Consider the following 72,089-nt stretch of genomic DNA (forward strand, 5'->3'; position numbering starts at 1 on the left):
ATGCCAGTAGCTGCAGTTAGGTGAATGCCACAGAATCCATTAATCATCCGAGCGCTTAAGCAAAGTGTGAGGACACACAGGTTGATGGAGTGAAGGCTGCGACCACAAGCTTAGGCACCAAAATGCTTGCTTTTGCTTGATGAAAGATAAATCTCAAACAAGGGGCAGCTCTTAAAATCTCAAAAGACAAAGCATCTAAGCAGCTGCAATAGCTGTCTGTTAATTGAAAAGAAGCCAGATATGGGAACAAAAACCACAGCTAGTCTGAGAAGAACTGATGGACAACTAGCAACAAGGGGAGCAATCCTCCCAACAGCCTAACAATGTGATGAGTGAAGTCAAATCTTTTGAACCAGTGCTCATGAGAGGTCACAAGGCATGAAAAAAGGCCTCGGCATTAACTGTAGAGGAGGTCCCGATGTGTAGAGCAAATGAGTAAAGTGGGGGCCGTGCCATTGCACAGCTTAATTGAGCAAACAGCTGTGAAATGACATCAGCCAAGTGCGCTACGCTTTCACTCGGCAACAATTTCGCCTTTAAAAGGTTCCATCAGTACGTCGACAGTGAACTGTGGTCCGGTACATTTAATCTTTTCTGTTTTGCAGGCCGCCAGCTGCTGGGGTTCAGAGCAAAAGTGTTCTGGTGTGGGTCACTGGTGTGGAGCTGCCATAAGTGAGTCATTGTGCTGCCTCCTGTCAGTCACACTAAAGAGTGTATTACATTCCACTGATGTGAAAGCACCAACAAGCATATCTGCACAGGCGTGGGGGTTTACCAAAGCACCTCCCAAAAAATTTCAAGGCAATTTATGGATCAAATGTGTGGGAAAAACCTCTAATGAGAGGATCATGACTACTTATTCAGCCACGTACAGGTCACACGGGTTTTGTCTGAATTATCCTTCGCATGTCATTAGCTACTCGCCGAGGATAACTTTGGAAATATCACTGTGGAGTTTCAGGTGGATTTTTATGAGCTAAGTTTTAAAAACGACTATTAAACATGCTCTGTGGAACAGCTGTGATTAAGCACTTAAGCTAATAACTACATAAAACACTCTTAACCCCCATTTTCCATCCAAGTATCTGTCCAGTGTGACATTAGGGGCCAATTGAATAAGAACCCACTTTACACAGCTCTGAAGAATGCAGCAATGACCAAAAAAAGAGAGAGAGAGAGAGAGAGAGAGAGAGAGCGAACAAATCGCCAATAGTACAAAGGAATGGACGGGGGAAAACCAAAACAGTGTTACAAAGGAGCTTAGTATGTTCTTATTACATAAAGTGGCAAAGCAGCTGCTAAGAGCTTTAAAATACATTATTTGAACAGATTGGGTGTGGACTTTAGTATGAAACATGGGAAAACACAGGATCTAGAAGGCTGCATTTAAATCATCCAGAAATATATCCTTCAAGAATCCCCTGAATGTCTTTCCTTTATCAATACAATAAATAATTGTATTTCTCAAGCATAAAAGGAAGAACAACATTGAGACAGTTTAGAGGTTTTTAAAATGCTCTGCAGTTTATAGAGGACAACAACAATGCTTTATTTATGAAGCAACTGACTATGCTACGATTGGTCAAGTTCCCAGCTCTTCGGCTGTCCTCGATAATCAAACCACTGCCTGCTACCACCCAAATTTTGCTGCTGTCACCATGTCAAGATGAACATCTCTTCGCCTCTTCCTCCAAGACAATATTTAATTCATTTTTCTCCATGTTATTTCATTTCTAGATGAAAGGCTCTAAGATTGAGGGTAACCTTTTCCTCCCCTCCATCTTAGAAATGCTTGGATGGAAAAAGCAAGGTCGCAGACAGGCTTAATTTCGAGCTGATAATTTAGCAAATGGTCTCCACCGTATCACTTTGATCTTGCCAAAGTTTTGGAAATTTCAATCTCGAGCCAACTACTACTGGCTGACTATAGCCCTGCTTCATTAGCGGCCCTTTAAATGGTTCACAACAATTAAGGTTGTCAAGCGGCTGTTCTCTGCCCAGGAGTAAACCTTGACTAATGATTTGCTAAAAAGTCCTGACAGTCTGTTACAGTCGGCAGTAATTGAATTTAAGTGCTAACAAGCCTTTGAACAAGTGAAAGAAATATTTTATAAGCTTGATGCAATTTGGTGGAGCAGATAATGAATCATAATGAATATTCCCCTCTGATTTTTTCCGCGTAATTGTCGTTTTTCTAAACGTAATAATAACAAGCAGGGAAACAAATCCAGACAAAGACGGAGAGCAATCAGACTTCAATATCTTTCTCTCAGTGCCTCGCTTTCTTGTTCTTTTCTCTTTTTTAGGCTTTTGTCTTGGTTATAGACAGACACCGTTTCCTGCTATTTTGTATTCTTTTGCGTTCACCACCAATAGTTTCCCAGCTATTTTAACGAGCTTGATGTGTCACAAGAAGGCATGCCCAGTTCACTGCGCGTACAAGAAAAGCTATGACAACTATGCTGTTAATGTTGCGCTTTTGAGACATTTTTAACCCATTTTTGAGCCCATAACCTCCAAACGCAACTCTGATAATGATAAGTAGGAAATACGCAAGCAGCCTCACGCTAAAGTTTTGTTTCAGGCCAAACGTGGATTAATTGATCAGCGAGAGCAAACATGCATAGATTAAACTGTTTTTAAAATGGACCAAAATGAATACATTAATAGGCGGCCTCATTAAGAAATAAACACACATATCTATGTGTATAGAAACTAGCCTATATGAACACTTCAGACATGAAAAGAGCGCAAGTGTTGTGCTCGCTGTTGTTTATAAAGTTCTTTGGGTTTGAAACTCTGAGAAATGAGGGAAAGATGTTTTGCACAAACTCTTTTCCCTCAATGTAGTCAATTTGCCAAAAGGAAATTTGATATCAAACGACAAAATCATCTCAGAAGGTCCACTTATGCAGTAACTTAGATCACTAGATCACTAGATGTCACAAGCTCAGTAAATTAGCACACAAAATGATGAATTGGATAAAATTGCGTCAAAAAAACAATCAAATATTAAAAGAGGATTCACTTTTCACTTTGACATCAAAGAGACACTAAGTAATCACCAACAAGAGCCACATCATTTCCTCCATTTAGTGTAAAAGTAATAAAATGCATGTCAGAATCCCTAGTGTGATCCAAGACCAACGGTTCATTAAGCACTGGACTCCATACTTCCTCTTGGACTAATAGGGACAATATTTAGACAGATAAGGTCATTATGATAATAAGAGTGCTGATAATAAGTCGCAGTTTGCTTATTTGTTTTGCTCGTGCTGTAACTGTCGTGATGAACAAAAGGAGGTCAATTAGATTTTAGTCTTTCACCGAATTGGATTTCATAGCAGAAAAACAGGGCCATACATTTTGAATTCATCAGGGATGAATGGAAAATGTGATTAAAATTTCAGAGTAAAGTCCTCGTTGGAGCATATAAGTTTGCGTATAAGGGCACAGCGCTCTGTAGCTGTAATTACCTGAGAGAATTTGATTCCTCTTAAGTGGGTTACCAATGGATTTGGAAGCATAAAGGTTTGGGTGACTTATTATATTTTATTGTACAATGCTGCAATAAGACCTCTAATTGTGTTAAGTGCCAGAGCAGTAACATTTCTCAAAATTGTTTCTAATATGATATTATCAGTTAATTCTGAGCTACTTTCAACATAACTTGTTTACTGGCTTACATGTAACTTAAATGTATGCATAACAGAGAACGCCTAACATTTTAACAAAGCAAAATATTTGTAACTACAAGGCCTTTTATAGTCTGCTTTAGACAATACACAGCATGGAAAGACATCAAACAGTAGGTTTTGTCAGCATCTTTGGGGAAGGAAAAAAAATAAGGTGACAAACTTTCCAGTTTACCTATGACAGTCCAGGGTTCCCAGTAATTCACTAATACATTCTGGTTTAAGCTGTTATAGTTACTCACATGAAAATTAAATAATCTCATTGTCCCTCAAACTACCATCTCTGAATCTCAAGAAATGATGACAACATGCAACAAAATGAAAGTAAACTTTCAATGTATCGGTTACGATCGGAACCCAGGGAAACACAGGAGATGAGAGATCCAAACGCAGTGTGGTTTATTAAGGGTAATCCAAATCAGAATCCAACAAGCCGGGGTCAAAACCAGAAATCAATCCAAAACAAACAACAGGGATAGGAACAGGAACAGGAACAGGGAACTCGGAAGTCGAGGAAACTGGGTGACAGAATGAAAGGACTCCATGAAGACAAACAGAAAAAGACCGGTTAATATAGGCAGGGTAATGACTATCAAGTGAAGACACCTGAGTGCAATTAACAGGAGTGCAATTACTGTGATGAAGGGACAAGGCTTTGTGGGAATTGTAGTACCTATGGTAAGGTGCCTATGGGGAAGTGAGACCACTAGTGGAGACTCGGGGAAACAGAGACCAGACAGCGTGACAGTATCAAAGCGTACAAAATAATACTGTATGATTGCCATTAATGAAAACATCACTGTTATGGCTCAAACATACAAGTGACAATAATAACCATTAAAAAGATATTTAATGTTAAGCATTTATGAGGAGTGTAATTTTAGATCAGTCAGATTACACTGTGAGAGTATTTTGCTTATCTCTTGGTTTACATTCTGTAGCGTTAAGTTAAGAAGCCCTATATAACGTAACACTATACAGAATGAAAGCCAAGTGATAAACATGGAGTGTTCATCCAGGTTTCAGCAGCACCTTTCCCTTAGTGATTTTAAAAAGTCTTTGTTTAAGAGTTACAAGTCAAGAACCTAACCAAACCACAACAAACCAATCAGCCATGAGGTAAATCATAACATTACAAAGTAAACTTCAATTTGAAGCAAACAAGTAATGCCAGGAAGCATTGCAAATGACAATTGTATAAAAAAATTACTAAATTACTAATATACTTAAAATTGCAAAATATAAATATTGTGCATAAAAGTTGATAAGTAGTACGAGAGTATAGTATGGAAACTGACTACATCATTCACAGTGTTTCATGGAAGTATAGGTGGGCGCTTTTTTTTTTCGGAAGCCAACAGGTGCACTCTACTGAACCAAAACAAACAATAACGGACACATTTGGACACATATGGATTCAACTAAAATTTACATGGAACAGACACACGTGTTAATGCATTAATTTTGTATTTATTTTTTTAATGGTACAAAAAAGTACTATTCTGTATCTTTGTGTAATTTAATTTTCAGTGCAAAAATTTTTATTCCTTTAAATAGCCTCCACCGCACCTGCCTGATCTGACCATCTTCTCAATTTTAGCTCAAGCTATCAGCTTGCCACTTTATTGCAAACAAAACCATGTGATGCAACCCTGTAGCCGCAGTATTCAACTTGTCTTTATACATGGGAGGACAAATTGGATTGACATGCGGCATAATGGCATGGCCCTGTCCTATTCACTCTTACCAGTCATGGACAAAACGTCTGGGCTGATGAGTTCTTGATAGCATTTGGTGGTTCCTTTGTATACGACAACTCATCTCCGAAAGTCAATTAAAATCCTGTAATGTTGACACCGCCAGCGCCTGCCCCGCATCAACTTCAAACGCATCTGATTCAAATTCTCTGAGGTCGCGTGACATTGCGCTAGAGGTCAGGTGATTCAATGGCTGTGAGCGCGAGTTGCTAGAATTCCAGCTTTTTCACGCGAATCGGTTCTTTCAGACAGTTCGCTTTAACAATTCTTAACTACAATAAAAGTGTGCACACATTTGATTAATTGTAGCCTACTCATGTTCTTGAATACAAGTTGTTGCAGTAATGGTTTAGCTCATAAAAACTAAGCCATTTAGAATCAAGATATAATTATCGCCCTTCAGATGGTTTGCGAATCGAACATGTTTGAAATAGACGGTTAAACGAGACAAACATTGCCTCGAGGAGCAATCAAACCGATTTACAGCGAACGAATCCGGATTCAGTGCGAAATGATCCGACTGGGGGGAAAAACACGAATCAGACAAAGTCAGTGGCGTCGCGTGTAGGGAGGAAGATGACTCGCTGTTTTGCTTGCTGAGGGCGAGCAAAAACCGAATTAATGTGACAATAAGTGACAGACGTTTCTCTCTCTCTTGCCATCTCACTTCGTCTCTAATTGTGCTATGGACAGCTTTAAGCACATCTGGGAATTGCAGCGACGCGCTGGCAAAGATTAACGGCCCCTCTATGCTTTGTTGCTGCTGTATTTGCATGATAATTAGTTGAAGGCTGTATATATTTTAATTTATTTATCCTCTAGTGCTTGCTAATACACACAGAGAGAGGAATGCAGCTACATACATTAATTACAATGATTAAAGTGTTCACTGTGCAGTCTCTTGATGTGTTTATTAAATTAATAAGTAAATTGACAGATGAGACTTTCAAACTCACTGAATTTTTCCCTTGTTTATAGAGTCCTGGCACATTTAAAACCTGCAGTAGTTCCAAAAGAATCAACCTATTTCATTCCTTGAGGGAGTAAGTATTACTGAGTGAGGAAGAAACATAAAGCCTTTGTGAGGTAATGAAGCTTGAACATACTATTGTAACTTACATTAAAGGATTAAATGAAACATAATTGGTTCAATACGAATTTCATCCCTGGAAATATGTGAGATTGTTATCCCCAGTGTTCCTATGTATGTAAAAAAAAATCAGCTGAGAGATGATTTAATCTGATGAGCAGTTCATGGTTAGCCCACTTACTAAATATTAAATAACTCGTATTGTCTGCAGAGTATTATAAATCCTTTAAGAAAACATCAGTATTAGAAAAAATAGCTTTGACTTTAGGTGATCACTGCTGGCTGTTCCATATCTCTATTATTAATAGAATATACACACTTTCTTGGATTTAAATTTATTTATCACCAAAATAATAATATAAATAATGATAAAAAAGCTGCTACATTGGATGGAACAATTATTTGATTGTACAAATTCATGTGAGGCACAGTGTTGGTTTTTCTTTTCAGCCTAAAACTTTTTTTTTTTTTTTTTGGAAAGTTTGTAATTGACAAATATCACCTTGAGCGAATCATCAGTGCCAAAATGGTATAGTCGAACAATCAGACTCTCAAACAATTCGAAAACCTGGGACGTGGTTTCTGCACTTCACTGTTAAGGTGATATGATACCTGTCAAGTTGATGGAGGTCCCATCCTCCGGCCTCCTCCAGGTCTGCAGGCAGAAGCCTGTACTCCAACCAGGCCCCCCTCTGCCCCAGTGTACACTGCGGCCCATTAAAATTAAAGCAGCTCCTTACTGTTGGAACGTCATGTCCATCCCATTCCCCAACATGCATTGGGAACAAAGGGAACAATCTATTTTCCTGATAGAAGCCAGCAGTTGGTAAGAGGTTTGAGATGAGTGCAAGGATACAATTTGCCTAGAGAGTGCCCGAGGATCAAGCCTGCCCTGACTCACTCTGGAATGAGGCTGTCAGCTGGCAACCAGCAGTAATTGCTTCCCATGGCAGGACCCCACCAGCCAGAGAAGAATGTGTGCGTGGAGCTCGTCAACCCGGGGATCAATTTTCACAACAGCCCAATCATAATTGTTTTCTAAGGATATGGAACTTGTTGCGAATGCGAGTGGAGGGCGAGGCCTGATTGACACTCATTGACCGGCGTGAACAGGTTAGGGCCGATCGAGCTCGCAGCTCGGAGGCACAGCACACTGTTTGTCACTCAGGTTGAGGGGAGAAGAATAAGAAACTCACAACCTGGAGAAGCCTCGGCCCGCACTGGAACTGTCAGTCCACACAAAGCTGTTATCACGCAGTCAAGTGCACGGTTTCTCTAATGAGCAATTACAAAAATTTGCCATTATTTAAAGAGGTGCCTTGATTCTGTGTGATATAGAAGTCCTTGAATGTCCTGCATAGGAAATGTTCAGCCCACTAACGATCTATCATCTGTCTACAGATAATTTTGTACGCTGTCAAGCACCGAATTGAATTGTAGGACATTTGGATGGCTGCTGCCACTCCCAGTGGGTCCCAAGACCATCTCAAATGTCACTTCAGCCGACTGCTAACATGTGGCCCTTTGGCCAGTGACTCTGACATGCTATTATCTGTCTGGAGAAGAGACGACTCGGTGTTGTCAGAAACCCGTGTCTCTACACATGTATCCATCACAGAGTGGCAGATGGCTTGGCTCAAATTATTTTTTGTGTAAAAGGCTGTGTGAAGTTTCAAAACGTGACTGCCGCAGATGCCTCTCACAGGAGGCATAATAGAGCATCTTGTGTGGCGGCTGCAGATGCTTCTTGCAAAAAGCATAATAGAGGAGCACCTTGGGAGAATCCACCAGCCATACGGATGAGGCTGCGTTTTTTTCTGGCTCAACCCAACAAATTTACAAAAGAATGCATTAAGGTACCATGAGGCCCCTAACAGATGTGGGCTTGAACTTCATCAAATCTATTGTATTTGTTCTGAATGTCAACACTAATACACAAGTACAGACTCTAAAACTAATTCAACCTTCACTGGCTCTAAAATATATGACACGATCTAGTGCTTATATATGTATCTATTTCTGACATAAATATGTCAATGAGTATGCATCATTACAGACTAACAAGTAAGTCTCACTGGGATGCTCCTTCCGCTCCTCTGTTGCTGACTTCATTAGCATTATTGCAAGGGGAAAATGACTGGCATAGCATTGTTTAGTAGCATGTGCTTCATACACCTCGTTCACTAAGGCCCTGTTTACAAGCTTCTGGTGTAAGTTTAAGTAGTATTTCAGTGAGTTGACTTTATCAACCTAGCTTAATTAGGAAAACATACAAATAAAAATCTAAATGTGAAGAAATCTGAAATTAAATTAAATTAATTATTTACATGAAAATGAAAAATAAATAAAAATAATAAAATACGTAAATACTGCTTCAATTGGTTTTACTGTGAATGATCCATCAATTACAAATAGTTGAGCAGTCAGTTTATTTTATATGTATATTTGCACATATGGTAATTTCTGATTGTGCAAATAAATTAAAGGTGCAATGTGTAATATTTACAACAATCTATTTACAGAAATGCCATATAATATACATACCTGTTTTCAGATGTGTATAAAGAACTTACTTAATGAACTGTTATGTTTCTATTACTTTAGATTGAGCTATTTCTATCTACATATACTGAGGGTCCCCTTTGAATGGAAGTCACCACCATGTTTCTACAGTAGCTCTAACCGGACAAACTGCTCTGCACAGCGAGTTTCGTCACTTTGTTGTCTTTGTGAATAAAACACTGACACAATGATGGACAAGTACGTTAACATTCGCAATACCATCAATGTATTTAATAATTAGGTAAATATAATTCCTTGATTTACCTTTGTAAAGAAATCTCATTGCTCTCTGCTGTCTTTACCGATGACATCTTTACCTGTGTCGGCCACCGTAGCTTCTCTAAAGGGAGGGGTGAGCGGGAAACTGAGCCGTTGGCTGCAATTTGCAACCTCATCGCTAGATGGCGCTAAAATTTACACACTGCACTTTTAATGAAAATATAAACTTAAATAAAAAGATTTAATTAGAAAATACAATTGAAATTAGAATAATAAAGTGAGATAAAATTAGTAAATGTATTTTTTATATGACAGATTCAGTACTCAATGGTTTTATTGTAAATGATTCATCAATGACATTCAGTACTTTATTATGTGACCGTGTTTATACTTTTTTTTTTTTTTTTTAAATGCAATCGATAATTCTGAATAGGCAAACATACAAATGAAAATCTTAATATAAATAAAAATGTATGATTAAAATGATAAATTAAAGTAGTAAAAGTTGTTTTTATTTGGAAAAAAATCAGTATTGGTTTTATTGTGAATGATATATTAATGACGTAATTTGAGATAAATTATCTTAAATGTAATAACTTTTTCACTGATGTCAAAAATACAACCACCTGAATTTATTCTAGTATGTAACACCCACTTTTCACAATCAATTAAATTCCCCTTTTGATAAAACCAAGACCTGTCCTATATTTTTTTTCTTGTTGAAATATCCTGTGTCATACATCAAATTATGAATTAAAATAGGTTGAGAACACTGTTTCATCTCAATTTTAAAGCATGAATATGCACTCAGCTCCATGCGGTATACTATGGGCTACAGCAGGTGTCCCCAAATCCCACCCAGAGTCATGTACACACACACACACAAACACTCGCACTGACTGTCACTCTGTTGTTGTGTCAGACCCAGAGGTGGACCTGCAAATGACTCCTCAGGCTCATCAGTGTGCTGCTCCAAAATAGTTGTCGCAGCAGGAAACCTCTGGAGCTCCTTGATGTGGTGTACAGCTTACCTACAGGCAGGGCTTTGTCTGTGCCAGCCTCTTCCCTGTGAGCGGATGAGTGCTGAGTGATGACTACCGTAGCACACAGCCAGCCCTTGTACAGCAGCAGGAGACGGAGCTCGCAGCAGGGTTTGCATGCATGTTGTGCATCTGTGCACGTGTGTGTGTATGTGTGCAAGGCATCTGTTGTAATGACTGTGTTGATTGGAGATCGTGTGTGTGTGTGTGTGTGTGTGTGTGTGTGTTGTGTGTGTTTTAACCCATAGGAATTAATTAGCCTGTCTTTTTCAGAACAGAGGTGTCTATTGTATGCTGGGACAGCATGCTGAGAGGAGTGATTTTTGATTTTGTATTATTTATTCATTATGGTTTTTGTTGTTGTTTTTTACATTAGTAGCCATGCTGAGATTTTGCCTTGGAAATATGTGATGTATAATAATGTCATTCTGTCAAATGACTTTATGCATGCTGATGAAGTCAAGTGTCTTATATCAAGAAATTAATGCATAACTTTCTTGAATAAACTCAGGTCAGCTGATGCACATTCTAAACTTGTCTGAATCAGCTTTTAGGCAGCTGACAAAACTGCAGTGTTGGCATTTGCAGTTGTCAACAAAGGTGTCTTTAATTTGCCTAAATGGGACGTTAAAGTTGGCATGAAATGGAAATCCACCCTATCTATTTTTATATATTTTTCCTCAAAGTGTCATAACTGAACTTTCCAGTGAAACAACAGACTTCTCTTTGATGATGTGCAGTATTCTGGACTCCAATAATTTAGTCTGATTAAACTCAGCTTCTTACAAACAACTGCAAGTTCACAATCATGTTTTTTTGTTTGTTTTTTAGATAATTTGCTTCTCTTACAGTAGATGCATGTCTCAATATGGATGGAACAATCTGTGCTACTTCATTTGAACTTTCATATTAACTGTGTAAATCTTGCCAGCATTTTTGTATGACTATCTTTTTTGTATTGCACTTTTGACGATTATCTCATCAATAATTATAATATTATAATAGTTGTAATAATTATTATAATAATTATTACAATAAATCTTCCAAATGTTCTACACTATAAATAAAAATGGTAAACAGTATTACCAAATTAGGGTTCTTTGGCTTGTAATAGCAGAACCATATTTGGTGCTAAATTGAACTATTTTATACTTTCCATAAAGAACCATGCTTTGAAAGTGTTGTATATGACCTTATAAAGAACATTTTTATTAGATTTTATTGATATTTTTAATATTAGTTTATATATTTTTATTAATATTGTTTATTACCCCTTTATCTGCCTGGATTTGTAATATCTTATTTCTATATCTTGTTTAATAAGGGTTTTAAATAAATACAAGTTGTTGTTTTTTAACTGACCTGAATTTTTATCAAAAAGGACAGTTGACACTGAACATGAATAAATGAATGAAGAATTAAAACACAAAATAGTAGCAGAAAATACTTGTAATGTGATTTGTTTTTAATAATTACACACAAATGAACACAGCTAGTCACACTTACATGACTGTTAAACTAAAAAGAGGAAAAGATGTGACTGGTAAGGAAACCAGTTATAATTGGAAAGTTAGCTGAGCTGAACTGAAAATCAATAATGAGGTGCTTTGACAGTTCCAGATTTGAGAAACAAAAAGGCGGGAATAAAGAACATTAAACTCTTAACTCAAAGCACCATTTCAGCATAAAAGGCTTCTTTAGGCTGGTTTGGTTCTAAACAGAGCTGTTGCTACGCTGTTATGTGTCCATTTTTTTTAGAGATAATACAGACCTCTGCACAGATTTCAAGCTTCAAGGCATTTACCCCATTCTGTTGCATTTACCCATAAGTAAGATTTATAAATATATAAATGAAACCACCTAAGCTTGGTCAAAACACCTTATTTTATATTACAGTATATTATACTCCATACTGCCTGCGCAGCCCACTTCATAGCGCCTAACCAGGAGTCAGGGCTCAGCATTGAGAACAGAGTGGCTAAGTAATTGCCTGTAACTCAGGCGTTAGGGGAATGTGCTGGTCAAAGGTCAGATTTTATTTTTTTCATGAGCAGAGAAAATAGCCACCAAACTGCATTCCAATTGACAACTCTCATTATAATCTCTCCAAACGCCTGTCACTCTTCTCTGCCCAGATTTCCCAAATCCCTGGCCTTCTCTGCTTAACCAGAAAGACCCAAGGACGATGCAGTGTCACTGCTCAACACAGGAACCCTTGTAAACACAACACCCGCAACACGTTTATCAAGTCGGCTGATGGTTTCGGTTTCACCGCGATCAAAATTATCATCAGGCTGGGTGCACCTCTCGCCGCTACCTTTGCAGAATCTCAAGTATCTTATGCAAACTGTGTGCGTTTGTCGGAGAGCTCTTGCAGCGACTGATGAGTGTCTCATTATCTCCACACAAGCCCTACACAGTAAGAAAAGCATAATCAAAGCCTGGGGGTACGTATTAATTATCCTTTTGAATAGTGATGAAATTTTAAAAAGATCTCCTTAAGGCTCCCATCATCAGCAGATGAAACAAAGCTCGGCACAGCTTGCGCGTTGAGGCTCACATGTGTTTTTACATCTGTTCAGGATATTTCAATTTGATGCTCAACAAGCTGAGCCTGAGATTAAAGGATCATACGTGTCATCCACACAAACATCACTTCCATAGCAGGCGAGAGTACGTGAGCTCAGCTTTTCCAAGAGAGAGGCGTCACCGCCGCAGACGACGCAGTCGCACTTCTGCCTCCCCGCGTGCGAGGGTGTGTGTGTCCTCTGCGTGCCTGCGAGTGAAGGCTGATGCGATGCCTCTCACATGTTTGAGATGTCGAGGAAGGAGTCTTTTCTTTTTGCTGTGTGTGTGTGACGAAATTTGCTTTTAAGAAATATTTATGAGCCGGTGCCCTTTTTTAAAAAAAGAAAAAAGAAAGCGTTGTCTTTAATGAACATGTTTTAGAGATTGTTTCAGCATCTATAATTTATAAGGTAAGACTTCATCTGTGAACAGGGCTAGTTTGTAAATGTGAATACTTAATAATAATGAAAAAAAAAATACATCTCACACAGCTGCTGTACTGGCATAATATGACACTTCTGGAGCAGACAGATATTCTCGGTAGAAGGCCGGTGTGTGTGTTTGTCTGTGTCCATGTTTGTTTGTGTGTGTGTGTGTTTTATGAAGGGGGGGGGGGGGGGGGTTCTCCCCTATAATGAGCTTAAATGTGTTGGCAACATTTGATTGGCCATTCAGTTTGCACAAATGGCTTTCCCCACTGAAGATAAGAAACGTATTAGTGTACCTACAATTTGTCATGTTGCACCTAATTAGTCAGCTTGTTGTACTTTGGAACCCTATTTATGAATCTGTTTCTGGAAGATTCTTAAATGATTCTTAAGTGCTGATACAACATTTGGATTTTGATATAAAATTAGCTTAATAAATATAAGCTGTTTTGCTGTCTACTGCTTTTATATGCATCTGCCTTCCCAACTAAAACAAAACCTTTATAAAGGTAGCAATACTATTTGTTGCAAAAATAGCACTCTCCTGTTGAAAAACCTATTTAAACCATCTTAAAATGGTTTGCTGGATAAAGGTGGTCTCTGAAGTTCTAGCTAGACGTCCAGGCTTGCCAAGCTGGGTTCAGCTGTGAGGCCAACTAGTATTTTCCAGCCTGACCAGCTGAAAAGTGCTCAATACCCCTTTAAACAAACCACACTGGGAGACCATCTAGGACCAGCAAACAAGCAAAGGCAGTTTTAAGATAGCTTTGTGTTAGCATCAGTGTTGTGGTACTCTCAACTTTTTTGTAGATTCAACTCTGTTCAAATTTGAATCCAAGACCATATTTTCAGAAGCATTCACATTTGGCCTGGACTTGAACTCAAATGAGCTTGTCTTGACCTAGTCATATGGGGTTGGACTCAAGACTTTAGTCTGAGTCAAGTCTAGTCCAGTCTTGAGAGTGCTACAACACTGGTTAATATGTTGCTAAGCTAACATAATAATACAGTAATAATCATAAAGCTACAAACAACTTACATATTGGGTACATTACTTTTGTTCGTGAATGAGTTGTTTCAGTAATTCTACCATCTTTTTTGAGTTTATTATTAGCATGTTGCTAAGCTATATATGCTGTAAACAATATATATATATAAGCTAATGACCATAAAACCCCATTGATCCTGCTTTGTCCACCATCATGAATCATTTTTTTCAAGTATTCTGGGATTGCCTTTTCTGCTTTAAAATTTAGCATTTCTCTCATGAAGCACAGAAGAGACTCACAATTAGTTTTCCATTAGCATGTTACTTACAAAACTAGCATGTTAGCATACAAAATTATACTCTATTGAGCAAAACCACATAGAATACAAATGTTTAGTAAATTATCTGTATTTCTATCATTACAACTCTCAGAAGATTTTATCATGTTAATGGATATGACAGTTCTAATGTATTTGGTCTTGGCAGAATAGATCTGCTATGCTGCTAAATTGCTGTTGTTGTAGATTATTGCTGCTTCTGCTAATGCCAATGCATACGCTGATACAGTGCTGTGAGTATTTAAGACATACGGCTACTGCACAAATAGCATATAAAATAACAGGTAGTGATCTATACAGGTGGAGCTGGGGAAGGTGGAGGGTTTCAGAGGAACTTGAGAGTGTGCTGTGAATGCTAACCAGCCATTTAAATTTAAAGCAGTAAGCTCATTGGCTGTATATGCAACATGAACCAATCAGCTTGTGCCAAGTAGTTTAATGCTGTGAATTTCATCAATTTGCATTAACGACCCATCACCCTGCACCATCTAGTTTCATGACAGAACTTGGCATTTAGTTGGATTAAAATATTTTTATCAATACTTTTGGCATTGAATATAGTACAGTAATTCTTCTTGCTTCATCCACCATCTATTTTCCTACAGAGCTCACAATGAATTCTGGGATTGCCTTCTTTGTTTAAAATACCAAAACGAAGGTATCTTAGAAAGCAGTATAATCATGGGGCCAACCTTTTGGAACAGCCTCAGTGTTGAGAGCTGGCCTATGATGCCTTACAACGCGGCCTACGTAGGCAGCTTGCTGGGTTTTTAAACAGAGTGCCTATATAATGAATGTACGCCATTCATCCTTAAGGAACAACAGTACAGTTTTAGGTTGACCTTGAGCGCTGAATACAACATCAGCTCACTGCCAGCTCCACGCCCACTACCACGCATCCTCCTTATTCTCCACAGAGACTTCCTCCTCTCATCTGTGCTAGTGGCAAAAACGAATAATCAAATCTTTCCTCCCACAGACACAATGGTTTCTTTGGAAAGCCCCTGCCAAACTACCTATCTCTTTGTCTCCGTTTTTCGTGCTGTAGACTTAATCGATGCACCAGCCCAATGACAACTCGCTTCATACTCCGAGACCTTCGGTTTGTGTAATTTGTCTGTCTGGTGTCGTCTTCCATAACCACAGAGAGTCTTTGCAAGTGCCAAAGGATCAGGCTTAATCGTGACAGGCTCGACTTACAGGTGAGGTCACAAGTAATAAGCACTAATGAATACAAGATCAGGCTTGGCACAATCAGGCTTGCTGAAACACAGACCTTATACTCCTCAAACAGAGCTTTATTTTGAGAGGAGCACTGAGACTGTTAACATAGGTGGGGGGGGTGGCTGTCAAGCTCTCACCTCGTCTGATGCTCTCCACCGCTGTACGTTATATATGCGCGTTGCATTTGCAAACGATTCTTCCATTTGTCAGGCTGTTGGCAAACCTGTCACACTCGCCTGGTGAAAAGCAAATAATTTATTTATTTGAGTTCAACATAATTAGAAGCATTACCCCACCGCTTGGCAGTGACACCTTTTTATGTTATCAAGCGTGCAAGTGCAAAGAGTTAAGATACGCTTGTTGGAGGTGTGGAAGTTTTCACTTTTTTAAGCATTAATATAATTAAATAGCAACAGGATGAAGTTGTTTTTGACTTCTCTAGAATGCCAACTTCACAAAAAAAAAGAGCTTTTGTCAGCAATTTTGTGCAATTTGACATTGAGTTTAGACGTTCACAGCAATCCAGAATACATTAGAAGGTATTCGTTTCCATTTCTGACTATTTGGCACGAGTTGCTATATAAATATGTTATTCATTCCTCAAGTACGTTTGGGCTTCAGAGGAAACATTGATACTATTGCTTCTTTCTTCAACTCTAAATAATTGAATAGAAAAGAGGGCCTCCACTGTCTTTTTTATCGAATCTTTGCGAGAATCTTCAACATCTGTTTTACTGTGCATCCACTGAGCACACGCTCACATACAACACAGAAGTTGACAATAGAGGCGTTTTTTCCAGCTTTGAGCTTTTTGATAAAAAGGAGCATCAAGAAGCCCAGCACAGGTACAATATGGTCAGCCTCCAGTGGATTTGCTTGCAGTAACATTTGTCATCCACCATTTACCGTCTAGGGGCCCTGACACATTCATCGTACCATATTAAAAACAAGTTGATGAGAGTGAAAACAACGCAGAGATATGTAGTGCTTTACATCTCCCTTAAGTGTCTGCTTCAGGGACAGTTTATGTGCTAGAGATGGCAGTTCTTTGACATTGTCATCTTCTGTCACATCGCCACAGCTAGTCGTTCATCCACCTGCACATTCTTTAGGTGCTGTAGAAGGCTCATAACTCGTCTCGCTCTTTGTGCGGAATGTCTCGGGGCCTTTATGATAATGAATGCATGAACTGGGTCTTCCCCCACTAAAGCATTACAATAAATAAAACATTTTAGTCCAGCAAGGCTGTGTTTCCTGGTATTTAAGAGTAAAAATCATCACAGATAGACCCACACTTTTTTGCTTAATGCTTCGGAGAACAATTCACCAGGGAACACGATTCATTCCCGTTTGCCAGACAGAAAAACACAATGTATAATTAAAAGTGTAAAGTGTAAAGATGTAATTGTTGGAGTGTTGATTATCATTAAATAGCTCTGCAGAAACATGACTGTAAGCCATATTTAGCATACTTAATTTATTAATCGAGCAAGCTGTTTGTTGCTTCTCTTATGTAAGCTGGAAGAGGTACGAAGACTTAAGCTGGTGTGAACTCTCATATAACAGTCAAGTTGTGACAAGCTACATCCGATTGTTAGCCTATTTGAACGGACAACAATTATCATGTATGAAATACAAATCTAAAACACCTCCAGTGTCCCTTCTTGGAAAAGAGTTTTTCTGTAAGAGGTGTAGATGGAAATTACATATAGTGAAAGCAGTTGATCTTATCTCTCATAATTTATTAATCTGAGTAAATATTTTCTTTTTCGTTGATCTTTTTTTTTTTTTGTAAGGTAATTCCCCGCCACTCTTAAATTATCTTAAAGATAATTTCTATTGAACATCATTTAGCACACAGGTGTTACTGGGGAATTATTGTGCATCCATGCTTCAGTCACATCCTCCCCATAGAAATGGGTTTGCGTATTAAAGACAGTTAGCAGTACACCACTTGTGGACATAAAGATGAAGCTCTTATTTAATCCAAAAGTAAAAAGTACAGTACTTTAGTTTTTAAGAAAATAAACCGACAAAATATAAAAATTATTGAAATGTAATAGATGGAAAATTTAATTGTCTAATAAAAAGAAAAAATTGGTCAAATGCATGTACAGTACTAATTTCATATTTACCAGTTACTAATTATATGACCAATATAGGAATTTGAGTGAAAAATATCAGAATGTTTTAGTATTTTGTGTTCTCCTTTGACTTTAATGACAGCAGCACTCAAGCTGCATGATCTCCAGAGGTCTGTGTAAAACCTGATGATCATATTCTTAGAAATGATTTAGAATGTTCTAAAGAGCATCTTTTGCTTTAATGGAAGTTGGAATCTGACCATTAATATGAAGGAGTTGCATGACTGTCTCAAATTTGCTGGATCAGCGACATACAAAACTGCAGAGCACTAAATGTTCCTTTATATTAAAAAAATAAATGAATAAAAGCAATGCATTTTAAAGGTTTGTACATTTTCCTTTTTTCCCCCTACATTTTCAGGTTTAAATGTAGAAAAAAAAAAATTCAGTGTGGTCTCAGACTTCTGGATCCCACTTTTTGCCTCACTTATGGAGCCAATATTATTACAAAAAAGAAAAGAATTGTCTGGTCAGTTTTTTTCAAAGCTGCAACAGGTATAACTGAAACTGTACATTTTAACATTCATGTAGCCACCTGTGTGCCGTTCATTTTTGCTTCTATCTCCTAATGATTATTTGCTCATACTCTTCATCCCCATTCCAGTTCATCAATCACAACAGATCAGAGTGTGTGGCTGCTGCCCTGGCTTTGTTACACTGTCACACTGAAACTCCACATCTATTATGCAGTTTCACATTAATCTTTTAAATCAGTCTTCAAATTAACGTACATCCTCCCTTAAGAGATGACTGTGATGCTGTGAAGAGTGTGTTTCTTGTTGGCTTTGATATGGTTCTAATTTTCTTTAACACTTCAGGATAGTCAGAGTGCCCTCCATTGTCCAATTATTGTACTGCACTCACATTGTTCATCACAAGTTGACTAAATTATTTCTTTTTGTGCACTAGCTTGCTTTAACCACAATCCTTATCACAGACTTTAGGAGTAACTAATGAGATCGATAATAGCTAAAGAAATACATCAATTAGCATTCCCATTCATCTCAAAGGCACTTGTTTGGCGTATGCCGGAGCCCTGGAAATATGTTGCTTAAAAGACTGTATTGCATCAGAATAGGTGGTTAATTTTGAATGTCCATTAATGGAGAAAGATGCTTTTTGTATCTAGGTGGTGTGGTTACAGAATCTACCAGCAGGGGCTAACAGAGCCATACTAAGCATCTAAACTATGATGATCACAAACCAGAGACACTAGCAAGCAAAAAAGATTTCACCCTGTTTGTTACACCAATCAAATAATCAATCTTAAAAGCAGTAAATTGGCTTATGGATATGATTTCGGCCCGTCTCTGTGGTCTTAAAGGGCAATATATCCCAACACACTTCGAGAGTACAGTAGTTCTGTGATTTCACCAGATGCTTCAGAGAAGTACTGTAGATGTGATAAGTGCTCTTATGTTGCTCTGGGCTGGTGTACATGGGCTGTATCACCAAAGTTTGATGTTGATCTTCCCTTTAGTTCTTTTCATAATGTACAGCACAGTAAACACTTTATAAATGAAAAAAAATTTATACAAACATTTTTTTTGCACTGAAGAATTGCACCAAATCGGCTGAGACCCGCTTTCTCCTGTAGAGGACTCATAAAGCCTGCACTCTGACTGTAACTCAGCAGCTGGGTTGTTTCGTCTGAGATAGGCTTAACCCAGCGTCTGTGTAAAAATAGTAAAAACAATCCAATAAAATGACCCAATGGGCTCAACCCAGCATTTGGGTTAAAAAATAACCCAGCATTTTTAGAGTGAGATAATAATACTAAAAAATAAAACTATTACTGAGAGTGGGCCAATCCAGAAGGCATATTTGCCATGAGTTTCAGTCAGTAATTTCCATAAGGTTTAAAATTAAGTAAATAAAATGGGTAAAAAACAACAACAACAAAAAAAAAAGGTGTGTGGTTGATTCTTAAAGAGATAGTTCACACAAAAATGAAAATACTGTAATAATTACCCACCGTTATGTTGTGCCAAAACTTTAAGACCTTCATTAATCTTTGGAACACAAATTATGATATTTTTGATGAAATCCAAGAGCTTTCTGACCCTGCATAGGCAGCAGCGGTACTATCAAATTCAAGGTCCAGAAAGGTAGTAAGGACATCATTAAAATAGTCCATGTGACATCAGTTGTTCAATCTTTATTTTTTGAAGCTACTAAAATACTTTTCGTGCACACAGAAAACAAAAAATAATGACTTTATTTAACAATTTCTGCTCTTCCCTGTCAGTCTTTGACGCAGAAGCCTTTGTTCTGACTTTGAACCCGGATGCCCTGAGCCTTGTTTGCAAGCAGAGGAAACTGACACGGAAGAGAAGAAATTGTTGAATTAAGTCACTATTTTTATTTTATTTTCACACAAAAAGTTCTCATAGTGAGATTGAACAACTTATGACACATGGACTTTTTTAACAATGTCCATACCTTTCTGGGCCTTAAACGTGGTAGTTCCATTGCTGTCTATGCAGGGTCAGAAAGCTCTTGGATTTCATCCAAAATTTGTGTTCTGAAAATGAACAAAGATCTTTATAGGTTTGGGCATGAGGGTGTGTAATTAATTACAGAATTTTCATTTTGGGGTGAACTATCCCTTTAATCAACAATGTCTTATGTAAATGCCTTAAATTGTGTTCTTTTATAATTAAGGTCATGTTTTAAGCCCAGTTGACATTAAAAATAGGCTAAACAGCTTTACTAGTGTTCTGGTAATATTCAATCTGTACATGTCCATTTCAATTTTTGAAATACTGAAAAAGATTTTAACATCTCAGGTTTATATATAGCCATTAGTGTTTTGTTGTACATGTTAAAAAGCACTCTCTGAGAAACTTTAATGTTTTGTTCTACAACATAAATGAATTTTGAAATGTTTTGTGTGTGTGTGTGTGTGTGCAAAATAATTTAATACAGAAGCACTACAACTAACACAAGGAATGGTAGCAACTTGTTAGCAACTCTAGCTTCACATTTTTAAGCACAGAATGGTGACAGAATTCCCATTTGATCTGTGATTGTGTGTTATTTCTATTGTAAAACAAAGCCTCTGTTTTAAAAACAAGAATTCACGATACAGTTTAATGACGCATGTTTGTATTGTTTATATTCTGTGTATTTTTTATGTGGTACGTTGTAGGTGTGTGTCGCAGTGACTGTAGCCCAAGACAAATTTCCCCCCTGGGGGACATTAAAGTATATTTTATCTTATCTTTATCTTATCCTATGGTTTGAAAGTGTAAATTCTCTTTCAGCTGTAAAAGCTACAAAAGATCTTTAGGTGTATTCGTTCAAATAAATGCATTTAATATTATGGATGGCATTGGCCTTACCTGAGACTGTTCAGTGTCCATCATTTTATTTTAGAAATGTCTGGGATCTCACACTTCAGGAAAGATCAGTCTTCTAACTCTTTCAAGACCAAGTAATGTCAAAGCGTTCAGACATTTGATAAAAAAAACAGTGTCAAGGATATTATAATAACTGAAGTGCTGGTTAATACTCACCCCTGTTGAGTCAAAAAACAGACAAGAAGAAAGGCGGTTAGTGGCAACACAATTATCAAAATGTAAACCCATATTTAGGCGGTTGCTTTTACCATACAAGCACCTGTGAGCAAAATGTTTAGTTTATTTGTGAAGCTTTTTACACACATAGAAGAATACATGTAATCATTTACTTATTTTTATATATACTTTTACTATATTTCATTTGACGTATCCAAACAAAACTTGAAGAATACAACTACAAAAGTAACATTAGAAGAACCACAAAAACTCCATGATAGCTCAGAGTTCAGTACAAGCTAGTAAAGAGATCATAAATATCTTATACTGTACCAGGCTCTGGTCCTGAACCCGAACACATGGTATTTCAAAGACAAAGAGACGGTACCTTCATTGTTTCCCCAACTTTGCACTTTTGTCCACTTGCTCCAGTCCTTGCTCAGGTTTGTGCTAAAAGTGAGTCTTACTGCAGCTCAAATGTGTAAGTGTCTTTGACACACTGGTTCTTATACTGCACTTCAGCTTCATAATATGAAGGGTTGATATTTTATTACTATTATCTGGGGTCCTCCATGTTCATTGCGATTTCACTTTTTTATGTTAGTTAGTGTGTAATGTTGCTGTTTAAGCATAAACAATATCTGCAAAGTTATAAAGCTGAAAGTTCAGTGCAAACGGAGATCTTTCAGTTTAATGCCTACAAAAAATGGCTGTTAGGGACTACAACAAGTTACTTTAAGGGTTGGGTGTCGATTGGGTTTTTTAGATACCAGTGCCATATCGATACTTTTACAATGATGCTGGTGCCTAAACAGTGCCTATACCGATAGTTAAAAAAAAGAAAAAGGAGCACCAAAAAACTACGGAAAACATTAAAGACCATTACAAATATTTAAAATAAATCCATAGCATTCATACGCTCCTCGGGTGCACTCATTCCCTAAGTTGTGCTTCCCTTACTCTAAGGCTAATAAATGTATTTCACGATCTGGGTCATTATTTAATACAAAACAACACATAATGTTTCTACTGTATCTCTGTCAATCACTCTGATATTTAGTTAAAATGAGTGCTGTGTGTCCCAGTCTTTAATCAGTTCTGTGAATGACTGTATGGTCATTCTTTATCAAGTTGCAACAATGTCATGTGTAAAGTACAGTACTGTGCAAAAGTCTTAGGCACATTAGTATTTTCACCCCAAAAATGGTTTTAAGACAGTTATTTAGATATTTTACTGTAGTGTGTCAGTAGGAAATATCAATTTCCAAACATAAATTTTTCCATTAATTTTAATAATAATCTAGTGAAATTTTTGAATGCACAAGCAAGTCTGACAACAGCCAGTGCTTCACATGTAGATCTGATCTCACCTACATTGAATCTGTCTGTAATTACATGAAGAAACAGATGAAACTGAGACAAACTAAATCCAGAAGAACTGTACCAATGTTTTCAAGATATTTTAGGAAACCTGTCTCCAAAGCTACAGTACTGTGAGAAGTTCTAGGCACTTGTGTAAATATGCTGTAAAGTAAGGATGAAAATATTGTCATAAATGGATTTTGTTTATCAATTAACTTCTATTAACTAAATCAAATCAATATTTGGTGTGACCAACCTTTGCATTTAAAACAGCTGTTGTACAGGTACACTTGCACATTGTTTTTCATGTAGCTTTGAAGAAAGGTTTCTTCAAGCATCAAGCGTCTTGGAGATACGACCACAGTTCTTCTTAATTTAGTTTGTCTCAGTTTCACCTGTTTCTTCATGTAATCACAGACAGATTCGATGATGGTGAGATCCAATCTCCAGCTGATGTCAGACCGCTTGTGCATTCAAAAATCCCACTAGATTATTATTAAAATTAATGGCAAAATGAATGTTTGGAAATGTAAACTGATGTTTTCTACTGACACTACAGCAAAAGATATAAATAATTGGCCAAACACCATTATTTTGGATGAAAATATTAATGTGCCTAAGAATTTTGCACAGTAGTGTATGTATAAAGTAAGTATAATTAAATTAAGTATATTTAAATAAGTATAATTAAAGTTGTAGTGATCGGTCAGAAGCATGTGGATCCATTTGCTAAAGCAAGATCAACAACAGGCAATGGTCAAACAACATTGACAGGAATGTCAAGGGAATGTCAACCAGCAAATAATCATAGTTCCAGAAGGCAAGATTACAAGGGTAGGCGGCAGAGAATCAGATAAGTCAATCTGTCCAGGGTCATACACTGAATAAACTCAGAATGGTAGGGAAAACATTCAGAAATGTCAGCCGGGGCAAAACAAGACTTTGCAGTGAGTGTGGGTGTGAACGCTGGTCAAATAGGCAAGTGATGAGCAACACCTGTGCAGGTAATCAGTCCAGCATGGGGTTATGGGAAATGGAGTCCAGGGTGAAAGTTAATACTCAGGTGAGGGTGTCCTCCGGTGGCCATCAGAGAGAGCCACTGATTCATTCTCACTGAATCACTGAGAAGTCTGATTCATGACAGAGCCCCTCCCCTGCGAGCGGCTCCAGATGCCAGGGGCAGACCAACGCCGCTGCCTTCCACGAGGAAGAGGTGCAGGTTGAGCTGGAGGCCCAAGAAATGGCCCAGGACCTTTCCTCTGGGCCATATCTTTCCCAGTCGACCAGATGCTGCAGCACTTCAGTCATTCTGATTCTGGTGGCAGTATGAGCATAAAAATAATTTCTTGGTTGAGTCTTTCAACTTGGCCGTTGGACTCTGGATGGTGGCCAGAGGTGAGACTGATGTTGATGGTGAGTTGCTGGCAGAAAGCTTTCCAGAATTGAGAGGTGAATTGGGGGCCTCGGTCGGAAACTGTATCTTCAGAAAGGCCATAAAAATGGTAGACCTGTTCCAACAGGACTTCGGTGGTTTTGAAGGCAGTACGCAGTTTGGGTAAGGGTATGAGTAGACAGGCCTTGGAGAATCTGTTGATGACTGTAAGAATTGTTGTGTGATTTCTGGAGTTGGGGAGATCAGTTACAAAGTCAATTGCGATATGAGACCATAGGCGTTAAGGAACGGGAGGGGTTGTAATAAACCTGCGGGGTGTTGGTGAAAGTATTTGGACATGTTACAGACCAGGCATTGAACAAATTTGATGATATCCGGCAGTAGGGATGGCCACCAGAAGTGCTCGGACACCAGCTGGATTAAAGCTGTGATCCCAGGGGTGCCCTGAGATGGGGGAATCGTGTACCAGATGGAACACCCGTTGTCGAAGATCAGCTGGCACTTAAGTTTGGTCATTAGTACAGTGATCTCGGTGATAATGTCACATTGAACTGGTGCTACAATCAGAGTTGATGTGATAACAGTTTCGTTGGTGCTTCTCAGAGTAGGTGACGAGTCGTGTAATCAGGATAATGGACCCGCTTTACAGTTCTTGGACCCTGGTCGGTAGGTGACTTTAAAGTCGAAGCGTGAAAAGAAATCCATGACAACAAATAACAGCGTATCTAAAAGTATGAGATAACAACAAACAAAAAACATAGGTCTACCATTAAAAGCTGTGCTTGCACAGGTTCTGCACGATCATCTTCAATAAAATCGGGCTCAAACTGATAAGTGATATTAACGATGCTGTTGTCTACAGTACAACCAGAGCACATGCTGCTGAGGTGAGGGGCGGGACATTTAGACTCGCACTAGAGGTGGTTGAGCCAATCACGACACACTGGGATAGCTAACCAATCAGAGCCCAACGCCTTTTTCTGAGGGAGCGGCTTCATAAAAGTAGGAAATTATTAGCGCATTTCTCAGAGAAGGGACAGAGCGTAGTGGAATAAACGTAAATTATGTTATGTGAAAAATAATGCGTTTAAAAAAAAAATAATAATAATAAAATAAAACTTTAATACAGACTGCATCCCATAAATACAATCAAGCCTAGAAAAAAAAACACTGAACCACCTCTTTAAAAACAATCTGGTCAGGGTCAATTTCCATTGTCTCACCTTGAAAAGACCAGAATAATTATGAGTACTGTAGGTCTATACAAAATTCAGCAGAAAGTGAAAAATCTGGTCAGTCTTTGGCATTCAGTGGTCTGATATTTCCCAATAATTAATTAGCAGTGCTAAATAACAGATAACAAATAACAGGCCTTGTTTCTCAATAACACAACTAGTACCATTTTGCATTTTGCTTATCGATACTGAAATTGAAATCTGAGGTCTTCAGTATTTTGCATCAATGTCCTGATCACAGTGTCAGGGTTTATTTTGCCAGCTGGATGTACCACTAGATGTGTAATTATTTGGATTGGTCAATCATGCCATCCAGTGGTATGACTTTTCTAATATTCACCATTGTCCATGACAACAATATACAGCAAACCAAAGCTCTTTTTACATTTGTCCCTAGTGGAAAAAATAGTATAGAAAAATATTTTAAATAGAATTCAGTATATTTACTTTTCACTAGGGGTATCTCATTCGTTTCAAACAAACGCAACTGGTACTATCTTGTCTCAATTATAATTTTTTGGTGAAAATGACTTCAGAGGACTTCTAATATTAGCCTACTGTAAATTGTGCCACTTCCATGGCAGTTTTTAACTGTTTAACAAATTGGTGGCTAATTCATATGAATTTGTTTTCTTGCAATCTGCTTATGCATCACTGACAGTTGGGTTTAAAGGTGGACCTACATGAATTACATTGTACGAATTCATGGCAAATTGCCAATTCAAAAGTAAGTTACTTTTCTCATGCGATCAGCTTGTGCATTGTAAAGGACCATATTTTCCTAGCAGAAAAAAATGCATAATTTAATCTCAAATCAATACTTCATGTCCATGTATTTATTTATTTGCCAAGTAGCGGAATTAACAAGAATATATTCAATCACGCTGTCATTGTTATAGGCCTAATTATTATAGTTTTAAAAATGTTCAAAGTATGTGTTTACAGAATGAAATTTACTGAATGAATAATATTATTTGCAAAAATGTGGGGCTTTACTTAATGAGTGTGTTCAGATCTGAATCATATACAGGATGTACCAGCTCATGTGAATGCCGCCACCTCCTCAGACCTTTTGATGTGGCTCTCCAGACAGCTCATGCACCATGATGCACAGCTACTTATCAGCAAGCTTATCATCATCATCAGATGTTTGTCTAAATGTATACTGACAAGAATGTGCTTGTCATATGCTCCATTCCTAAAAATTAAACCTATGACCTTTACATTGGGAAAGCACATCTTTTATTGCTCTTCTAAGGGACTTTTTATGTTACTGTCATAATAGCTTTGAAAAGTATTTTCTCATGCTCTTCAGCTACAAAATTTTCTAGCGGTTGATAGATAGATATAAAAATATAGAATATTTGTTCTATCAATTGAGAGCTAAAGTAATAAAGATTTAAAAAAAAAAATACTCACCACTATTATTTTACTCAGCATTAGACCCAGGAGCAAACGGCAAGGCAAGGACTACCAGGTGATACACACTCCGGCTGTTCACGATAAGCTCCTCTCTCAGTTACTTATCAATGAAGAGGTCTAGAGCACAGAGGAAAAGGTGACACAATTTATACCTGAATCACCAAACCCTGCTGTTCCTCCACTTCTTTCCATCCTCTCAACCTCACTTTTTACTCTGTCTTAGAATGGTTTAGTGTAGTATGAGGGAGGGCTTTGACATTAACTCTGTCACATCGGTGGTTTTGCTTTAAACATCTTTAATCAACTCTATCATTTATATGCTGGATCTTTTCCCCTACAGTTTTATCTCTCCATATTTGGTATTTTCCCATGGTAAAAAATGTACTAATGCTTTTTTTAAACGAAGACAAGAGCAGATTATTAGAAAGTCTAACCACAAACTCTCGATAACGTAGAGTTCAAGAGCAGATGTAGATCCAACCACACATAGAGGGGAGAAGAGAACAAGGGTCAAAGAGATAACCAGGCTAGAACACTTCACTTACTATTTTTCTTTTACTGAATTCTTTTTGCGACTATCTTTAAAACCTTCAACACTATGATGCTTACTAGTCTTCTGTAATAAGCAATCACAACATCTGACCACAAGATGGTATTGTGACTGTGCCACACATGAAAAAAATGTGTTATGTAAAAATACTGCATATTTAACTATCCATTTTTACAATTAAAAATAATCTCTAAAACATCAGCATCAAGAGATAATATTCAGCTGCACACATCTGTTCTCAATTTTGGTCATTTTAAAAACTGTAATTTTAAAAAGTTATATGAGTCACATCACTTTGTCATTAACAAAACCTTACAAGCAGCTTGACAATCATCTTTATGTTCAAGTCATAGAAGACTTAATAAAATAGATGCAGTAAAATCATTTCTTTATCATGGATTGCACAAATCAGATGTTGAACATTAATGATCACACAAAAGCAGATGCATGGGAAGTGTTACCTGTGAACAGTCACATTTATGAGCCTGGAGCAACTGTTTTGGAATAGATAAAGATAATGTTTTTGCACACATAATATATATTTCAAAGGCAAAAAAGCAAGTGAGTTGGTGAGTTATTTACCCTCTTACCTTGTCCAGAAAAAAATAAAATCTTTTTAATAAAATTAATTCAAACAAATCCGCAGGCTCTGTTCTCAAAAAGCATACTAAACATATAAGAATCAGGTAGTTTCCCAAAAGCATTGCTAGATAACTATGATCGCAAGTTCCGTTGAATTATATGTAACGATGTAACTTGCAACCATAGTAGCTTTAGGGAAACGCAACCCCAGGTTGATACTGCACAAAACGCTTCAGGTCTCTAAAGTTCAAAGAGTTCACTCTTTTTTTTTATTGGATAATTTATTTATTTTTATCTTTTATTGTATTTTTCTATTATTTGTTTTACTGGGTAAATTAGAGGGGAAAAAAACATTTTTAATGTTTATATATGTTGAAAAATGTATATAAAATTTACATTTCTGAAAAGTACATCCCCATATGTGCCACTCTATCTAATGGGTTTTGATCAGGTCGAGAGAACATATTTAAAAAAAATGTAAGGGCAAAATAATTAAACGTTAATTTGGAATTTTCATTATACTACACTATACAATGATTAGTGTTTATGTGAATGATACTGTGCACATTCTATATATAAATATTGCTCATATAAAAGTTGTTTGTGATGTGCTTTTGGTGGTTATCAGTGGATTTGGGTTCAAAATAGATATTGGTACTTCAATATGTTGGTTTATTAATATTTAAGTTAATGAAATAAAGTATTTTATTGTGAATTGAAGTTAAGTCTGTAAAACCTAAAATGTTTCTACCATTTTTATTTTTATTTTTTTACGGTGAAGGTCTGGCAACCACAGCTGCTGGTATTTTACTGTAAATGCCACAGATTTTTTTTTACAGTGTACTACATATTCATAAATATTCATTCATTCATCAATCCTTTTATATTGTACATGTATACATCCTTGAAGTCTATGACATCATAAATACTGTCTTAACAGACCATGCATGTATACAGGACCATAGTTTCAGAAAAGAACTGCATCCCACTGTTCCTTCAAGATCTCCACTTGTAATACAGATTAATGAGATTAGAGCTCAGCATTTATGAAGCGGTGAATGACAATGACCACACCAACCTTGTCATTTCAATTGTGCCACAGAGAGAATGGATATGTCAAGCTAAGGAGTGAAGGGGAAAAGAGAGCGTCAATTCAAAAGATGAGGATAAATTTTTGAGCAGCACTCGATTCCGTCTGGGCTGCAGAGCAGTTTTCCCCCTCTGGGAAGGGCTGCGTGTCTGCAGAGAAACCGAGCTAAGACGAGACCTGTCAGGAACAAAGAGCGAAATTCCAATGATATGTTTAGCTAAAAGGGTGAGAGAAAAGTGAATCAAAGCAGTGCAGGATCAAAGAAACGCTTCAGTAAAGTCAACTTGGCCGCCAAGAGACCAGCAGGGGATGCATATGATTTATAAGTTGTTCTTCAGAACCTTCAGATGTTGAAGCATTGATTGTTATTGTTGCTAGAGAGAAGAAGAGGGAGATGTGGGACTGAGGTGGAGGGTCACCTATTTACGCTTCAAAAGTGGAGCTCTGTGATATGTGACCGTCGTCAAACACTGGTCTTGAACAGAGGCACTTGAACACGTCAGGGCCAATAAGCCACTGCAACAAACGGTGGAAAAGAAAAGCGACAGTTGTTTTGTTTGCTTTGACCTGACTTACCTACAATCAAACAAACAGCTTTTGAAAGTCAACATGACAGCGGGTGATGATCAGTGGCAGTTTGTTTGAGTCAAGGCCACAGTAAAGGTCAACTAAAAGGTCAATGTCAACAGTGCAGAGTAGTTTCACTACAAGAGATGGCACACTTTCTGATCTACCATTGCTTTGAATACAGCTAACCACAATTTGAGATTTACAAGACATACAATGCATCTGCATTAGCAAACCTGCAGAATCCCATGAATATTCAGATTAAGGTCCCTATTTTAATAACCTAAGCGCATGATCTGAAGTGCATGGCACATCTCCCATTTTTTTTAAGAGCCAGTTGCGCTTGCACCATGGCGGACTCACTATTTACATGGCTTAATTTCCAAGAACAAAGACTGTATGCTTCTTCAGAGAAGAAACGGATCTGCTCATGTGTGAGGTTAAAGCACGTGAGCAGACCATCTACAGGACAAGCCGGATTCCACCAAAGGCCCCTGACAATAATACACAATAAAAATCTTTTACATTGTAATCCTTTCCATTTTAATATTTGCCATGTTTGTGTGCTGTTGCGAGTCCCTGTCTGTGTTTTATGCGGAGCGCCCATAGGCGTACATTATGCGCTCTTTAAATAACAAAAAAATATTGTGCCATTGACTTTAGACCAGGTTTCTGTTGGTCAAAGTTACCTCAAAATAGCAACGCCCCAACAATGCGCCTGGACACACCTTATTTTCAGACCAGCATTCCCATGGGTGCACAAATTGGCACAAATGCATTTACTATTTAAACAACGTGGTGCAGTATGTGAATATGATAATGGCGTCTAGCTGAAACTAGCAAAATACACTTGTGACGATGCTGCGCATTGCTCTGCATTGTGCCGGATGAATGATAGGGCCCTAAATGTTCATTAACATCATCAATGTAACAGTACTGATCAGTTTCCAAACCTACTTTTAGTCAGTTATCAGGTTTGCTCATCACTGACATTTTGCAAGTGTACACAACAAAAGCAGCTGTAAACTAACCACACTAACCACTAGTTCCTTTGAGGCACAAGGAAGGCACTGTACATGTCAGACTTCTCTCCATTTCTCAGAGCAGTATCAGCCTGACTTGAGTACCTTTCCGCATAGTTCTTGTAAATAATAATAATAATATGTACATTAGTGTATATGTATGTATGTTTCTTTTTTTCTCTCATCTATTTTATGGAAATACTTTATTTTTTGCTTTCAGTGTTTAGTTCTTTTTATTTTTTTATTTTTTTTACTTTATTTTAATATTTCACAGTTTGTGGGTTACAAAATTAATAAACAATAAATCCAAGATAAAATAAAGGACCTCACTATTATTTAAAAATCTGCAATTTTTTTTAATTAATATAATAATAATTAATAAATGGACAATTATTTAGTCTAGAAGTAAAAAAATTAACAAAATCCTTAATTTAAAAAAATAATATAAACTTAAAAACACAACACCCTTATAAACTTGTGGTCTAATGGTTAGAGAGTTGGACTTTTAACCTGAAGGTCACAGGTTCGAGTCTTGGTGCTGGCAGGAGTTGTAGGTGAGGGGAGTGAATGAACAGTGCTCTCTTCCAGACTCAATACCTATGGCTAAAGTGCCCTTGAGCAAGACACTAAACCCCCAATTGCTCCCTGGGTGCTGGAGCAATAGCTGCCCACTGCCCTGGGTGTGTGTGTGTTCACTTCTCACTGCTGTGTGTGAGCACTTGGATGGGTTAAATGCAAAGCACCAATTCCAAGTATGGATTACCTTACTTGGCAAATGTCAAGACTTTAAATTTAAAAAAAAAAATACATGTTGCCTTTTATTATTATTATTATTATTATTTCACACATCACACTATTAAAAAAGAATAAAAACAAGATAAAATAGAGGACCTAAATATTATATTAAAATGTGGATTTATTATATATATATATATATATATATATATATATATATATATATATATATATATATATATAATTTTAAAATGATAATAATACACATAATGTTAAATAAATGACTGTCTAGGTCAAAATATTCCTAAACTTACTAACAAGAAAAGTCTATCTCCTAACAAGAAAAGTGTATATTTTAAACAAACATAAAATGAAGGACACAACATCCTTAGATACATGCTGCTGCTGTTTGTGTTGGTGTGTGTGTGTGTGTGTGTTTTTTTCTCAAACAGAATGAAAGAGTATAAAGGTGCGTGACATGACAGAGAACATGACATGCAAGACATCTGAAGCGAACAGTGAGTGTATGTATGTGTGTGTTTATGAGGTGCAGCCAGCAGACTGCAAGGTAAGAGTGGTCCACTGGGACAACTCAGAAATAACAACAAAGAGTCATCAGAGGTCTGGATGAAAGCCCTGTCATGAAATATTTCACTTCTCACAGTCCACACCTCAATGAGTATGTGCTCATGGATTGACTGACCGAGGCTGCTGCCAGAGCACATGGGATTTTGACCACAACAAACCTTGGATCTACCGAATACCTCAGTGCAGTCACATTTAATATACCAGAACACAATCACTGCATTACGTTTAACTGTGCTTTAGCTGTGATATTCGTCAAAGGCAGAAGTTTGGCTTTTTTTCACAAGTTAAGTCAAAATGCCTTTAGAATTTCTTGGAACTGTGCATTATTTCAGAATGTATTTTTACAAATGCAAACAAACAAAACAAATATAAAGAGAAAACATTGCATGCTTTCCAATGGTAAGAATATATTGAAAGTTCATGTTTGTTATGATTCTTCTCGACCTGTTTCCTCTAGCAGTTCATCTTACTTCTCACATCCATTACTGTTTCATTTTCATTTCAACAGTGCCATCAAGTGGACTCCTTGCAACTACTTCATAGTTGTAAATTCAGGACAGAAATATAAAAGCCCAAGCATCATTTTTTATTGTTTAGTAATAAAAATAAAGTGCAAGTATTTGGATTTTCAACCAATTCCAGTGAAAATGTATGTATAAGAATGATCTGATTCATACAAGGATAACACAGCTAATGTTTTAATTTCATATTCAGGTTGTCAATGAACACATAGTTTTACAAAGTATCAACATGTGGAAACAATTGTACATTTCCTGTTATCTGAAGAAAGTTAATGGTTTTAAACCAGTCATTTTAATATCAAAGCACTTAACACTATAGTGCTATAGTGTATAATAGCCTAATTACTTGCAGGCTGGAAAAGTCCAAACCCCTGTCAAGGTTGCATTTGAAGAAAATTACTTAATATTTATCTGACATGTACAGTATGCTTGGAGTCAGACGAGGCAGTTCACATTACAGAAGATTGCTTTGTATTATGGCCATTTTGGTAAATTACATTGCCCTCTGATCTCTGCCAGTTGATTGACTTTCATGGTTTTCATTATAAAGACTCACAAAGTCTGTCTGTTGATACTAGTAAACAAAATCATAGACTGTGTCCAGCTGTGCTTAAGATTGTAGTTCAGCTTGATTACAGAGGCTTTGAAATGCTCTAGCCGAGGAAGACAATCGTTTTGCTGTTTTTACTCACCCATTATTGCCATGTATGGATGCTTATTACAAACAAAATACTAAGTTTAAGTGAAGGTTGCTCTGTTAGTATATAATATTGTCAGAAATGTAGCATAGCGATATTTTAGGTAATAAAGGCCTACAAGAATAATGTATTGTATTGACAATTCGCTAATGTCAGACTGACTGTATAGGCTAGGCCTATTATCTCGCTTATAACAAGCTTACACTGAGTATTAGAGTTAGATTGTTTAGTGTACAGGCCATTTCAAGAGTGATAAAGTGATGGAAAATATTTATTTTCATGCATTTAATGTTTAAAAATGTGAAAACTACTCATTGCATCACACCATCTCCTGACTGCATTATTTATTATTTGTAAAAGGGGCTTTATGGAGTGTTTGTATACATGGTTATAAGTATAACAGTTAATATTTCATTAATTTAGGGAAATGTAGATTTAAGTGTGTCAGTCCTCAAGGGACTATTTGGCCAACAGGCTTATTCCTGCTAGAAAAGCAAAATGTTATTGAATGTCATCAACTCTGAAGCACATGTGATTGATGGACATACTCAGTGTTATTTACTACCTTCCAGCAAAACTACATTCAATGAAGGTAAAATAGTGAAAACATAATCACAGGTTATTTAAATGGAACCGGAATCGCTTGTGTTTTTCTATATTTTCTCTAAAGAGTTTAAATTAACTTTAAATATGTCCATATTTTAAAGCCTTATATTCTGCTTCTACATTTTGCTACTCTCATCCTTTCTTCACTCCACAGATTGAACTTCATGCATTGACTTCCTTTCGATTCTCTTTCCGTTCCTCAATCTATTACATTAATTTCCTGATTGCTGACTCACATCTGTTTATTAAAAAGGTAAATTACATGTCAACTATAAAATAACCAATTTCAATAAAAAATTTATGAATTTGAGTATAATCACTGAGGGTTAAATGTCAGCCCAGTTTACTCGAATCTCATTGGCCCACTTTATCTTACACATTCTGCTAATTTCAGCTAATTCAGCAATATTTCAACACCTTACAAGAAAGCTATAACAGATTTTTAAACATTTTGTTCGTAGCATTTTATACTGTTAACTGTATGAAAACAAAAACAGCATGAATTTTTTTTTTTTACTTAACCTTATAATTTAGAAATGTCTTATGTTGAAGGGTTTTGTACCTTTCACCATGACACAGTCCTCCTCTCAGGTATGGCCACTCCCACCAGTGTCATATTGCATCAACCAAAATGATTTTATCATTTAGAGGAATAGTGTCCCTTTAAATTAAGAACCTTTGTTACGCTCTGAAAGTGCAAACCCTTTGAGCACAGTACAATCAAACTTAAATGGCCCACTTTACCTGAATCCACCCTACAGTGTCTAGTGTAAAATGCGTTTATGAAAAGTTTATTATGAATAATAAAATTCTAACAAAAATACATTTTGGTTGAATGCTGTTTGCATTCTAAATAATAATAATAATGAATCTAAATACTGAGAAAATCACCTGTCCAAATGAAGTCTGTAGCAATTCATATTACAAATCAAAAATGAAGTTTTTATATATTTACAGTAGGAAATACAGAATATCTCCATGGAACGATATCTTTACTTAATATCCTAATGATTTTTGGCATAAAATAAGAAACAATCATTTGACCCATACAATGTATTTTTGGCTATTGCTACAAAATTCCCCCAGCAACTGGTTTTGTGGTCCAGGGTCACAAATAATTATAAATGAAAATCATGAAAGCATATAGGGTAGGCTATTTACTTTTATTGAATTTACAAGCATTCTTGGTGTTCAAACACTTACAGAATTTATCTCCATATAGTGTGGAATAAGATTATAATAGCTCTACATGCTAAAAATGGTATGAAGTTTCAGTGTCATTAATGAACTCACAGTGTCCTTCCTTACTTGCCCTCACATTTCTACTTCTAAAAGCGGGATCTACTTCATCAAGACCAGCCTGACGCAACCAAACACTGAGACTGACAAGAAAATGAGCATGAAAATATGACTTCCCTCATTATCCAAGATGGAAAATTCTTAAGCGGACTTCCAAAAAGAGAAATCATGGAAATACACTTTTCGTGTCACACGAGGTCTGACTGTGAAAGCCACACATTCTCTGCTGGAACACTTTTCTAGGCTCTTTTTCACTGCTTAGACACATAGAGGGCAAATCTGTTGCGAATTAAAGAGTCATATTTAATACATCTATGATTCCATTGGACACCAGCTCTCAGTTGGTTTTTCAAGCCCAACTTGAGAAAACGTTTAAAGTGTTGAATGTTATTCTGTGTGTTTGAACTCCACATTTTTTTCTTAAGAGTGATATTGTATACCCTTGTTACCACAGACCTTGGCTAGAAGAACGGAAAAAACTGTGCTGAGCGACTACAAGAACATGGTACTGAATAAATGCAGGAGAAAATGCCATTGTGCCATCTTGAGGAGGTGTTGTGGTATTGCATGGTATTTATGGCTAAGATTTGTGAAGCAATATTATAGATAAAATCAATAAACTCATGTACACCCAAAAAGACTTATACTGTTTATTTGATCAAGAATACAAAAAAAAAAAAAGTTATTACAATATAAAATAATGGTTTCTATTTTAATATCCTTTAAAATCTAATTTATTTCTGACGCAAAGCTGAGTTTATATCAGCCATTACTCTAATATGAAGTGTCGCATGATTCTTAAGAAATCATTTTAATATGCTGATTAATTATAAAAAATACCAATGTTGGCAAGTTTTGTTGCCAAAGAACAGGATTTATTCAAAATATAAATCTTTTTTAACAAAATAAAAATATTTGCTATCAAATCTTAACAATTTAACACATATCTGATGAATAATATATATATATATATATATATATATATATATATATATATACACACACATACATACATACATACTAGTGATGCGCGGGTCACCTCATAACCCGCGGGCCGGGTTGGGGCGGGTTAAGAAATTGGCACATTATTGCGGGGTGGGTTGGGGCGGGCCACTAAAAACAAAATTTTTAAAAATCCATTTATGTTTCATGGAATTTAGTGGTGGAAATTTTGAATCTTTCAAGAGATTCGTTGATTTTCAGTTCGTTCACCAAAATGATTCATTCACTGATTTGTTCAGTGACTATTTCTTCATATTACACAAATACGCCAGCAGTTGGCAAAAAAGAGTGTTTTATGTGTTATGTCTTAAATCAACGAACGTTTTTACTTGTGACAAAAACTGATTTGGCTTTATGATGATCGCATTAAATAAATAGTCTAAATAAATTGTTCAGATTAACAAAGCACAAGGTTTTATCGGGGATTAAACGTGGAGTTATGTTCTGTATTGCAAATATGAAAACAAGCGTATGTGCACCAATAACTGCGCTTTGTATCTGATGATTTCTGATCGATATTTACATGCTTGGCCGACTGACCCTGTATACTCTCATTCATTTCATTCATGAACGAGATGTATCAGTTCATTCAAATCTTTCACCTACGAGAAGATCGTATTCGTTCACTACATTCAACAAGTCACATGCTCCGTCACATCTTGAGTAAATCTTTTTGACAGGATGAAACAGTTCACAGAGCTGTTCACGAGCTGCGTTCACAGCGCTGCTGTGGAGGGATGAGAAATGAGTCTTTTACCGTCTATGGTCAGTGGATTACGTAAACGAGAATGATTCGTTCACCTAAAAGATATGTTCACGAACAAACCATCATAGTGCAATTACTTATAGCCTATATTGATAAGGTTAGGTTACGATACTAAGGTCTAAGTAGCAAAGTAACTTCCGTGATGTCCCCGATGCGCAGGGCGGGTCGGGGCGGGTCAAGAAATTTTACTTTATTTGCGGGGCGGGCCAAATAATTTCATGAAAGCGGGACCCGCGGGTTGGAAAAAACCCTGACCCGCGCATCACTAATACATACATACATACATGCATGCATATATCTATATTACCGTATTTTCCGGACTATAAGTCGCACTTTTTTCATAGTTTGGCTGGTCCTGCTTCTTATAGTCAGGTGCGACTTATTTATCAAAATTAATTTGACATGAACCAAGAGAAATGAACCCAAGAGAAAACATTACCGTCTACAGTCGAGAGAGGGCGCTCTATGCTGCTCAGTTCTCCTGTAGTCTACACTGAGCAGCATATAGCGCCCTCTCGCGGCTGTAGACGGTAATGTTTTCTCTTGGTTCTTGGTTCTAAATAAATGCGACTTATAGTCCAGTGTGACTTATATATGTTTTTTTTTCCTCGTCATTAAGTTTATTGGACTATACTTAAGTGCGACTTATAGTTCGAAAAATACGGGGTAATTGCTTTTGGCATCTAGCACATTTTAACCAAGACCACATCTGTGCGGAGTGGAGAGGGTTTGGTTAAAGCTTGACAAATATCTTTTAGCACATATTTTTTAAACAAACTTCTTGAATTCATCATAAACCACGAGCACAAATGTGCCCCCCATTCCTCTGAATACATTAGACAGAGCCCCTTTGAAGAAAGCTTTTCCACCCTCATCACAAGCGATCTTTCCCCAGCAGTCAAGGGTTCCAGTGTACATAATATCCACTGGGAAAACAAAAGACAAAGGCCTCAGTTGCAACAAATTCACACTTGATGGAGAACAGTGCATATGTTTGATTATGTCTGTTGTGTACCTCCTTTGCGGCCGGACTGCATCATCATGCGACGCCGCACAGTGTCAAATGGATAGGACACCACACCAGCCACTGCTGTCACGGTTTGTGCAATCATCCAGCTGACCACAAAATGGGTGTTCTTTGGGTCAGGAAGCATGCCTGCACAGCAACACACACAATTATTCATGCATGTTTCTTAGTGTATATGAAGATTTGAAGATATTGACTTGAACTGGCCATATCACAAGTTAAATTAGAATGACAGAAAGAGGAGTAGCAATTCTGAATACTGAATTGTAACAGTAAAACACAGGTAATGCATTCTGGGAAACGAAGTGATCTTTCACCCCAGTCCCCAAAAAATATGATGACGTATAAACTAAATACAATTTTTTAAAAACAGTGTTGTTATTATTAAGTAAATCCATTACAATACTATTTTTTAAAGGTAAAATTTCAGGTATCTAAACTTTTCTTTTTCAACATTTTAAAACAGTGTTGTTATTATTAAGTAAATCCATTACAAATAGTTTCCATTCACTGAAATAAAGCTGAAATAAAATACAAATTGGAAACTGAAGTTAATCTAAAGTTCTAAAATTACTAAAACTGCACCCGCCTACTTCTATTCACATTTGAGACTCTACATCCCCTCCAGAAATCTGAGATCTATGAGTAAAGCGATGCATCATGGTACCATCGCACAAAAGCACTTTCCAGAACATTTTTGTTAGTTGCTTTGGATAAAAGTTTCTGCTAAATGAATAAATGTAAATGTAAATGTAAAACTTAAAAAAAAAAAAAATAAAGCTAAATGGAAACTGAAAATATAAAAAGAAAAACTAACTCAAAATGTTAATAAATACTCATTTAAATTAATAAAAAGCTCATTTAAAATATTAATATAATATAATATAATATAATATAATATAATATAATATAATATAATATAATATAATATAATAATATAATATAATATAATATAATATAATATAATACTAATTTAACATTTTCAAACAAGGCTTTTTCCAGCCAAGGTTTAAAGTTTGCATCTGCTTTTCTAGTAAAACCAATGTTATTTATACTGAGAGTTTTTTTATTATTATTTTTTTTTTTTAAAGTACTAATTCAAATTATGAATAAATACTATAACACTAAAACCACCCTTTTTCAAACAAGGCTTTGTCAGTCTAAGATTCATAGTAAGTATTTGCTTTTCTAATAAAAGCTTAATTATTTTTTTCTAATTTTAAAATCCTACTTCAAAACATTCAAAATTTAAGTCTGAATTCGGTTTTTTACCGGTTTTTATTCAAATGATTTCAAATTCAAGAAATGAGTTTGAAAGGCAGACTCAAATCAATCCAGAATAGCACCTAACCCTGCAAATCACATCATCTGAAGCACAAACCTATTACCTTTAGCAGTTTCATAGATTCCGAAGTAGGCAGCCCTGTAAATAATGATGCCCTGGACAAAGACGTTGAAGCCCTGTTACAGACCCCGCAACCCGTCTGACCTAAAGATTTTGGCCAGACAGTGGGCCAGCCCATTGAACTCTCTGGTGCTGCTGGCTTTGCCGACATCTGCAGCCAAGCGGGTTCAAGTGAAATCCAGGGGGTAGACAAAGCAGAGGGAAGTGGCTCCTGCAGCTCCACCGGAGGCCAAGTTACCGGCGAAGTATCGCCAGAACTGCGTGTGCTTATCAACACCACCCAAGAATATCTGTTTGTAATTGTCCTTGAAGGCAAAGTTGAGGGCTTGTGTGGGGAAATAGCGAATGACGTTGGCTAGGTTGCCACGCCAAAAGGAAGCAAAGCCTTGTTCCTTAGGAATCCTCACAATCCAGTCGATAATACCTTTGTATTGTTTGTCTGCATTGATCTGCTTGCTGGCATGTTGTACCTATAAAATGAAACACAAAAGACTGTGAGATACATGATATCTGGATTTATTTATTGTCTTTTGATTGTCCTTGAGGAATATTTCAAATACAGAAAACTGTGAAATTCTATTACCATTTAAAATAACCTTTTTTAGCAGTTCATAAAAAACAATTTCTAATTAATGCTATTTATTTCTGTGATGATGATGCTGAAGCTGTATTTCAAGCAGTGATTATTTCTGTTTTCAGTGTCTCATGATCCTTCAGATATTATTTTAATATGCTGATTTGCTGCTCAAGAAACATTTCTTATTATCAATGCTGACAACCGCTGCGCTGCTTAATATTTTTATGGAAACCTTAATAAATGTTCCTTATATTCTTTGACGCATAGGAAGTTCGAAAGAAGAGCATTTATTTGAAACAGAAGTGTTTGTTAACATTACAAATATCATCAATATCACTTTTGATCAGTTAAATCTGCTAAATCTACTAACCCCAAATGAATGAACAGTAGCCTAGCATATCACAGTTTCCACAGAAATATGTTTTCAACTTTGATAATAATATGAAACGCTTCTCCAGCAGAAAATCAGCATATTAGTATGATTACTGAAGGATCATGTGACATAAGATTGTTAATGACTGCAGTAAATTCAGCCTTGCTATCACAGGAATAGGCTAAATTAAATATATTAAATCAGAAAACACTTTGAATTATAATAATATTTCACAGAATTACTGTTTTAACTGTATTTTAAATCAAATAAATGCTGATCCATTGGTGAGCCTAAAAGACTTCTTACAAAAACATTAAAAAAATCGTTTGTATGGTAGCATATAGTTCTGACATGATTTTCTTCTGATTTTATATTTCTTGGCAAAAATCAGCCCAAATGCATGTAGTATGGGCCTGCAACAGGAGACCAGACTGCAAGGAGCAAGCTGCTTGAAATTCACGGTTTGGCCTTAAAATACGGTACATTTGGGTTACTAAAATCTATAAATTAAGATCCACGTTTAAGAATGCCAAAATACAAACTGGTCATTAAAAAGACCATTTAAAAGTTGACATCCTTCAAGGATAAGGATGTTGCAGACCGACAACTCAAGTATGGTATCTGAAGGACAGAGTGAGGTACCACCTATATAGCCAATAAAATAAATTCAAAAAATACATTCCTTTGTGGTTATTATTAAATAAGAGAAAAAAAGGTTTATAAATTAGCATGCATCACGGCAGAATGAGTGAAGAGAAGTCGAGATGATGAATCTCACCTGCAGCAGCAGTTTGACTCGCTCTATCGGCGCGACTGCAGTTTTGGAAATCAGGCATCAGCCATGGCGATACTTAACCTTAGTGCATTATAAACACGATATACTGAACGTGTCGACAGAAGCACTGCGCTAACTCTCGAGGTTTCTCGCGATATTTGCTCCCGAACTACTAGTGTGTAAAGACGCTGTGTACAACCATACAGTCTGTGTACAACACAGAACTTACATTTTAATGACATGATATATAAATTAATTAATAACTTAATAATGAATTGTCCATTATATCATGTTAGTTAAAATTCTTATTGATTACGTATCATATCATATTATTCCAATCTAAGAGATTTTAACTATAAACCAACATACAAAACCAGTGCTGAATTATCAGTACCTTTGTACACTTAGGCTTTTCACTTAAAACACTTCATTATGAAATACTGCTGTTGAATTTATTCCCTATAGGACTACAAACCCCATTCCTCCCAATAAAAGCTAAAGACAAGAAGCTGTTTTTTGATTCAAAACCATATTTAATTCAATATACAACATTCAGTTAAAAACTGTTTCTGTAATTAATAATAATCATGTACAAATACTTGTTTTTTGTATTTAGGTCAGAAACGGTAATAATATTTGAACACAGCTAAAACACTGAACCACAATAAGTCAAAAGTAGTGTTTCCAAAATGCTTTAGGTGTTATATCACTCAAGTTCTGCAGTTTCAATGGATGCTGAAGAACAGCCTAGTAATGTTCTTTTATTATTTGGGTCTTCTTTCACAAACAGCATGGCATCCAGCAGGTTATCCGTGTGTTTGATGTGTTTGGGAGTGAAGCCATGCTTCTCCAGTAAGTCACTGTATTCGGTGGGGCTCCGCTGCTTTCCTTCTGTCATACTGAGAGCTTGCAACAGGGCTCGGCTTGGCCTTTTCCTTTCCTCATCCAGGAAGATCTCCGACACCAGAAGCCCACAACCTGTTTGGTAGCAATACATTCATAAACCAAACATTTAAACCTTTGACCTTGATTGAGAAAAAAAACCCACTAATTTTGATGACCTTCAGATGTTTGAAATGTTCGCACAATTCAAAATACTTTAAAGGAACAAGTAATGAATGTTACGATAGAGTTTATACTGTAGGAATCAATCAGGCTATGAGTTCACAAACTGGGATGAAGATACCCCCAGGGGGCGCTAAGGGGCCATTTACAAAGGGATCATCATATTAGAGGGTCCTTGGAATCAAATAGTTTGATATGTCAGAATCATGCTTACACGTTAATAATGTCACGTTTTAAAGCACTTACCTGGTGTGCACATTTTGGACAGTTTACTCAATAATACATGCAGTTTATCATCAGACCAATCATGGAGGATTCGTGCAAGAATATACAGGTCTGCTTTAGGCAGGTCATCTTTAAAGAAATCTCCTATCGTGCAAATAGAAAGAAAACCAAAAAGTGAGAAAAAAAAAAAAAAGAGTCAAGATTTTCATAAGGCCTTTTGCACATTACTCCGGATGTATTAAACATGAAACAAATACACTGTAAAATTCTTCATTATAAAAATGTTAATATAAAGTCTTCACTGACCTGCAACAAATGACACTCTGTCATCAGTTTCTTTAGGCTGAAAGTGGCGTCTCATCTCAATGACTTGTGGCAAGTCAAATACAATAAACGACAGTCCAGGATGCGCTTTTGTAAACTCATATGCCATGGCACCAGTGCAACCTGTGTGAGAACAGAATGCTTTTCTAAAATGTTTATAAAATATATATAATTCAAAACTCTAGACTACACCTCAAATTATTGAAATTTTCTGATGTTTTTTCAGAAGTTTCTTATGCTCAACAAACTGGCATTTACAGTATTTTATCAAAATACAGTGCAAAACAGTAATAGTGTGGTGAAAATTTTAATTCAAAATAACCATATTCTATTTCAATACATTTAAAAATGTAATTTAGTCCTATGATTTAAAGCTGAAGTTTCAGCAACCATGGCTCCAGGCTTCAGTGTCACATTATCCTTCAGAAATCAGTCTAATATTCTGATTTGGTGCTTAAGATACATTGCTTTATATCATCAATGTTGTAAAGTTGTGCTGCTTAATATTTCTGCAGAAACTGTGAAACAGTTGTTTTTTTATGACTCTTTAGTGAATAGAAAGTTCTAAAGAATAGCATTTGTTTTTTAAACTTACATCTCTGTAAATGTCTTTACTGTCACTTTAAATTCAATTTAATGCATCTTTGCTGTATTTAAATACATTAATTGATTTTCCTTTTTTAAAGTAATTTTGCTAACCTCAATTTTAAATGGTATTTTAATTCTGTTATAAATTTGTTAAATTTATTTGTGTATGTTGATTTGTATGCTTCCACCCACACACCTAGATACAATGATATGTGCACGCACACGCACATAATCACAATCACAAGAATACATATACAGATTTATCAGAATAATTTGGAAATGTTAGCTGTCAGTATATATGTTCATTTGTCCAAGTGTTTCTGTATTTGGCACTTGTAAATTCTGTCACATTCTTTACTTGCATAAAAAAAAATATATATATATATATATATAAATAAATAAATTAAATTAAATTAAATGGTAGTGCATATTTATTTCATGTCAGAAGAAGGCTAAAGATTTTGGAAGCACTATTATCTTTATGATTCCATTTAGTTACTCTACTGTCACAGAAATAAAACCCTTCACTCTTTAAGTACCTTCAAAGTTTCTAACTTTTTTTTGTCTGTGTGGAAAATAAATTCTAGCTCTTAATTTAGGTTAAAGCAGGTAAAGAGAATAAACCGGATACAAAAAATACAGATGTCCTTGGCATAAAAGGGAATACTGACAATACTGGTAATAAGAAGCATATATAATTTGCATAACAAGCTTGCAACTTCTTTTCAGATAAGCAGCTTTTGAGAACAAGATCTTTCATAATAAAATATGCATGCACTACGCTCTAGTGAAATCTCAAATTATGCAAGACAGCAGCGTGACGGTGGTTTCTGCACATCATATCTGTGCATTCTCGCGGTCACTCGCTCACATCTCAATGGGAAGTCAGGCACGCAATGTTTTGATCTGTTTTTTTGTTTGTTTGTTTTTTATAATCCTGAACGTTAGGGGAAAAAAGCTGAGAGAGTTTGTTCTTTTATTGATTTTTTTCTTGAATTCATATTTGAATTAAACATTTAATAGAACGACTTTTTAATATTTTCTTTTAGTGATTTTGAAACACATTTGGCTTTGAATTGATCTGATATATTAAGGCTGCCCATTAAAAAAATGTTATAGCCTGCATTTGATTAATCAGTATTTCTGAAAATGAACCAATTGATAGCCTTTATTTTACCATCTGTCTATTTTGAGGTAAAAATCATATACCTCCAATGTCACAAGCTGTTTTGTAGGGAGAAAGATCAAACGCTGTTGCCACATCTTTTCCAGTCACCCTTGCGATGCTGTGCATTGCATCCATGAATCGTATCTTAACTTCATCTTTACTGTAGTGGGCATCCTAGAAAACAACAAAGCAGTTCTACTTAATACTGAAATCTCAATAGCTTTTGAAAATGCATGATCCATAGGTGATATGAGATGAGCAAATACGTTTAACTCGCGTTTACCTGAAACACATCCTCATTCTTCTTCCCAAACGCTCGCTCATGTTGGCTGGTGCCCTCCCTGACAGCGTTCTCTAGATGGCTGAAGAGAGGCCACACCATATCATTGCAGTGGAGAATGTACCCATTCAATGACTCAGGGCTGTCTGATACCAGGAAGCGACTGGCCTGTTCTGTATTTCTATACACTGCAACAGACAATAAAAAATTTTACATTTACAGTCCACCTCCGGCGATGACAATGAAGAGAACGTGTAATAAACAAGCAGTAGGAAGAAATGCATGTATGCAAGTGCCTTGCCTTAATGAACAGAGAATAGTGCTTGTCAGTTATAAATGGACAATGAGCATAGAGGTGTAAGAACTCGCATTTAGGAAAACCACATGCGATTTTCTAAAATGGCAATATGTAAACCTTACCACTGGTATTTTGCTGTTTGACCCGTTCTAGAAGCCCTAAAGAGACAGCAGCTTCCAAAAGCCTCTCAGTGCCTAAAACAGAGGCGTTGATTTGGCCAGCTACCTCTTCCAAGGTCAGACTGTTAGAGCTGTTCAATACATCAAACACCTTCAGTTTGGATGCTGTGAAGAGAGTCTGATAAACAAATGCATTGCAGAGCAGTTACCACACATTTCCCCATTGATAAATCATTTGTAATTTCATGGTTCGTGTTTAAATGAATGAACTGACAGCATAACAGTAAAGTTATAAAGTTAAAATATTAAAGGTGTAGTTCACACAAAAGTAAGAATTCTGTCATTATTGACTTGCTCATGTGTTGGTCTAAACCTAAATGCTTTTAAATTTTGATGAACACAAGAAGAGTTTTTACCAAAATTGCACTCTGGCATAAGTTAACTATTCTTTAACGTGTAAAGAATCATGATTACCTTTGAAGCTTTGAACCCATCCAGTAAGCTGATGATACTGTGGGGGATGTCCTGTCTGCTGAACTCTGGCCCAATCACATTCTGTTCTTGCATTGACGATTGACTGACATCTTTACCGTTTTCCAACAGCTCAACCTCCCCGTTTGTGGCACCTTCAGACAGGCTGTTAACCAGAGACCAAGCCTCATCTGATTCCCGTTTGACCTTATGGGCTGGACTCTCATGTGGGCTGTTAAAAATCAACCCCAGCTGCTTGCAGAAGTGGTTAAGAGGGAAGCCTACCACATTAAGAAAATCTCCTTTCACATACTCCACCAGCATGCCACCCAAAGCCTGGATCCCATAACCACCAGCTTTGTCCCTGTAAAGCACAGATAAATCTGTCAGTCTCATCATTGATCAGATTCTGCAATGCCAGAGCACAGAAAATTGATTTATTTACTCAAAGCGGACTCCCTTACTCAAAAATGTACCTTGTTGAATTTTCCCTTGTCATTTTCAACACGTCAAAGCAAACACAAAAATGACTAACTCTATAAAGGTCCAAATTCCACAGGTTCAACAAGTTCAAATTTACTGAACATGCTCAGCAAACGTGATCACAGTTTTTAATGCATTTAGCATATGAAAATCAATACACATAAACTCACATGGGCTCTCCACTGTTGATGTATTCCCAGAGCATCTCCTCAGATAATTCTGCAAATTTAACTTTTGTCTCTTCATAAAAATCAACCACTTTGTAGTCTGTATCTGAACCTGCATAGAAAAATTATTAATCTTTAAAATGATCTGTCTGTTTTACAAATACAAGACTTTAATTATAAAAATAAATAAATTAAACTTTCACATACCACTCTTGTCATGGCAGAGCACAATAGCTACACCCGTGAAGACGCTGTGTTCCTTACCACTCAACCTGAAACAACAATAATTTCAATATATTTTAGTTTCTGCATGAGTGTAATAAGCGTCTCACTTCAAGACAACAACAAAACATTTAAATGCACCTAGACAGCATACGGTAAGCATCTTGTTTATCTGTAGGCTTCTCCAAGATCAAACCATCAACTGTCTGAGGACGAAAAGAGAAGAACAAGGCAATTTTACGATCAGAATATCATATGTAGAATCTCTATTATATTATATTATATTATATTATACAGCTACTTACCACAACAGTGTCTGCTCCGATTACAACATCTGGACGTTTCAAGTGTTTCTGAATCAAGCACATATAAAGTTATACAGAATAAAGGGGACATTGTAAATGGTCAGAAACGAAAATTTGCTTTCTCCCATACAGAAAAAAACAACTTACAAATGGCATTCGGTGAGCCACTTCCAAAGCCTTCTGTTTGGCTGTCTCCACTGCATAGTCATATGGGCTCTTAAACAAGGATTTGTCCAATGTTTCTTTAAACCAAGAAGGAACCACCTCGAACCGTAAACCCTGCCTCATCGATACAGAAGAAGGAAAGAGAAAGCACTGATCATTCAAAGTTCAATGTCCATGTATAAACCTAGTAAAATATCTCAAAAACTTACAGCATTAGATAAAATCTCCAGACGTCGTGGAGATGCACTTGCTAGGACAACAAGCTTTCCACTCAGCTTGGATATTACTGGATTTAACAGCATGTTACACCTCTCCTTTCTGTCACTTCCAGAGGTCAATCCTGAGAATCGAGAGAAACATTAACCTATATGCATGTCAAAAATAACAAGTTTAATACACTGACATGGCAAAATCATATGCCTAACCAGCAAAAGTCTGAGTTCTCAGGGACAGCAACCTTGAAGGTGAGCTTGACATCAATTTGTCCAGGTCATAATTTTCTTATCGTTGTTTATTTGAAACAGAAAACATCAGTCTATCCATTTCTTAGACTTAGTGTAGTTGCATTAGAAGTGTATTTGGTCTAAGTTAGTTATAGAGCAGTGTGTTCATGCAAGAACTTAGCGTGTCGAAAAGCGGTATTCATTTATTCATGTTTTGACATCAATACATTCAGAAGTAGCAAATTACATATGTATAAGATAGGTAAATATTAATTTATCTTTAATCTTTTTAAGCATTTACCTGGAAAGGCTTGCTCCACTTAAACGCAGTGCACCGAAAGGAAGAGATCCTGAAGAGGCGGAGTCTACCACGCTCGCACATGCGCAGTTACCTGTCAACGTCACGACACTTGACCACGTGTCAATGGAGTGTAGTTTCATTTATTCTGGACTAAAAATAATAATAATAACTTTTATGACATTATGAATCTGACTCTAAAAGATTTTGGTTTTGTTAGAAATTTAATTCATTTCTCTTTTTTATTTAATTTATTTGAAAAAAAATACATATACATTTACTAAAAACATACCGAATTTTCTTGTTTTTTGAAAGAACTTCAAAATTATCTTAACACAATTTCATTGTCAGAAAATAAGATAACCATTAAAATAATAATAACAATAACCATTTGATGGTTATATGTATTACCCTAAAGTTCTGATGTTTTTTCCTACTTTTTCTGCTTTTTCTGTGTTTTGTTTTTTAGGTGAAATTATGTATATTATGGATATTTTGTGTATTATGTAGCTACGAAAAACATCTTTTAAATTTCAACCCTGTATTTTTTCCTTGCATTAATAAAAAAGAGAAAAAAAGTAAATGGAGTTTAGGAAATGACTTGTATCATGACAAAAGGCACCAATATTATATAAAATTTTACATCAGTAGTTACATTACATTATAGGTTTGAGGCTAATTCAGTCAAAATTTTCCACTCGGAACTAAGTTCAAGAAACTGTATTGGCATGGTAGCATTTATAAAATCTCTGTCCATTTATATTATGTAGAGGAAAGTGGGGTACAATAAGTCAATAGTGTCGCCATTTAATCTTACTTGTGTTAAGTAAATGTTCTACATGGCAGATAAAATACATTTTAAACCAAAAACATATTTCAGGTAGGCTATGTTTCATAATATAAAATACAAATATGTTGGTGAGTGTATAAAACCATGTAAAGGATATGAACTGAGATTGCTCAAAATAAATAGCTTAAAGGGATAGTTCACCCAAAAATGAAAATTCTATCATCGTTTACTCACCCTCAAGTTGTTCCAAACCTGTATGAGTTTCTTTGTTCTGCTGAACACAAAGGAAGATATTTGGAAGAATGTTTGTAACCAAACAGATCTCGGTCCCCATTGACTACCATAGTATATATTTTTTCCTACTATGGAAGTCAATGGAGACAGAGATCTGTTTGATTCTGTCATTCTTCCAAATATCTTCCTTTGTGTTCAACAGAACAAAGAAACTCATACAGGTTTGGAACAACTTGAGGGTGAGTAAACGATGACAGAATTTTCATTTTTGGGTGAACTATCCCTTTAAAGCGATTTAATTGATAGTTGTAGGCTAAGATGAGATGAGTTGCTCACCTAAAGTGTGATAGTACGCCTCTGAATGCAAGACAAATTTAAAAACAAAAGAAATAAAATGTTTATTACAATAGTCAGTTACTTATAAGCTTTCTCAGTTCTGGTTTATGGATATCTTAAAAATAAAAAATGTATGTTTATATTTTTATTTAAAATACAAATGAGTATTCCTCAATGACTCAACATAGCCTATTTATTGATATGATAGCCTACAGCTTACCACTAAATTACACCAACTCTTTATTATTTTTACACTGGGAAGTGGTTTTGGCACTGTGGGCAGGTGCTAAGTCTTGCTGGAAAAAAGAACTCAGCATCAGTTTCAGAAGTGGCTTGGTAGCCCTTTTCCTGAAGATATCTGAGCGTGGTGACTCTTGATGCACTGACTCCAGCTTCAGTCCACTCTTGTGACGCTCTCCCAAGTGTTGGAATGGATTTTGCTTGACAGTATTCTCAAGCTTGTGGTTATCCCTGTTGCTTGTGCAACTTTTCCTACTCAATTTCGTCCTTCCAGTCAACTTTGCATTTAATATGTTTTGATACAGCACTTTATTAATGACCTTCTGTGACTTACCCTCTTTGTGAAGGGTGTCAATAATCATCTGCTGGACCACTGCCAAGTCTTCCCCATTATTGTGAACAAGATCTGATTTTTTTATTTTTATTTTTAAAAAAAATTTGAATATCATGAAAAAGTAAGTGAAACTTTCATATACTCTAGATTATGAGTATGAAACTTTCATATACATCCTCTAGATTCATTACTTTGAAAGGAAAACATTGCAAAGGTTTTTTTTTTCATGATTAGAGCTTATAGCTCATTAAAGTCAAAAATCGTACTCGGTTACTAACGTAACCTCGGTTCCCTGAGATGAGGGAACGAGTACTGCGTAAGCTAGCTTACGCTATGGGAAAAGGTCCCCTTTTCTCGAGAATATGAAGCCAAAAATTATCCTTAATTTTTAAATAATGTAAAACGCAGTGCTGCAGCACAGCAGACCCAAGCGAAGCGGCTCGCGCGCTTATTGGCTGTGCTGCGGCAACTGCAGCAACCTATGGTGAGGCGGCGGAGAGTAACGAACCAATGGGGGCGCTTCGCGCCCATTGGACGTCAGAGCGCGCCAAAATAGGCGTGGCTGGAACTATATAAGCCACCGCTTCACCATAGGGATCAGGTTTTAAATCGACTGAAGCGATCACCCGGTCCGAGCACATAGCACGGCAGGTTACGCAGTACTCGTTCCCTCATCTCAGGGAACCGAGGTTACGTTAGTAACCGAGTACGTTCCCTTTCGAGAGTACTCTCGTACTGCGTAAGCTAGCTTACGCTATGGGAACACAATGTAAAACGCCGTGCGTGCTCGGGAACTTCGACCTGTCACAGCCCAAGGCGAGAGCTCGGGGCTTTATAGCAGGAGAAATCCCAATCCCCACAGCCAACCTTAGTGAGCTTTATATAGGGAACGAAAAAAGGGGGACGTGATAAGGCTTAGCACGTCTATATAGAAAGTACCCTGGCCTGCAGGGCAGGGACTTGCAGATTATAGAATCTAATAAATGTGGACGGAGAGGCCCAGCCTGCCGCCGCACAGATATCATCCAGTGGTATCCCGCAGGACCACGCCCATGACGAGGCCATACCTCGGGTGGAATGGGCTCTGATGCCGAACGGGCAGTGAAGGCCCTTAGATTTGTAAGCCAGCGAGATAGTGTCTACTATCCATCGCGATAGGCTTTGCTTCGTGGTGGCGAGACCTCGGGTGCGCCCACCAAAGCATATGAAGAGCTGGTCCGACCTCCTGAATAAGGCGGAGCGCGCAATATAGGTTTTAAGAGCCCTGACGGGGCAGATGAAGCTCGCGTTGCTTTCGTCGCTTTGCGAGGAAAGGGCTGACAGCGAGATGACCTGCGCTCTGAACGGTGTTGAGAGCACCTTGGGGACATAGCCGTGTCTTGGTCTGAGAATGACTCTGGAGTCATTAGGCCCAAACTCGAGACAGTCAGCGCTTACAGATAGCGCATGTAAATCCCCCACTCGCTTGACTGAGGCCAGAGCCAGTAGAAAAGCGGTTTTGAACAAAAGAAGCTTCATATCGACAGACTGAAGCGGTTCAAAAGGGGGGCCCTTTAAGGCCTCTAGGACCGTGGACAGGTCCCAGGAAGGGATTGAAGGGGGTCGGGGAGGGTTCATCCGACGAGCTCCCTTAAGGAAACGAATGACCAGTTCGTTTTTTCCCAGTGATAGGCCGGCCACCGGAGCATGGGAAGCTGCAATGGCTGCCACATACACTTTGAGCGTAGACGGGGATCTGCCCGCATCTAAACGCTCCTGTAGGAAGGAGAGTATCTCCGACACGTCACATAAGTGAGGGTCTAGGTTCCGTGTCCCGCACCAGGTGGAGAACACTGACCATTTCTGCGCGTATAGGCGCCTGGTTGAGGGCGCTCTGGCTTCCGTAATGGTCTTTAACACTCCCTCAGGGAGGTTCCCGGGTACCCGTTGAGGGGCCATACATGAAGGGCCCAAAGTTCGGGGTGGGGATGCCAGAGCGCGCCCTTCAGCTGCGTGAGGAGATCTTTCCACAGCGGTATTGGCCATGGGGCTGTACTGGACAGCTGCATCAGCTCGGAGAACCAAGGTTGGGTCGTCCAGAGTGGGGCTACTAGCAGCATAGCACATCTGCTCTTCCTGACCCGATCGATGACCTGCGGCAGCATCGCGACCGGTGGGAAGGCATAAAGCGGGCGTCTGGGCCAATCGAGGGCCAGCGCGTCCCTGCTCTTTGAAAAATATATTGGGCAATGAGCGTTGTCTTCTGAGGCGAAGAGGTCGACCTCTGCCCTGCCGAAGATGCTCCACATCAACTGAACCGTCTGTGGGTGAAGAGACCACTCCCCAGGGGGAACATTCGCCCTGGAAAGCATGTCCGGGCCCCGGTTCAGGATGCCAGGTACATGCGCTGCCTTTAGCGAGAGCAGATTGCAATGTGCCCATGTCAGAAGACGCTCGGTCAGGGTGTGCAAGGTTTCTGACCTGACACCACCCTGGCGATTTATGTAGGCCACCACTGACATGCTGTCTGATCTGACCAGAACGTGATGGCCCTTTAAAAATGGGAGGAAAGCTTTCAGGGATAGTTCGACCGCTATCATCTCCAGACAGTTTATGTGTAACAGTCGCTCCGGGCTCGACCAGAGGCCGGAGGCAGACCTGCCCTCGTACAGGGCGCCCCAACCGAGGTTGAATGCATCTGTCGAGACTACTTTCCATTTCGAGACAGCGCCCGTGCTTACGCCTAACTGATACCAGTTGGCTATTTTCCAAGGGGCCAGAGCTGCGATGCAGCCGTGGGTCACCCTGATGCGCGCGCGGCCGGAAATCCAGGCGCGCGCTGGAACACGGTCTCTCAGCCAGCGCTGTAGTGGGCGCATGCGCAGCAGGCCCAGTTTGAGAACCGCAGAGGCTGATGCCATCAGACCTAGCATTTCCTGAAATCGTTTGAGCGGGTAAAGAGACCCGGCTTTGAACGACACGGCTAAATGCTGAATAGTGAGAGCGCGCTGTGACGTCAGACGCGCTGTACATGTCACAGAGTCTATGTCTATCCCCAAAAAGGAAATCCTCTGGCTGGGAGACAGAGCGCTCTTGACAGGGCATTCTAAATGGCTGAGGATCCAGGATCTGTGTGTCGTCAGTAGTTCCTCGGAATGGGCTAAAACTAGCCAGTCGTCGAGGTAGTTCAATACTCGCACTCCCCGCATTCTCAGGGGTGCGAGAGCGGCATCCATGCACCACGTAAACGTACGGGGCGCTACGGAGAGGCCGAATGGAAGAACCATGTACTGATAAGTCTGCCCCTCGAAGGCGAATCTCAAGAATGGCCTGTGATGGGGTGCTATTTGAATGTGAAAGTAAGCGTCTTTCAGATCCACTGAGAAAAACCAATCCCTCGGGCGAATTTGCGCGAGTATTTGTTTGGTAGTTAACATTTTGAACGATCGCGTCATAAGCGCTTTGTTCAAACGTCTGAGATCTAGGATGGGTCTGAGACCGCCATCCTTTTTTGGTACGAGGAAGTAGCGGCTGTAAAAGCCTGACTCGCGCTGCGCAGGGGGGACAGTTTCTATCGCCCCTTTTGCAAGAAGGTTTATCAGTTCGGCGCGAAGGACGTGTGTCATTTCGCTTTTCACTTTGTTTCGACCACGGCGCGAAAGCGCGGCGGTCTGCGAGCGAACTGGAGCGAGTAACCTCGTTTTATTATATTCAAAACCCAATCTGATATGCCGGGGATGGCCTGCCATGCAGCGGCTCGTGCGGCTATGGGTTGAATGTGCTTCGGGCACTGGCCGCCTGTTATGAGGGGACCAGTAGCTCGAGTATGCTGTGCTTGTGACACTGTGGTGACAGCGCTTATTTGTAGGGTTGCGCACTGAGAAGTGGGCACGCGCGCTAGATTTAGAGCACCTCCGGCGCAAGCGGGAAGGTGGGCATGAAAGGAGACCCGAGTGAGTCTTTGTGACACTTGGGGGAGTGTGTATACATGTAGGGGTGCGTACTGTGTAGTGGGCACACTGCCTACATAGAAAAAGCTCTCTTTGTGCTTTATTGAGGTCGCCGTGAAAACGGCGTTTGTGTGCAGGCGTGCGTGCATTGTAACAGGCTCGTTTACTGCAGTATAGACATCTCCAACCGCCTTTAGTGAGGGGATTGGAGGAAGCATGTGAGGTTTCTTGTGTGGTGGTCCGGCCGCAGCGGGACTTAACCACGGTCTTTTCAGCCCGAAGGTCAGGAGGGCTTCGGAGGCTTGGGGTTCAGCACAATCCTGGGCCGAGGTCCCTGTCTCTCTGGCGGTTTGCGGCTCGTAGAGCGAGAGCGGTGCTGGGTTTTGGTCGCTGGGCGAGACTGTAAGTCTGGCTGCGATGGCTTCGAGGTCTGAGGGGGCGGCGCGTTTCTACGGCGTCCCGCAGCAGAGCTAGAGCGTTTCGGCAGGAAGTGTCTCATTGCCTGCGACGTTTTCTGAGCCTCAGTAAAGCGTTCAGCGAAACCCTTAACCGATTGGCCAAAGAGGCCGGAAGGCGAGATAGGAGAGTCGAGAAAGGCGGATTTGTCGGCGTCTTTCATCTCCGTGAGCGTGAGCCAGAGGTGTCGCTCTAAAACAGCGAGGCTTGCCATGCTTCCGCCGATCGCTTGTGCTGTGGTCTTTGTCGCACGCAGGGCTAGATCAGTAGCGCTGCGGAGATCTTTAAGATCTCGTCCAGGTTACGGAGAAGTCTGGCCTGAAAAACCTGCAGCACAGCCATGGTGTGTAGAGCCGAAGCGGCTTGACCAGCGGAGGTGTAAGCTCGGCCAGCGAGAGCTGAGGTGGTGCGGCACGGCTTGGATGGATGCACAGGCTTCGACCGCCATCCAGCGGCTGAGGGCGGGCAGAGGTGTGCAGCAATAGCCTCCTCGAGAGGGGGGAGGCTCTCGTAACCGTGGTCTCGGGCGCCGTCGACAGAGGAGAGCGCTGACGAGACAGAAGTCTTCAAGCGTGCGGAGAATGGGGCTTTCCACGACTTCGTGAGTTCATTGTGAACTTCCGGGAAGAAGGGGGCGTTTCTTTGCGGAGGGGCCGAAGGGCGCCCCTGCAGGAACCATTCATCCAGCCTGCTTTTAGCGGGCTCGTCTGGAGGAGACCAGTCAAGCTGAAGGTCGCTGACAGCCCTTGTACGCACACGAGTAAGCTCCGCGTCGATATCGGCGCGTTGTCCGGTGCAGCTGGGTGCTGTAGAGGGGGGGGGGGGGGGGGGTCCGCAATGGAGCCCGACCATTCCTCACTACTGGACGCGGCGAGAGAAAGGCTGTCATGTCTGTCCTCTTCCGCTTAGGCGCTCCGAAGGAGAAGGGGGCGCTGGTGAGCAGGGACTGGCACTGCTCGTCCACGAAGAGGACAGGCGAAGGAGCGAGAGCGGGCGAGGCACGCGGGAAGTGTTCCGGCGTGAGCTCGCGTGTAACAGTATGCTCAGGCATTCTCTGATCGCGGCGTTTCTTATGCGGCACTTGAGAGAGAAGAGGCGGAGCGGGTGGAGCATCGTGGCTGGTTTGAGCTAATCGAGCCCGCAGGGTCGATATAGCCATGTCGTCGCACTCAGGGCAGCCGCCCTTGAAGAGTGCGCTCTCAGCATGCTCGCGGCCCAGGCAGGAGACACAGATGATGTGGCGGTCCTCGCTGGGCAGAGGGCCTCGGCAGGAAGCGCAGGCCCGAGGCATTTGAAACAACGCCTCGAATTCTGGAGGAAAAAAGTGTGATGCAGCGGCAAACACACTAGCTTTGAAAAGGATATAGTCACGCCGGATGGCGCAGCAGGAAGCGAGTGCTGAAGGCGGCGTCGAGATGAAGCACGAGCCGGCGTCCTCAGATCTGCGTTGCAGTGCTATCCCGCTGAGAGGCTTTTCGACGGCGTGTAGAGGCTTCTCCGGAGAAGACAGCGAAGTGCAGGTGAGATCGCTGAAGTAGATGAAATCTGATCCCTATGGTGAAGCGGTGGCTTATATAGTTCCAGCCACGCCTATTTTGGCGCGCTCTGACGTCCAATGGGCGCGAAGCGCCCCCATTGGTTCGTTACTCTCCGCCGCCTCACCATAGGTTGCTGCAGTTGCCGCAGCACAGCCAATAAGCGCGCGAGCCGCTTCGCTTGGGTCTGCTGTGCTGCAGCACTGCGTTTTACATTATTTAAAAATTAAGGATAATTTTTGGCTTCATATTCTCGAGAAAAGGGGACCTTTTCCCATAGCGTAAGCTAGCTTACGCAGTACGAGAGTACTCTCGAAAGGGAACCAGTATCTCTAAATATTAAATTATTCACATGGTTTCAAAGAACAAGAGATATCTGTAATTTTTACCGTAGGGATGGTCATTTCATGAAACTCAAATGTAAATATACTGGATTTTTGATTCTCATGAGCTGTAAGATCTAATCATCAAAATTAAAACAACAACAACAAAAAACTTTTGAAATGTTTTACTTTACATGTAATGAATCTAAAAGAACGTTTCACTTTTTGAAATAAGTTACAATTAAAAAAAGAAATTGTGTGTGCGTGCTTTTCTAGCAACTTAAATCTATCACTCCACTACAAATTGAAAACTGCATCTGTTATATAAGGTTCTCTTTTTCTCTCTCACACACTCTTGAACCATAACATCACCTGTCATAGTGCACTTTGAAGTGGCATTTGCAAACTGCTTTATTTCCTTTTTGAGCATTGCACTGGGCATTTTCTTCAGCATTCAGCACGGTATACTTCACATTGGTCTGGGACCACTTACAGTATATCTATTTCCTGGAAGCTATTTTATTTCCACTGAGGTCACACACTAATTTTTTCTTTCCTTTTTAAAAATTCTATTTGTTCAGTACATGTACTTTGTACAATACTTCACTTGACATACCATAGTTCTCAGTAGAAAGGAACTGAAAGAAAATCTTGACCTCGGTGTGACGTCTGTGGTTAACATTCTCAGAATACTTAGCCTTAAAAAAATAAATGGTTGTAACATTTATTTTGTTGAATAAGCCATATGTAATATTTAATCTTAGAATGACAATAATTACAAAATCAGTTTGTTCAGATGTATTTATTAATTATAACATGACAAATAAATGCCCTGTATGACTTTGTATCCATTGTTACCACAGAAGAATAATGCCCAGCGATAAAAACAAATAACAAACATATAACAATGAATTAGAATGTAATAATACAGGCACATTATACACAGCTTAAGTAAAATAAATATTAAAACTCTTTGGTTCATAGAAAATAACTAAACATTAACTGCATATTTTACAGTATAAAAACAATTTATGGGTTAGCAATACATCTAAAATAGCTGCCACATTAAGTCTTCGTACTTTTTTAAGTCAAATCAAAAATTATTGAAGTCGCTGCTAAGTCTAACCACACATCAATGTTCAAAAAAATATGTCAAAGTTTCGGTGAGTAGGAACTTGGTTAGTCTGATACCAAAAAAAAAAAAAAAAAAGGTACACAACATCACGTTGCCTAAATGCATGTGAGCAGCGTCCTTTTCCTCGGCTGCTCAGCCAGGAAATCAAAGCAGAACCAAAGCTAAATGCTACAAAACAATAACAACAAACCAATATATAGGAAGTTACCCTTACTATGAGTTACTTTAGCATTTACAAATATATTATTATAAACACTAGGAATTGTATCAGAGCTGTGGTCTAGCGGTTAGAGCTTGTGCTCTGACTCATTTAACAGTGCTCATGTGACCCCTGCAAATCTGAATCATGACATTTTCCTGACTTTTAACATTTCCAAAAGAAATGTTAAAAGTTGTCACAGTCTTCATTTGCATTGTTCGTTGTACGTCCAGAGAAAAAGCTTTCTCTACGACCCTCAATCATTTGTGTCTCTCCCGTGCTGAGAGTCTGCAACCTCAGCATTTGCCTCAGCTTCCGACGAAACTCTTTCGATGCAAAATAATAAATAAATGGATCTAGGCAACTATTAATGCAGCTAAGAGACAGGGAGAGTTTATAGTAGATATAGAGAGACTTGTTGTAGTACAGCCTTGCGATTGAGTGGGCCAAGAGTAATATGTTATTGGGAGCAAAACAAAAAATGTACACAAACAGAACGATACATGCTAACCGCACAGCACGGTCTTTCTGATGACTGTTGGTCTTTCTGACTAGGACGTAGATGATGTTAATGTAGCAATACACTGTTATGATGAATGGACAGAGGAAGAGGATGATGAACAAGCCAAAAAGGAAGCCCGCCCAGTGAGCAATGCCCGGGAGCATGTCCTTTCTCAACACATCAAAACATGTGGTGATATTGCGCTCCTTTACTTTATATGTCAGGTCGTTGTGTTCCAGTGGATTCAGAATCACAAGGACTAGCAGCCATATGAATATACAGGCACCAATTGCATATGTTTTTTTCTTCCTCATCTCTCTGAAGTGCATCGGTTTCACAATCCCCAGGTAGCGGTCGGCGCTAATAGCAGTCATGAATAAAATGGAGCAGTACATGTTGGCATAGAAAACCACTGTCAGTACATTGCACATGCTTGTACCCAAAGTCCAGTTGTAGCCCTGCATTTGGTACGCGATCTGAAAGGGGAGCACAGTGCCCAGTATCAGGTCAGTGAGGGTGAGGTTGATCATAAAGATGATGGAGGGGGTTTTCGGAGAAGTGCGCATCAGTAACAGAAACAGAGAGATTCCGTTACCACTCAGGTTGGCAAGGGTCACGATGACATAGATGGCTGACACAATTTCACCGGCCAATTTGTTGTCAAACATGGCCAAGGTGGCATTGTCCATTTTGTTGTCGATGTTTTGTGAGTCATTCATGGTTGTTGTCCCACCTGTTTGAAGAGACAGAGAGATTACACCTACTATAAACTATGTTTTTATCTCTTGAAACTCAAATTGTGAGAAACATCTGCACTGTTGGTTCGTTTTACTTGTTTGGTGTAGAAACAATTGCTAGTAAATTTCGCAAATAATTACAAAGAAACGGGAAGTAAAACATTGAATTAAAATGGAACATTTGAAGTACAAAAACTGATATAATACTCCAAAAATCTATTTTATTTACAACTTTGACAAAATCATATTTTTACACTGTAGTTGAACTTTAAGTGCTTCATTTAAGAATCTTTTCAAAAAGAAAATGTATCATGAAAAAAAAAATGCATAAATTATAATAGATGACTGATATAAAGATTACAATTTAAATCATTTTTACAAAAGCTGGGATGGTACCTTCCAAAAGGTACATTTTGTACGTTATTTACTCCTAAAGGCTGCAGATTAGTACCTTAAATATACATAGAATTATCTAAAATGTATATAGTAGTACTTAAATTGTATATATTAGTATGCTTTTAAAGGGGACCACTACAGTTACAAGTTTTGTACATTTTTTTTTTTGAGAATTCAATTTAACTGATCTAAATATTTTATATAAATATTTTTATATTTATGTTAATATTAATATTATTTATTAGAATTTACAATTCTAAATAAAATAAAATAAATTCATATTTTATTTGATTTTAGTATACATTTTTAAGATGTCTGTGACATTGTAAGGTTTTGCTGAAAACACCTCCCTGCAGTCACACAGGAAAGACATGAGATATAATGTAAAAATGTTGCTACTTCTCACCATCAAATAGATTGGGGTGCACTTCTGTGAACAGGAAGTGCTTTCCAAACATGCTACTTCAGCAGGTACACACAATGCATGTCACATTTAACCAACAAATCACAGCCATACGTCGTAAGTCTCAGAGCTGTTTCACAAATGTTGACTGAAATGATTCACATGGACAGAGTCTCGAGCTAGGGACTTTTTTTGTGTTTTTTCAAAGGAAGTGAAAAAATATTCTGATGCCACAGCGTGTGCCAGCATCAGATTTGATAGTCATTACAGTTCTCGTGCGGCTGTCTTGCACAGATTGCAATTGTACGGGTGGGCTGTAGTTTCAAATGCTTTACGTGAAAATGTTTCTGAAACAGTGTCCTTGTTTCTTAAAAAAATATTTATAGACTTGATGTGTCTTTTTTAGGTCATGATGCCAACTTATGGGTACACCACCTTTCTGCATACTCAAACTGAATACTTAAAGTTAGTGGCTAAAATGTGTCCCCAGCTCTGTCTTAAAGTCAACCCTATACTTCTGAGTCATTTATCTTCTGCTTTATAGTTCTTTGAATTTTGTCCAACCTAAAGCAGACTTGCGGCGAAACGTTACATCCAAAAAAACAAAGACACAGATCTGTCTTGTTCAGTTTAATAATTTATGTGTCCACTTGGATGGGTTAAATGCAGACCACCAATTCTGAGTATGGGTTACCATACTTGGCAAATGTCACAACTTTATATATATATATGTGTGTGTGTGTGTGTGTGTGTGTGTGTGTGTGTGTGTGTGTGTGTGTGTGTGTGTGTGTGTGTGTGTGTGTGTGTGTGTGTGTGTGTGATAAAGTTAAGTTGATGTTTACTATGACCTAAGCTAACTAAACGTAATTAAAAACTTTCTTTAGATAAATTAAGTAAGTATAAAGAATTTTTTTTTTTTTTTGTGAGTGAGTGAGTGAGTGAGTGAGTGTACAGGCACTTCAGTATCACACGAAACAGTTTTATTCATAACCGTATTTTTACAGTTTTACAGGTTTTTACATATCAATATTATGAAGGGTTTTATTTTGTTCATACATGTGACCCTGGACCATAAAACCAGTCATATCTGTAGCATTCACCAGATTTCATTTTATACAACATTTATTCCTAACAATAAGGTGACTTTTTTTCTGGCTGTTGACAGTATTTGGTCCCACTTTATTTTAGGTGGCCTTAACTACTTTGTACTTACATAAAAATAAGTACAATGCACTACTATTGAGGTAGGATACGGGTAAAGTTTAAGGACCGGTTTTGGTTGTATGGGTAGGTTAAAGTGTTGGTTAAGGTCTAAAGGATGTGCCAACAGTGTAATTATAAATATAATTACATAAATTAATTACAGGTGTCTCATGACTCATTTGCATATTTAAACATTTCACAAAACTTGTAATACAAATAAAAATGTTTGCAGTTCTTAATGTAGTAATTCAACTGGGGATAATATGGTAATATCTATAAGACTGTTGGAGTCCAAAAAAATATTGGACATTGTTGGCTTTCAGTGTATCAATATAAGAAAGAAAGTCATGCAGCTTTAGATCAACATAATAGTGTTTTTTTTATATATATTTATATATAGATTTCTGTTCTGTAATTGAAGTCCATCAGTTGCATCCTTCACATGTTTTTATATGGGTGTTTTGAGCCCAAGTTTTGTGCAAGCGCCCCAAGCACGACTGCTGGAGAACACATTAACAGTGCCACCCACATCAGTACAAACAGATGTATACTGTACCTGACTGTACTGCTTGTCATTTTGAATTTGGTATCTGCCCAATTCAAAATCACAAAATGTATAAACTACTAAACTGTTATCAGACTTAGCTTTGCAAGCTAAGTTTGTTTTTTTGTTTTTGTTTTAACATCACGTTTTTTTTTTTGCAGTGAAACCATGCCTATGTGTGACGATAACAACCTAGCCACAGCTGCCACACTTAGAACATCTCAGAATATGTTTATTTTTTTTCCATATAGTCAGTTTCCAGATAACCACAAACCACCTAAGCTACAAAAAGCTTGAACATTCTCACAGTTATTGTAAAAGTTCATTAACAAATATTACCCCAGTTGTATGGACAACTATACGGAGTAAGTTGTCACAACGGAACCTGCTGTTAAGCGCCTTTTCTAAACTTGTCAGGGAAATGTAAATAGTAAAACAGCTACCAAACACAAATTCAAGAAGCAGAAAGGAGCTAAAAGGTAACATACAAAATATTTTATGTTGAAGAACAGAATTCAACTACATTAAATTAATTTAAAATAGTTTGAAACGAAACCACTGCCAGATGAACACACATACTTTAAATTAGATTTGAATATAAATCCTCATAGTAACTCATGACAAGGCCCATTGTTTCAACATAATAAAGGCTCAGAGTAAAATCTATTTGCATTCTCACAGTACTTTCTCATCACTCATGAGGTGTTACACCATCATGACTCATCTGCTATACATCAAAACAAAAAGAGCTCTCTTTTGTGAAATGACATTGATAGTATATGATCAATGAATTTTTCTTGGAGTCTAACAATGTTACAATTGTTGTCCTTTGTATCAAAATGGGATTTAGTTGGAATGTTTGAAATAATTGTCAAATCTGGAGTAATTTTTTTGTACTGAGATTTTTGATGTGATCATCCGTTCAGTGAACCATGACACTTCTACCTCGACAAGAGCAGCAAAGCGTTCAGGTAACAATTCATCTGTTCTAACTAACAGCAGAGCACATGTACAAAATTTAACTAAAATCTGAACCTCCAATAATGTTTTTGGGAATACCACATGACGTACAATGGACTATCACAGAAACTAGTATAAAAAAGTATATCTGTACACATTTAGGAAATAAAAAAGATATATATCAGGCTTGTGTACGTACCTCAAGAAGCATGTGCAACTTCCCTTGTGTGTTGATGGCAGTTAATCTGGCACAACTGTTAGACGCAGGAAACTTGTTGATGAGAGGAAGTACACCGCCTGACTACTCATTTCGATCAAAATATAGCAGCATTTGTGAAATGTAAAAAAATATTCCATGCTTCCAAAATTTCTTAAATTTCTCACATTTCTAAAATTACATACAGTTTCACCAAAGATATCACAACTATGAATTTATCAGTTAAGTGATATTCACAAACAAAACTGAATTTACGGCATCCACAGAGGAAGTTACTCTAATTTCATGCTGGTTTTACAAAGTTTATCTTTCTCATTAATGATGTGTCTTTCAATGTTTTGTTGGATTGGATTTTTAAACAAACACCTGCTAAGGTGAAATTGATGTGGTAGGATGTGGTGAAGACAATACACCACATAAACCAGTAAAAATTAAGGCGCACACCTTTCTTCACGCCAAGCACGAGTAATCTGAGGGGTCCCACCCCATCAAACTGTGAAATGAACAATTAACTTTTGAGATGCTCCAAATTTTTAGTAGTGAACTTACAAATGCATTAAGACAAACCTCAGTGTTTCTTTGGTCAGGCCTGTAAAATCCCATCTGGATATATAGAAATAGAAAGAAAGTCTTTATTAATTGATGCTTACAAAAGAAAAACAAAAAGAGAAACTGTAATGCAGAAGCTCATTTGGGGGGTTTTATCAGGGTCATATGTGATCTTATTTCCTGTTTGCTTTGTTAGCTCAACTTTTTATGTCTGTTATTCATGTATTTGACTAGACAACGCACTAACTGAAAATAAGCGTTTTATTTTGGAGAAGGGGGAAATGTATATTTGCTTTTACTACTGATTGACTATAGATAACTGTCATGAGTGACAGTATAGCTTGTTTTTATCATATTTACCATCAATACTCCTTCACAGAGAACAAGAAAGCAGTGGTGATAGGTATGAAAAAACCAAGAAGTCAAATTAGAGGTAAAAAGTCAAGATGCGAAAGAAACAGGAAGACATTATGACTTGTTTTCTCCGTCTGAAAGTGTGGGAACTAAAGGAGTAGTATGAGAAACTGCAAATTACAATAATTTCTGTCTTTTCAGTGCAAACTGATTCTGGTTTAGAGTTGACTCACAAAGAGCAGACTTCAGCTGCTGAGCTGTTTTGCAAGCAAAAGCCATTAATCTTAAGAAATCCAGCCTTAAGAAAAAGTTTTTTCTTTTTTAGGATTATTTCAATTTCGATTTAGCTGCATGAGAAATTATGGTGCAAATGCTGAATTATAGAATTTTGTAATTTTATATTGTTACATTGTTAAATTTAATCGAAGTGTAAAAGTGAAAATAGAAGTTACACATTTAAATGTTTAAAGTAAAGAATCATAATAAATAATAATGAAATTCAAATAATACTTTATATAATCATATATCTTTATTGTACACAAATGGTCAATCCATCAAATACAGTATCACATTTTTTAAGTATTCTACAGAGTTCACTTTTTTTGTTGGACTCAACAATAATTCTAAAAACCTGTAGGCTATTTTAATAACAGACGGGATCTTTAAGTGCAAATCAAAGGTAAGGCCTGTGACCCCACGTTGCCTCCCCCCACCGAATGCCTGCAATTTCACAAAAACATGCACACTGTTTAGAAATATCACAAAACGTGTTATTTGACCTAACAGAAGATGATTTTAACACAATTTTTGTTCATTTTGGCCTGCAGGTAAAACGATGCTCTGACATTTGCTATATCCTTTTGTGAGATGTACAGTTTTTGTTAATACAGAAAAACCACAATGTCTATACATCAGGGACAACAGAGGCATCATTCAAAGGCATTACAGTCTGAAAGTGTAAAATTAAAAGGTGCATGCTTAAATGTTTCATTAATACGATGTAGCATTTCTAAATTCCTAAAGAAAAAATATGTCTCTGTTCCCCATCCCACATTACATATATTTAAAATTTCACAACACATACTGCTTTCTTTACAGTAAAATCTCTCTTTCTCTCTTTCTCTCTCTCCCTCTCTCTCTCTCTCTCTCTCTCTATATATATATATATATATACTCTTCTGTTTAACTGAATCCATTTCTTGCACTACAAAAGGCATACACAATTGTTCTGAGGTATCGTTTCTCAATGAAGGGTGTGAATCCTTGATAAGCATACAGAAACCGATCACTTTAGATTTATGACACTGCTGACTTTGTGTATAAAACATTAAGAGGGGATTTCAATGCACTATACTCACACATAGATTCAGAAGACAGAAAACAAGGTTGATCTTGACTGTTCTTACTATACTGGCATGACCCTCTCGCTTCTGAAAGTAGACTTCTTCCTGTCTTGGTCTTTTTTTCACTCGTCCGCACTCTTCTCTGAGCCTGTACCAATGACCTTCTTGTAGCAGTGTTCTCCTCCGTGTTCAGGAGAGATTGGTGGGAAGTCAAACAGCTTGTTCCCAGAGCCCATTCGCTTGTGGTTTCTAGCACCAGGTTGGTACAGCTGCATTGCAGGTCTGTCCTGTGCCGTGAAATGAGTAAGACATAAAAGACTAAAGCAATACACTCATAATTCATACCACAAACACAGATTTTTCTCATGTCAGGTTACTTAAGAAAGTGCTATTCATGCATATAATCAATTTCCGTCCCCTTCTGAATCACATTTCAGGCAGACAACCTGCTATTGACAGCCCCTCAAAATCCATTTAGTCCATAACAAAAACATTACACTGCACTATATCTGTTATGCTCTTTTTTGACTTTAACATGGTTTGTATTTATGGTGGTGGTGATGGGGGTGACACAAAATGGCTCAGCTAGCTCAGGGCTAGTAACCGGACCACTGAATCATCTGCTGAATGACTACTTACTAAATGTATAAACAGAATCCAGCATGTAAGCATTTCAATGTGCAATATTATATGTATTCTTCTATATACATGTGGGATCTGTTCCAAAACCAAGTGAAATGATATTTATTGTCTACATAAGAAGAAGCCTTTTAAAACAACACTCTACATATGCTTTACATAGGCAACAATCACACAAATAGTTGTCCTCATGAAAAACATATTGGGAAAATACATTTTTTCATATAGTATTAAATAATTTTTATGCAGACGTTTAACTATATAGGTATACACGGGGTATAAAAATTTAGTGGATAAATATGGTTTAACTGAAATTTCTCTTTTCGTCTTGGATAGATTTTTTTTCTCCCTAAAACTAGATTTTAAAGTTTTTAAAGTTGTTTTAAACATTTTAAAGTCCTTATATTTTTATTTTCAGGCTGAAAAGAAACATTAGATTTAACTGACTACAATTTACTCAACATATCTCTCGCCTCATCCACCATCTAGGATAGATTTATTTTCTCTGAAAAAGCAGAATCTTAAATATGTATTCGTCACGTTACGAAATAACGTTTCTATGTTCTAAATGTTTCAAAATCCTCAAAATGCACATTTAATATTTTTTCCTGGTATAAATGAGATCTAATTAATGCATTTTAAAACTAAATTTATAATGTACAGTGTTCCTGCTTCATCTGCTACCTTTAATGGCTCTCCCCCTTGAAATATAGCAGAAATGTGAATATTTTTTTAGATTTTATATAATTTTTTTAATGTTATATTTTTATATGACATTTAAAAACCCTTATTTTTATTTCTAGGTTTAAATGAGTTGTTGCATCTCATTTATACATTTTACTCTGTATTTCTAATGGACATTCCTCATCTGCCATCTTAAATGTATCTCCCACACCATCTCTACTTTGGGAGCTAGAAGCATATGATGCCTTAAAATGCTGCCCATGTAGGCAACTCACTACGTTTTGGAACAGAGCCGTAGTTTTCTTTTTTATAAGCTTCCTCTATTGGGAACCACTCCTCATCTGTGCCATTACAGCATTTGCAACATTCTGCTGTCAACAAGCACGCCTGGCACTGTAAGGTGCACGGCCTCTCAGTAAACAGCATGTGTAGCATCCCCTCCCGTGGGTAGAAAGGCTCAAAAACTAGCTGTACCTTTGCTGGCAGAGCCCCTCCTATCTGGTCTGGCCCCTCAGACTGGGAAGTCCTTTTCTCCTGATGCACTAACACAGACTGAGAGACACGATGTCTTCCGTCAATAATATTGCCAACAGCCAAATTACAGCTAACTACCTCAACACATCAGTGTAGGCTGCATTGAAAGCCCCTGGAGGGAGGCAGATTCGTATTGTATTTCCCACAGACATAATGATGTATAAATCAACTACAGATGTGTAAATATTGAATGCATTAGTGGATTCATCTGCTACACAGACCGGACAAACTGACTGATGACAATAACTGTACATAATACCAGAACCAGAGCTGCAAATGAACTGTGACTGTGAGAAATCGCTACTCTTTTAGCATTTATTTACCTTATTGCGAATCCGTTCTTTCCTGCTGCCCATGTCCTCTCGATCCTCCTTGCCCAGTTTGTCTCCAGTCTCTGGGCAGTAAGAATAGCCATGATGTTGGTCTTTCTTGGCTCTGTCCTGGCAGTAGCCTTTACCCCATTTGGTCTCCTCCTTGCGTCGCATGAATTTGTCAAACTCGTAGTGATGCCTCTGTCGTTTGCGCTCCTCGTCTCTGCCACGATGCTCTTTGTCCCTTTGGCGACGGCCATGACCTTCCCGCTGCTCCTTGTCACTCTCGATTTGACTCCTACTATAGAGAGCCCACTTAATAAAATCAACCACTTGAATATGACTTTATAAATAAATGTTTATACAGTGGGGCCCAGAAGTAACATCCAGCATGATTTGAGAATGATCTAAAGAACCAGTGTCTCAATGGAGGAAAGAACATGGTAGATGTTGAATCCCAGATTTTTAAACCCGACTGTATCTTTTATGGCAAGTAGTGGCATGTTTTAGGTAGTTCTTACTTATCCTTGGATTCCTTTGACTTAGTGTGTCCTGCTGGCTTTTCCCATCTGTTCTTATCCTTCTCTCCGCTGTCTCCTTTATCTTTCAGTCTATCTGAGTCCACGTCATCGTCTCCATCACATTTCTTCAAAAGCTAAAGAAGTCAATATTGCAAATCTCATGTAATGACTGGTTTTCAGTACAGTACTGACAATGACAGGTGAAAAACAGTCCATCATGTTTAATGTCTGAAGATGAAGGTGAAGTTAAAAGATGAAAGTAAAACAAGGTTTATAAGGTAGACAAATCCAAATTCAAGTAGGCAATATGAAATAGTGTGCTGAATGCAACAATACTGAAAGAAATGAGAATTGAAAATAGGGCAACTTAAATACAGGGCAAATAAGGAAAATAATGACAAACATCTGTGCCGATTAAATGAATCAACATAAAACTAAGAACAAAATACCTGAACGCCTTTTATACAGTTATCTTCAAGATGTGATATGTTTTTTTTATACCTTGATCTTTATCTCCTTTTCAGAGAGCTTTTTTTGCTTTTCAGCCTCCTTTCGCTTTCGTCTCTCCTCTTCTCTGCGTTTCCGCTTCTCCTCCTCCCTCTGTCGCTTCTTTTCCAGTTCCCTCCTTCGCCTCTCCTCTCTTTTTTCCTCTCTTATTCTCTAGAATTTAAAAGAATAATTTATATACAGTAAAAAATCATTGTGTTTAACATGCAATTAGATGGTGTTCTTACCTGTTTCTCTAATTTCTTGTTTTTGATGTATTCCAGCAAAGGTGTTGTCCTTTTGGCTGCACATAAAGTCGCACAGAGGGAAAATAGAGCTTAGTTTATGGTCAATTTTAATGGAACAATTTGTTCCAACTGAAAATTCTGAATAGCGGTTTTCTGCTGACGAGCAAAATAACATCTATGGCAACGTGATTTGAAATCACACAATAGGATGAAAATTCAAGTTTGAGGAATTATTGTGTGTTAAGTAGTAGATTAAAAATTATAATGTACTCTGTTACTAACATAACCTTGGTTCCCTGAGAGACAGGAACGAGTACTGCGTCTGCTAAGATGCTATGGGAAAAAGCATTTTTCTTAGATGACCGAAGCTTTGTCAATAATGCAGTGTAACTGCACTGCCATTGGTTCATGCAGTGAATTAAAAACCTATGGTAAAGAAGCACTCCAGAATGGGTGGGGCCATCTGGCTATATAAGCGGGAATTTCACCATAGAATCCTCAGGTTACTTCGACTGAAGCAACGACTGAGTTGTGCAGCTACATAGCATGGCCAGCAACACACGTTTCCTATCTCAGGGAACCAAGGATAAGTTAGTAACCGAGTACGTTCCCTTTCGATACTTTACTTGTATTGTATCTACTAAGATGCTATGGGGAATCAGTAAAATCCTGCTGTGCTATGCTAGAGGAATGACTAATACTTGAACTTGCCTTAAGCACCCAATGAGGCCCAGAGGGACCAAGTATTTTCAGTGAAACCCCAGAGGACACAATGGGGCCAAACATACAGAGGTCGGCCTGGCCTTGGGTAATCATTTGAGAGAAATTCTTACAGCCTCTGAACTCAGTGAGGGCCAAGAGCATACACACAGCGGCCGTCACAGCCCTAATCCCTGTCCTTCGAAAAATATGTTGGGCAATGAGAGTCTTCTTCTAAATGAGTTGTCTTCTGAGGTGAATAAGTCGACCTCTGCCTTGCTGAAGATCTCCCAGATTCTTTGAACCATTTTTGGGTGGAGCATCCACTCTTCTGAGGGGACCTTGCTCTGAGATAGCATGTCTGCTCCTTGATTCAACCAGTCACATGTGTTGCTTTTAGTGAACGCAAGTTGAGCTGAGCCCATTCCAAGAGGTGCTCTACCAAAATGAAAAGGCGCTTCAAGACCACCCTGGCGATTTATATAGGACAAAACATTCATGCTGTCCAAGTGGACTAAAACGTGGTATCCTTCTAGGTCTGGTAGAAAGGTGTGAAGGCCCAATCATACTGCCAGCATTTCTAGGCAGTTGATGTGAAGATGATATTGCTCTTTCGACCAGTGGCCCAAAGCCAGTTTGCTATTGCATAATGCTCCCCAACCTTTGTTGCTGCAGACCATTTCCAGGGGCATGCCCCCTTCCATCCACTGAGGGTCTTTCCAAGGGGCCAGAGCTTCTATGCAGGCATGGTCCACCTAGATACAAAGGCGTCCGAGACACCAGGAACATGGCGGAACTTGAGTTTTCAGCTAGAATGAAGGGACTGCATGCAAAGTGGGCCCAACTGAAGTACCGGAGACGCGGAGACCATGAGGCCCATAATCTTCTAAAAGGCCTTGAGAGGACAGGAGGCTTCAACTTTGAATGAAGCCACGAGCTGCTGAATGGCCAGTGCACGTTCTGGTGACTACCACCCTCATTTGGTCTGAGTCGAGAACTGTTCCCAGAATGATATCCGTTGGCTGGGGAACAGTATGCTCTTGGCAAAATGGAGTCCCTGAGTCCCAGGCATTCTAAGTGTCTGAGGAGGAAGGATCTATGAGATAGTAGCTCATACTCCGACTGGGCCAAGATGAGCCAGTCATCAAGCTAATTCAGAATGCGGATTCCCATCTGTCTCAGAGGGGAAATCCATGCACTTCTTAAAATTGCGAGGTGCTAGAGAAAGTCCAAAGGGAAGGACCATGTATTGATATGCGTCTTTGCTCTGAACCAAGGTTGGAAACATGCCGCTGAATTGCGGGGGGCTTCAAGTGAATTGCAGAGAATAGCCTCGTTTTATTATCCCCAAAACCCATTCTGACTCTCTGGGGATATTCACAACAAACATATTGCCTTAGGCACCCGGAAGTAAATTGGGTGCCTTCAAAAAATGAAGAAGGCATTGAAGAAGGCAAGCCACGAGCAAAGCCAGATGAGACATCAACTCTTGTAGTGAGAGAGGTCTGTCTCAGCGAGCATAACCTCAGTATGGGCATATTCAAATACGAAGCTATCAGTGATATTAAATCATCGGTGACAGCATTCTGCTCTGATCCGCTTAGAAGGATTGAGCTGCTCAAGGAACAAGAGGCACTGATCCTCATCTGTAAACATACTAGCACATCAAACAGCAGCATGGAGAGTGAAACATGTGGGGGCTTTTCTGGCGGGTGAGGGCATTTTCGAACGCGTCTGGTCAATCAATGTCTACTTATGTCACGCTTAGTACCAGTTGTGCTGGTTAGACCCTACTCCGGAGTAGGAGCTAATTTGGTTCTCGAAAAGGAAGTCCGGTACTAAAATCGCACCTAGTTCCTGTGGTGCGAAAATGCCCAGAAGTGGGTAGTTCCACAATTAGTTCTGGTACTTATGGTTCCTGCGATGCAAAAGGCCCTATAGTTACAGCAGATAATGATCTGAATGTATAAAGGCTTGATAGAGTATACCTCAGGTGGTATGGTGGCAGTAAATGGAAATCCACAGATGATTAACAGATCAGGAATAGCTGGAGCAGTTTTGGGATGTTTAGGGGAAGAAACTTTTAAGGAAATAGAGAGTATTATTAAGAGACAAAAAGAGATATGGGGAAACGCTGAATGTATAAACCCCTCACAACATACTGCATCATTTAGTGAGGATTTTGAACATAAAATGACAGAATACCACTCTCAGGGTTCATGAGAATGGCTGTCAGATTCAGATGGAAATCAAAAACAGCAGACAGTAATTGAGTAATCAGAAGATTATCTTAGAGAAGTAAGATTGCGAAATAAGATAGCAAGCAAGTTAGAGCTAAAAAGAATGTTAGACCAAATAAATAAAGACTGGCCTGAAGTTAACATTAAAGGGATAAAATACAAAAATCCTAGCACCAGAAAAAGAGGCAGACAATTAGGGAGAAAGAGGGATCAAAAAGTAATCAGAGGACGCAGTTTAACGTATGGTCAAATGAGGTCAGCCAGTAGATCTCCACCAGCCAAAAGCATTGCTGGGCCAGAAAGTTTGACAAAGTCTGGTAAGCAGGCTATATTTCAGGAAGGATATTCTTATATGATAAAGGCAATTAGGGAGATGGATAGAATGACAAAGGTCCTTAAAAAACAAATACTGATAATGGCGTTAGAAGAGTCAGAACCTGAATATAGTATTATAGTACTAATATGAATTTGAAGACTGGGAAGAAGAGCCAAGAAAACAGACACGCGTCTGGTCAATCAATGTCTACTTACATCACGCTTAGTATCAGTTGTACAGATGAGAGTCAGGATTAGATGAAAACACCAGTTCTAGCAAACAGGACAACTCCTAGATACCTCACATTTAATGCCTCAAAAGAGTCAAGAAAAGAACAGGTTGATCTACAATTTAAATAATTATAGTTAAACTTAACTGAGGCTGTAAGGCAGCAGGTAGTAGGGTTGGGTGATATCTTCAAAATTGCCATCAGACTATGTCTACAAAATTGGCAGCGGACGATGTCTTCAGTGAAACATTGTGATGGATGATGACATTGGGGTTGGATACTCCGTCATTTATCCAAATTGTTTTTTGAAACTTTGTCCATGTTTAGCATGAGAATCCAACTCTTTAACAGTATAAACAACTCTGAATGCATGAAACAGCATGCTTCAGTCATCGAAGAAAAATTTGTTTTCAAATAGCGTCTTAGCAGACGCAGTACGAGTGAAGTAAAAACCTATATATTAAGCCTATATATTAAGCCCATAGCAGCCCATTACAAATTATCCTACCAGACTGGTCTGCAAATTGATGTCACGATTGAACAGCTCTATAGTTGGATAGCAATTCTCAACATCAAAAATGCTCTTATCAAAATAAACTAAAACTAGTTTTGTAATACACTTGTCCTGTTAATATATCTCCTGATATACATTTATCTACAAACAGACTAACAGTGC

At 38.2% G+C, this 72,089-nt stretch overlaps 3 protein-coding genes, 1 long non-coding RNA gene and 1 pseudogene across 7 annotated transcripts in view; 1 reads left to right on the top strand and 4 right to left on the bottom strand.

The window, feature by feature from the left end:
• Positions 1-6,430: 6,430 nt before the first annotated feature.
• LOC132094767 (uncharacterized) lies at positions 6,431-13,489 on the top strand. Its single transcript, XR_009422393.1, has 3 exons — positions 6,431-6,495; positions 12,499-12,810; positions 12,946-13,489. It is a non-coding gene; the product is annotated as an uncharacterized LOC132094767 (long non-coding RNA).
• A 24,139-nt stretch (positions 13,490-37,628) lies between these two features.
• Positions 37,629-41,646, bottom strand: LOC132095667 (ADP/ATP translocase 1-like; annotated as a pseudogene).
• Positions 41,647-41,676: 30 nt separating this feature from the next.
• asmtl (acetylserotonin O-methyltransferase-like) lies at positions 41,677-47,901 on the bottom strand. The gene is made up of 14 exons (XM_059500324.1): positions 47,791-47,901; positions 47,256-47,386; positions 47,029-47,160; positions 46,882-46,929; positions 46,718-46,782; positions 46,562-46,626; positions 46,358-46,466; positions 45,708-46,068; positions 45,237-45,411; positions 44,820-45,004; positions 44,578-44,710; positions 42,763-42,903; positions 42,478-42,600; positions 41,677-42,144 (listed from the first exon to the last, which is right to left on the bottom strand). Exons 2-14 carry the CDS (start codon positions 47,346-47,348, stop codon positions 41,873-41,875), a joined length of 1,902 nt encoding a protein of 633 aa, XP_059356307.1. The 5' UTR covers positions 47,349-47,386; positions 47,791-47,901; the 3' UTR covers positions 41,677-41,872.
• An 8,861-nt stretch (positions 47,902-56,762) lies between these two features.
• p2ry8 (P2Y receptor family member 8) lies at positions 56,763-62,326 on the bottom strand. The gene is made up of 2 exons (XM_059499411.1): positions 62,243-62,326; positions 56,763-58,533 (listed from the first exon to the last, which is right to left on the bottom strand). Exon 2 carries the CDS (start codon positions 58,517-58,519, stop codon positions 57,485-57,487), a length of 1,035 nt encoding a protein of 344 aa, XP_059355394.1. The 5' UTR covers positions 58,520-58,533; positions 62,243-62,326; the 3' UTR covers positions 56,763-57,484.
• Positions 62,327-63,670: 1,344 nt separating this feature from the next.
• Positions 63,671-72,089, bottom strand: part of LOC132095377 (regulator of nonsense transcripts 3A) — a 12,535-nt gene continuing 4,116 nt past the window's right edge. Inside the window, exons 7-13 of one of the 4 annotated variants that reach the window (XR_009422435.1) lie at positions 67,930-67,985; positions 67,697-67,855; positions 67,196-67,329; positions 66,687-66,975; positions 66,304-66,381; positions 64,338-64,793; positions 63,671-64,307 (exon numbers count right to left, since the gene is read on the bottom strand). Coding sequence is in view for 3 of the 4 variants with exons in the window: in XM_059500290.1 (XP_059356273.1) it covers positions 64,629-64,793; positions 66,304-66,381; positions 66,687-66,975; positions 67,196-67,329; positions 67,697-67,855; positions 67,930-67,985 (881 nt within the window). In the remaining variant the exon portion in view is untranslated. Of the gene's footprint in view, positions 64,794-66,303; positions 66,382-66,686; positions 66,976-67,195; positions 67,330-67,696; positions 67,856-67,929; positions 67,986-72,089 lie in introns of all 4 variants that reach the window. The other 3 variants (XM_059500291.1, XM_059500290.1, XM_059500292.1) reach the window with 3 other exon arrangements.

The sequence above is a fragment of the Carassius carassius genome, chromosome 19 (assembly GCF_963082965.1).
Source record: "Carassius carassius chromosome 19, fCarCar2.1, whole genome shotgun sequence".
Classification (NCBI taxonomy): domain Eukaryota; kingdom Metazoa; phylum Chordata; class Actinopteri; order Cypriniformes; family Cyprinidae; genus Carassius; species Carassius carassius.

Bases quoted from the DNA above. Each gene is read 5' to 3' on its own strand.
- asmtl (XM_059500324.1), bottom strand. From the start codon at position 47,348: ATGCTGTTAAATCCAGTAATATCCAAGCTGAGTGGAAAGCTTGTTGTC. The intron at 46,069-46,357 runs GTGAGTTTATGT...TGTGCTTTACAG, and splicing joins ATCAACAGTGGAGAGCCCAT to GGACAAAGCTGGTGGTTATG. The intron at 42,601-42,762 runs GTCAGTGAAGAC...TTTGCACGATAG, and splicing joins CAGAGTGTCATTTGTTGCAG to GAGATTTCTTTAAAGATGAC.
- p2ry8 (XM_059499411.1), bottom strand. From the start codon at position 58,519: ATGAATGACTCACAAAACATCGACAACAAAATGGACAATGCCACCTTG.